At 41.1% G+C, this 72,089-nt stretch overlaps 1 protein-coding gene across 1 annotated transcript; it reads left to right on the top strand.

Moving 5' to 3' along the window:
• Positions 1-38,627: 38,627 nt before the first annotated feature.
• LOC134344846 (C-C motif chemokine 17-like) lies at positions 38,628-41,660 on the top strand. The gene is made up of 3 exons (XM_063044956.1): positions 38,628-38,703; positions 39,764-39,884; positions 40,345-41,660. The coding sequence occupies exons 1-3, from the start codon at positions 38,643-38,645 to the stop codon at positions 40,439-40,441; spliced, it is 279 nt and encodes a 92-aa protein (XP_062901026.1). The 5' UTR covers positions 38,628-38,642; the 3' UTR covers positions 40,442-41,660.
• Positions 41,661-72,089: the final 30,429 nt, after the last annotated feature.

Below are 72,089 nucleotides of genomic sequence, written 5' to 3' on the forward strand. Positions count from 1 at the left end.
CTCTTATGCCTGTCACAAATATATACCACTCATTATTTCCGTCTGTGTGAGCATATATACAAAATATAAAACATACTAAAATTCGACTTTAACTTCAAACTACAAAATACACAAAATAGGACATGGTCCTTCTTTGAGTATAAACATGACACTAAAATGCTAAATAGTGTCACAGACTTATTGTTCAATTATTCATGTAATTATTCAATGTGGGACAAAGTCTTCTAGATATTGTGGCCTTTTCACTGTGCGGCCAGAACGAGTTTTTACTGTTTTGTTCGAATCCTGTTGTTTGTATTTGCAAGTTTCAACGTTTGTGTTAGTGTTTGTGTTATGTCATTAGCCTCTGCTGGTGTTTGGCTGTGTGCATTTAATGCGGAAGGCACACTGTGGTCATTGATCTCGCTTGTTTGACCTAGTTTTGCCTGTTCATGTGTGATTAGCTTTTCAGACGGTTCCTCAGCTGTCTTTCGTAGATGTGTGCGATTACGTCGTTAGATCCCAGAAGGGGTCTGAACTACATATGAACGTTCATCAAGGCGCCGACGCACAATCGCTTTCTCCCAATTCTTTTTACCTTGCACCAAAAGTTGCATGCGCACGGTATCCCCTTCGTCGAGTGGGGCAAGATCTTTGGCTGATCTGTTGTAATTGTCGGCCTGCTGCTGGACACTTTGTTTCACACGCTCGTGTTCGCATACAACTCTGGGTTCCAGTAAACTCGCTGTTGTAGGCAGGAGCGTGTGTGTGCAGTGATTCATCAAACACTGGGCAGGACACATGCTGAGCCCTTGCGAAGGTGTGCTGCGATGGTCTAGAAGTGCGAGGTAGGGATCTGCTCGGGATTTGTTGCTCTTTGTGAGGATCCGCTTAGCTGTTTTAACTGCTGATTCAGCTTTTCTATTTGCTCTGCTATTTCCCGGGCTGCTACACAAGTGCTCAAAATCCCATTCTCGTGCAAATCTGTGTAACTCCGCTGACATGTATTGTGGCCCATTATCACTAACCACTTGTGTTGGGCTACCATATCTCGCAAAATGAGCCTTCAATTTGCGAATAACGGCTGTGCTGATTGTATCGCAAAGAAGTTCTACCTCGAAGAAATTGCTGTAGTAATCAACGATGATGAGGTACTCTTTTCCTTCGAAGGTAAACAGGTCAGTACCTATCTTTTCCCACAGCCGAGCAGGTACCTCATGATTCATAAGCGATTCTTTCTGCTGACTCATTTTGTATGTGCAACAAACATCACATGTAGCAATATATTGCTTGATGTCGCTGCTCATGTCTGGCCAAAAAAGACATTCGCGTGCGTGTCTGAGGCATCCTTCTACGCCCAAGTGTGACAAATGAATTCTTTCCTTCATTTGCTTTCGCTCACTTTGCGGTATGATGACACGCTCACCTTTGAAAATTAAGCTGTCTTGGACTGCAAGCTCACCCCTATAGCTACAGTAAGGTGTAAGTTGCTTTGGTAGCGTGTCACGTTCGCTCGGCCATCCACTGCTGATTACGCGTTTCAACATCTGTAGTGTGTCATCTTTCGCTGTTTCTATGCGAATCTGCTCTAAACGCTCATCGCGAATTGGCAGATGCGATAGCATGTTGACTTCGTCGAAGCTGTTCTCCTGGCCTGGATTACCACTAACTGCTCGCGATAGAGTGTCCGCGAGGTGCATGAGCTTTCCTTGACAGTAGGTGATGTCAAAGTCATAGCTCCGCAGGCAAAGAAGCATTCCCTGTAGGCACTTTGGTACCTTCACCAACGGCTTCTTAACTATCATTTCCAGCAGCTTGTGATCGCCGAGTACTCTTGTGAAGCAGCCAAAAGTGTATCGATGAAAACGCTCAAGTGCGAAAACAATCGCAAGCATTTCCTTTTCGATCGCTGCGTAACGTGTTTCTGTGTTCGTTAGCACTCTGCTTGCATATGCAATCAGACCTCCATTCTGGAGGAGTGCTGCCCCTAGGCCTTTGTTGCTGGCGTCACGTTGGATGGGCAGCTTTTCCTTAGAATTGTAGTTTGCTAACACCGGTGCTTCGGATACCATCCGCTTGAGCTTGGAGAGAGCATTTTGCTGCTCAGCTGACCACTCCCATGCTACATCTGGCTTTGTCAGCTGTCTTATTGGCTCAAGGGTATCTGAGAGACTTGGTAGAAAACGGCTCAGGTAGTTGACAAATCCGATCAGTCGCTGCACTCCCTGCATATCCGTGGGCGCTGGCATGTTGAGAACGTCAGCGACCTTTTTAGGATCAGGCTGAAGTCCCTCACTTGTGATGAGATGCCCCAAAAAGGGTATCTCTGTCACTCTGAAGACAGATTTGTTCCTGTTGAGCCTGATATGCTGCCCTGCACAACGCTGTAATAGCTGCTCAAGTTTCAGATCATGATTGGCGATTGCCTTTTCCTGTGTTTCCCCTTTTCCGTACACCAGAATGTCGTCTGCGATGCAGATCACTCCTGATAGTCCTTCCAGCGCCTGATTCAGCCTGCGCTAGAAGATCTCTGATGAAACGTTGGCTCCAAACGGGAGTCTGAGCCATCTATACTGCCCAAAAGTGTATTGAAAGTGGTGAGCACGCTTGATTCACTTTCCAATTTCCCTTGCCAGAATGCAGAACTCATATCAAGCTTGCTGAAAACCTTAGCCTGGCCAAGATCTCTCAAAATACCCTCTATCACCGGAATGGGGTAGTGTTCTTTCCTTAGCGCTTTGTTCAATGGTCAAGGGTCAATGCATATACGAAGATTGCCATTCTCCTTCTCTGCGACCACTAACTAGCTAACCCACCTTCTAGGTGCATGGACTGGAGCTATCACCTTGCGGTCTACCGGTTGATCAAGCTCAGCTTTCACTTTCCGCTTCATAGCGTGAGGTAGATGTCGTGGGGGTAACACTGTGGGTTGAACGTCCTCATCAGTCTGCAGGTGGGCTGCACCCGGAAGCCCCCCGAGCACATCATCGAACACCTCTGCATAGCGTGCTTCTGGTGTGCATTGTTTTTCTTTAAGTGTAGATGCACGCACCCTGCGAAAGTTGTCATCATTGACCGTAGTCAGCTTCATTTGCTGGCTGGCCCTACTTCCCAGCAATGGTGTAAAGTTGTCAGTGACCACGAAAAATTCAACAGAATACTTGCGGTTTGTCATGGGGTTACGCAATTTCACTCTGCACGTCCTTTCTGCATCCATGGTGGTCTTGTTTCACATCATCAGCTTTTTTGTGCCTTGTCTTAGTGTGTGGTCTACTCTCTCCAAGTATTTGTGAAGTAAAATGTTAATGCTCGCCCCGCTGTCGACTTGGAAGTCTATTGGCTTTCCATTGATGAGCTTCTGTGCGAATACATCATCCTTTGTCCTCAAACTGTTGACCACCAGTGTGACATTGTCGATAAACTCGGTGCTGCTGTCACTGTCAGTTTGGTCATCGCTTTGTGCTTCCACCCCATGCACGGGCTTCTGCTTGCATACCTTTGAAAATGCCACACGCCTTGCACACCTGTCCGTATGCTGGGTATTGTTGCTTGTCTCATGCATGTTCCATGCCACAGTACGCGCAAGGGTTCACTTTGCTTCTGTGGCTGTTCAAGATGTCTTTTGCTCTGGCTCCACCACTAGCACCAGCCTTCTGTCCAGGATGCTTTGAACCTTCCTTGTTAGTACAAGGTTTAATGCCATGGACAGTAGCGGACCTGTTACCTGCAGCTGTACTGAATGCTTGTAGGTGTGATTCAGCCATTTCTGTGCTTTTACAGGTGTCAGTGCAGTCACTGAGCGATAGCTTTCTCTCTTGTAACAGACGGTTTCTGGTTTGGGAGTCGTTAATGCCCAGTACGATCTTGTCTCTCAGCAGACTGTCTGACATACATGAGCAATAATTACGTGCCTTTGCAAGAGATCTAAGGCTGGCAAGAAACGATTCAAAGCTCTCAGCTTGTTCTTGTTGCTGGTTGTTGAACAAGTACCGTTCATATGTCTCATTTTTCTCACCGATAGTATATCTGTCAAATGCAACTAAAATCTTTGTGATGTCCTGGCCTTCAGCCTCATCTGCGAACACAAAACTGTTGTAGACCTCAAGTCCTGACGGTCCAATTGTCTGTAAAAATAATGCCGCCTGGTATGCTGGAACTTGTTTGTGCAGTTCTGCTACGACGCTGTAGTTAGTCCACATCTGCCGCCATGTCTTCCCTCCGTCTATCACTCAGTGGTTGACCACCACGGCAGGTGGCAGGCGGATGCCGCTGACGGGGGGAGGACTTCCGCCCCAACCATGGTTCCCCGGCACGGGGTCGCCCGCGGGTGCTGGGTGCCGCTGAGATTCTACTGTCTCAGCTCCAGACATTGCTACTGCACCCGTCTCTATTTGTGGCTGGTTGCTCGTCTCGGTCGGCACTTTTCTACTCTTACCCTCACCCTCCGATGTTTCAGAGTTGCGCTGTTATTATGCTGTTAACTGCAAGTTGAAAAAATCGGGCACTGCGGTTGAAAAAAGCAATTTTCCGAGCCCCACCGCTGCCACCATGTTTCGAGACAGATATTTCAGATAAAAACAACGGTACATGCACACCACCTTTAATTGTCTGCTCACGAGTGCGTGTACAAGTATATCATAACACACCTTCTTGCCCGCCTGCTGGCAGTCACACACTACCCTCTGGCATAGCCCGGCTGGCGCTCCGTTCCCTTCTGCCTACGACTTCAGATCAGACGTGATGACCTGCTGAATTTGAGCATATTACTATGTGGAGGAAAAGAAACTAACGAGGATGCCCTCAGTAACTGCGAGTACAATGTAGTCTTTGGGGTAACTGCAAGTCTATGTCTTTGCCATCGCTTAGCTCACACTTGAGTGCTGGTAGTGGGTGCGCTTTACTTTTCGCCGGTGGGGAGGGGGGATTGTTGCTCACTGCCACTTATGCATGGGAGGGAGGGGAGCGGGGGGGCGGATCGTAGGGGTTCTAACATTTAACTGTCGTTCATTCTTTGGGGCACTGCTCTGTTTTCGTGGATGGTTGCGAAGAAAAAACATTTCAGGATGTATATTGTATACATTTCTCTGATATTAAATGAACCTTTGAGTCCTTTTTAAAACGCAAACAACAGGAATTCTGCAGATACTGGAAATTCAAGCAACACACATCAAAGTTGCTGGTGAACGCGCATCTGTCGTAACGAAGGGTCTTGGCCTGAAACGTCGACTGTACCTCTTCCTAGAGATGCTGCCTGGCCTCTTTGAGTCCTTTGATATTTTAAAGGTATGATGATGCGGTTAGCTATTGCTTAATGTGATCCTTCTGTAATTTGGCACTTTCACTAATCCGGCACTCCTCAGGTCCTAATGGTGCCGGACTATAGAAGGTCGACCTGTACCTTACATGTGCTGTGCGCCTGTTTTGCTCTTGGCCCCAGAGTAACACTACTTTGTTTTCCTGTATTCATGTGTATTCATCAATGATTGCCCAACAATTAAACATGAACTTGAACCAGAAAATCCTACGAAGGTAGTTGAAATGGCCCAGTCCATCACGGGTAAAGCCCTCCCCACCATTGGACATATCTACATGGAACACTGTTTAGGAAAGCAGCATCCATCATCAAGGGCCCCACCACCCTATTCATGCTCTTCTCTCACTGCTGCCATCAGGAAAAAGATACAGGAGTCTTAGGACTGACACCACCAGGTTCAGGAACAGTTATTACCCCTCAACCATCAAGCTCTTGAACCAGTAGGGATTACTTCACTCACCCTATCACTGTATTTCTCCTATAAACTGGGGACTCACTTCCAACGACTCTTTTTCTCATGTTCTCAATGTTTATTTATTCTTAATATTAATTTTTTTTTGTTTGTATTTACACGGTTTGTTGATTTTACCATTCTTCTATGCTATCCAGAACACCTTCAATCTAACCCACTCATGTACATTTTCATCTAGGTCATTTATATACATCACAATCTGCAGAGGTCCCAGTACAGATACATGTGGAACACTAGTAACCACAGACTTCCAGCTAGATTAAGTCCCATTGACCACTACACTCAGTCTTTTGTGGGCAAGCCAGTTTTGAATCCAAATGGTCAATTCACTATGGATCTCACACATCTTCATCTTTTGGATGACACTCCCATGAGGGACCTTGTCAAGCGTCTTACAAATCCATATAAACAACATCCACAACTTGATCTTCATCAATCACACTCCTCACTTCAGCAAAATCCCAATCAAGTTCGTGAGATCCCACACAAAGTCATGCAGACTCTTACTAATTAGGCCATTGTTTTCCAAATGCTCATTAATCCTATCCCTAAGAATTCTTCTCTGTAACATCCCTACCACTGACATGAGACTTGGCAGCCTATAGTTTCCAGGATTATTCCTCGTTTGCTTCTTGAAGAGTGGAACAATATTAGATACTTTCCTGTGGCTAGTGAGGACATGAAGATATTGGTCAGGGCCCCATCAATCTCTTCCCTCGCCTCTCTCAATAACCTGGAGTATATCCCATCAGGCCCTAGGGACATCAACTTAATGCTCTTTAAAAGTCGCAATACTACCTCCTCCTTTACCTTGAAATGCCCTAGCACATACCTGCAGTATTCTCTGTACTGATCGTCCACATCCTTCTCCTTGGGAAATACAGATGTAAAGTACTCAATAAGGACCTCACCCAACATCCTCCAATAAAAGCAAATGTTCTCCCTCTTTATCCTTTAGTGGTCCTACCCTCTCCCTAGTTATCCTTTTGATCTTGATGTACTGTCTGTCTGTATATAAAGCCTTGGGATTCTTTCAATCCTACTTGCCATGGACTTGTCATGGCCTCTCTTGGCTTTCCTTATTCCCTTCCTGAGTTATATCATTTGTGAAAGAAGGCTCCAAGTCAAGGGTGTACAGCACAAGCCCACGATCAAGCATACTTTCTTCAGCCAATGATTGGTGTGTCAAGGCCGACCTGGATGGGAAAGGCAGTTTCCCGGAGCAAATAGCTTTCACTACATTGCGTCCAGATATAATCGTATGGTCTGACGCCAGTAGAGAATTGGTTATTGGTGAACTCACAGACCCCTGGGAAGACAACATCGATAAATCTCATGAGCACAAGTTAACCAAGTATGCAGAATTAAGATCAGAATGCAGAGACAGAGGGTAGAAGGTCTCAAGCTATCCATTCGAAGTAGGTTGCCGTGGCTTTAATGCGTTCACTGTCCAGAAGTAGCTGCGTGACCTTGACTTCACTAGAAGCGATATCAAGTCAACCAGCAGGGCTGTAGCTGAGGCAGCAGAGACAGGATCAGCATGGGTGTGGACCAAGTACGTCCAGAGGAGCAGATAGTCAAACAGTGTATACATCTTTTTCAGTAGTTGTATAGACACCTGAAGAGCAGACTATCTATTGGATGGAAGTGACCAACAACTCTGATAGAGGCCGATGCCAAGTTTTTAAGCTCACCAGTGGGAGGTGGTGCTTTAGCACTGCTGGCCCACCACCTCGAGGGAGTCTTGATCATAAGTGGGCCGAAACTCCTGAAGACAGGTGGCAGATCAACTGATGATCCCACTGGTGATAGCACAGGACAGTTAACATCTTTGTCCAAGTGTATTTTCTATTCTTTGGGTTCTTTTTAATCCACAAGTGATCTGTTTGATTCTAGCTTCCTAACTTTACAAACTTTTCCTTTTTCTTCTTGACTAAATTTATTACTGCTCTCAATATCCAAGGTTCTCTTTTCTCTTATCTTGCCAACTTTGTCCTTACTTCTTACTGGAACATACCTGCCCTGTACTCTGTGCATTTGGTCTTTAAGCACCCTCTAAATATTGGATGTAGACCTGTCCAAAAACAGGATATTCCCTAGTTCCTGTCTAATGCTCTTGTAATTTGCCCTGCTCCAATGTAATACTCTCTTGCAAGGTCCACATTGAGATTTTCAAATACCTTCCTCCAGCTTTAGGTAATGACTTTTCCAATTCTACCTGAACTAGGTGGTATAAACTCAGTTTGCAGAGTCAGATCAAGACTTCTATTTTTGCAATATATTACAACTTGATTTCGTTCAGGGCATGTAAACTGTGACTTAATTTTAACCTCAGGTTAGGCAAGGTTCAGTCAGCTGGAGCCCCACTTTTTTATATTCCAGAAAGTTAATTGTACAAATTTATTAAAGCAATAACACAATGAATATTAAAAAAATATTATTTTCGTATATATTTTATGAATAATTTTTATATTTTGAAATTTAAAGATGCTCATTGAGATTTCACAGTCCATTTCAAAAGCAGACAATGTGAGCTTTAATTAAGAATTCCATAAAGAATAATTACATTATTTTAATCTGATCACCATACTAATATATTGAATAACAAAGTTTGTAGTTTATTCTAATTAAATCTTTGGCATTAATGTTTTGGTTTAGGTGAGACAAGGTGATGTGCTAATGAGATTTGTTGACTCAATAAACCAGAGTTTACCATGAATCAATCTAAGAATGAAAAATCATCTTTCTTTATAAAATAGACAAGAATTCCACACTCATCAAACTAAAGTAAAGTGCATAACTGATAATGACAGTAACGTCACTACTTTATTGAATCATGGATAATTGCAAATGAAAATGTAAAGAGAACCACAAAGGTTAGGAATAGTACAGGTAGATAAATCCGAGTGTCTCACCACAATTCCCAGAGAGACGTCAAACCTACCTTCCATTCACTTCCTCTCTCACAGAAAACAGAACGGGGGTTGATCACCTCAGAGGATATATATGAGTGACAGTTTAAATGTTTTAATAGCACCACCACCAGTGAGGAAAACCTCTTCAATAAAATGAAGCAGTTTCTTGTAGTGCTGATTTGTCTCAGCATGCTCAACATTGTTTTGTCAGGAGGTGAGTGAAGTTTTTTTATATGTTTATTCCACATTTCTGCTTAGTGTTTGCTTTTAAATCTGTCACTTAAATGTAGTTGCAGGGTATCTCATAAATGCTAAACAATTGGTTGCTATTTTTCAATTCCAATCACAATGCCATTTAGGGCATTGTATTGGATCCACCCCTAAACAAATTTTGGATTGCTTTAAATGAACCAGCAGGCCATATTTTTTTCCACAATATATCCAGAATACCTTCTAGCCTTGTTTTAAGCACATCTGCAGTTTCCTGTGTTTTTGTGATTGAAACAATTGCTGATTTAACGCAACAGTGCATCAATTAATGGTTCTGCCTCGCCGCTCCACCCAAGGTAGGTTTGATTCTAACCTCTTATGCTCTCTGTGTGGAGTTTGTATATTTTATCTGTAACCACAGGGTTTCCTCCAGGTGCTCTGGCTTCTGCTCATATCCCAAAATTGACTATTGTAAATGATTCCTGGTGTAGTTAAATGACAAATCTTCTGGCAAGATGGCAGCACAACTGCTTGCAGCAGCTTCTACAGGGTCAAAAAAAGGTGATACCATTCAACTTAAACGTATGTCTTATGATCGCAAGATCATTGTATCGTTGTATACATTAACAACTCAAAGGTCTGCAGGTCTACATCATCAGCGAATTGCTCACTGCCGGAGATAATGAAGGAGCTGCGAAATGTGCTACTCCCTGAGTCGATGGAGGCTTACAATCAGATAGTGATTGGCTGTCATGGTCGCTTTTCTTGTGATCACAAGACCCCTTCAGACATTGTTAATCTGGTACGCCGCAAGTTTAATTTGCTGATTTATCAAACGTGAGCAGGGGTGGAAGGAGGGGCCCTAGTCCTTGGTCATAGCCAAGAATTAGGCCTGAAGCCATGATATCACCTGTTTGCAGCCACCCGGAGTGAGGGGATGAAGCTGTTGTGCTTCACCAGGAACTGTGTGGCACAGCGTCCAAAATGGAGTCAGAGTTGCCCTTCCAGGGTTTCTCTCGGCAGAAGACAAGCTCTGTTGTGGTTAACTGTAGATTTTTTAGCAGCACTCAGTAGACTTAGGCCTTAGGCTGCAGGGTCACTTGCCTTTCAGCTGCCGGATGAGAGGTGTCTGAGCGATCACACTCTACTGGGGACTGTGTAGTGCAGTTGTGCTGACTGATGATTTAGAATGGACTGAGGGACTGAACTACGTACACATACATTTGTCTAGTTGTGTTTTTATTAATATACTATATGTGCTTGTATATGCAAGGACTGGGCCCTAATGCCACAGGTTCTCCTAGCGGGAGTCAGGTGTCAGAGCGAAAACCGGGCTTTAAAGCCACGGACACCTAGCAACCATCGGGAGTCTGTCGACAGATGATACCCGTGGGTTAGGGGATCTAAACTATACATATATATCTGCATATACTGCATCATTGTATTTTTACTGATATTCGATATGGGTTTGTTGACTTGTATGCAACAAGCCACGTGACACAGGGGTGGGGGACATGGGCTTTGGCACTCTTTATTGTGTGATTGTGACCTTGTGCGTGCTTACTGCATATGACTGTTGGTAAGGTCATAGCACCTTGAGCCCATAGTAATGCTGTCTCGTTTGGCTATACTCATATATAGTTAAATGACAATTAAACTTGAATTAAATTGAAATGAAATGAATTGAAAAGAATGTAAGGAGAATTGATGGACACGAGTAAGAAGATACAAGGAAATAAGTTGGAGAGTGGGAATGACAGGGTTACTATGCTAGTTGCTGACATGGACCCAATTGGCCAAATCGTCTCCTCATGTGTCATAGTGAGTAACATATCAGGAGACAACATATTCACTACAGTCATAGTCTACATATTCCATAGTTTCAAGTTTAACTGTGAAAAGAATTCAGCATTATATTTTTGGTCATTACATTTTTCAATATTACACTCACTCTAAACATGTTTGGAAAGAACCACTTTGATATCGATTCCTCTGCTAGAAGAGTGGCAAAGATTTACTTCATCTTCTTTACTTACAGCCCAATTAATATAGATGAAGGTTCAGTGCACTTTATACTCAGTATTGATCTCTATTCAAACCAGCAATGGCTATCACTGTCTTCAATTATTTTTACAATGCAGCATCACCAAACAGCAGTGCGTAATGCAATTAAGGAAACGCGTGGCAGATCACTATATCTAATACAATGTGTTTCATGTTCCAATATGCTTATCTATATGAGCCAGTTTTATCCACACAGAAAACGAAGCACATCGGTTCTTCCACTCTATGTCCATTTTTCCAACCCTAACTGTAAAATCTGCTTATTAAAGTTTAGCTCAAAACAAATTGTGAACTTTTTCATTCATGATACTAATAGGAAAGCATTAAAAATAAAAGCAGTGTGTCTCTATTAGTCTTCAATAAAATAAAAATCATTTTATTAATTCAGTTTTGTGAATTTTTTTCAATTACAAATGCAACCAACTAAGAATGGGATAATTTGCTGCTGTTTGAACAAATCTCTATTGAGTAATAAACTTGAACCTCAATACAATAGCTCCTATGGTGACAATGACATATTTTGCTGCTCCACATTATTGTTCCTGTCCTCCAAGTGGAAAACTCAATCAGTGAAGAAAGGGAATTCTAATCTGTGACTTGAACCAAAATGTATTGATGTAATAGTCATTCACCATCCAGGAAAACAACATTCATCTCCATCATCCTGTTCTTGTTTTATAGACAGAGCATGTATCTTATACAGGTTGATCGAGCAAATAAGATAGACAGATAGATAAAAAGGCTTTTAGATAGTCTCATGGATGTGCAGAGAATGAACACAGAATGAGTTTAGTTAGGAATTTACTTACTAGTTTAATTATTTCAGTATTACACGGTGGGCTAAAGCACTTGTTCCTTTGACGTACTGTTCAATGTTCCACACCTTCCCCTTAGTACCTTAAAGCTTGTGTTTTCTAGCTCTTACTCGTGCACTGACTAGTTGTTGCAAGAGATGTTCAAAGGAAGTCCCTCCATCAACAAAATCCAACGATATGGTATCGAGACAGATGACGTCCTTTGCAGGATTAATGCTGTAATGTAAATCTTTCTCTTCTTCTGAGTATCAAAGATAAGTTGCTTTTACTGATGAATGGAGCATGCATCTGTTTGATTAATTTTAACTTGGGATAGTTGTTGCATATCAGCTACTAAAAACTTTGGCAGAACAAGTTCTTGGTCCAATGGCAAGGAGAATCCAAGTCAATAGGACAGCAAACTCTGCTGCAAAGATTTAGCGTGCACACATTCTAATACACTTTGACACGAAAGAGTCTTTTTCTGTTGACCAATGTCAAAAGAACTGAAATGAACCTGTTGTGATTCAATACTGTAAAACAATAAAACATGAAACTTCTGGGGGGGGGGGTGGTTGAATGATTTCTATAGACACTGTATCTCTGTACTCAGACTCTAGTTAGCAGTAGATGCTAGATTTATGCCATTATTATGCCTGGAGCACTGAACATGGATTTAATCTATTTCTTTTCCGATTCGGCAAAAGCAGTTGATGGCAAAGGCATCTGTGCAGATCCAGACAGGAAATGAGTGACTGCAACTTTGCAACAACTCTCAGGAATGTAACAGAAGGTGAAAATGATGCTGATTCCCTGGGAGTAAACTACCTGTGAAATTAAGGAAGTTTTCAAATGCTTAGAGTTATCCTTTCACATATTTTAAACATGTCTTTAGAGATTGCACATGGAAGCAAAGTCTGCCTATATATCCTAAAATTGTAAATCAGCTTCATCTAATTTGATCCTCTCTCTGATCACCATCATCACCACCATCCTTGCAGGTGGAATTAAGTTACGCATGTTCATCACAAAAAAACATAAAATCTGATTGTCCTCTATGCTTCAAGTAATGCTCCACTATAGTAGTCGATCAAGTGTAAAATTGGTACTTTCCCACTGATGAAGAATCAGATATTTCCCGTGCTCCCATGAAAAGACCAAGTGCTCGATCTGAAAAAGAAAATCTTGAGCCTCAGGGCTGCCTGTCTGGACTCCACCAATATATGCGTTGTCATTTCCAAAGAGGTTTACAAATTGTTACATTATTGTTACATATAATGTAAGTAATGCCATAGCATTAAGGAACCACACACATCAGGAGGAAATCTAAGCATTCACAAGGAAGCATTTTATTCCAGAGATGATAGCATCTTTCTGCATAGTTGAATAAATCTGAAGAGGGGTCAGAGACTTACAAGATCTTCGACCTCCTCCCCAAATAAAAACAAATAAAAACTGAAATTTATTTGGACTTCTTTTTAACCATTGTGTTGCAATGTACCAAATGAGGTACCAAACAAACAATGAGACACCAAACAATGGGGTTACCATGAGTTTCCTTTGCTTGTCACTTTAGTTCTCCATCACATTTCCACTTTAATACTTATGCCTGTAGCTTCCTGCCCTGTTCCAACAAGTCCCAACAATTTCATCTTCCATCTGTCCACTTTGTAGCAATCCAGACTTAGTACTGAATAAAAGAATTTCAGGTAACTTGTTTCCGAGGCCTGCATGAAATCATAATATTGTGGCGAGCATTTGGTTCACAATGACAGACGAGGAAGCTCTTTAACTCAACAACGGTTTTTATTGTGAAATACACCAAAACAGTCTGGGCACCATCGCCCAGAGAGAGAACAGTTCAGTTTCATACCGATGGAGGAGGTGACTCTCACACCCCCCCGGTTACAGTTAGCGTGCCCCACAAATACACAAACAAATAATGGTGTAACCCAAGCTAAAAATGTAACAATAAATGAACTGAAACTTCCCACCATAATTCCACAAAAGCATTTTAACACAAGAACCATAAACAGTGCTGATCATTAGAAATGCAAGGACAGACTGTCAACCACGCCCCCACCCCCTCCGCTCCGAGCGTCACAATATTCACTCAGTTTCTCGCTGTCGACTAATATTATCTGATCTACTTGGCCTTTTCTACAACTCTGACCTATATTTCACAGTTTCTATATGTCCGTTTGTTCGTCTTGTCTCTTTATTTCTCAATCTTTTTTTTTATTAAGTTTCGAGTTGATAAACAGAACAATGGTAATGATACAAAGAGATCGGGATTACACTAATAACAGTTAACATATACAGACACAGACTCCGAGTAACATACGTAATTTAAGGCTCCCAATCTCTTAATAACTGAACATGAAAAAGATTCAAAAAATTTTATACAAAGAAAAAGTCCCCCTACACTAAAAAAAAACAAAACAAAACAAAGGCTTGGCTGCCATGTTTCATTGGTTAAAATCATTATTTGTCATTAACTCCGCTCCTCTATACACAAACAAAAGGTTATTGAAAAGGATTTGGAAAAGGTCAGCTTACATCATATGAAAATGTTGAATAAATGTCCTCCAAGTTTCTTCAAATTTAATCGAAGGATCCATAGTACCACTCCTAATTTTTTCCAAGTTTAAACATTTTATGGTTTGGGAAAATCATTGAAATGTAGTAGGGGGATTAGAATCTTTCCATTTAAATAAAATGAATATTCTGGCTATTAATGTAACAAATGCAATCAAACGGCAAGCTGATCACTGGTAATCCAAAAAATGCAGTAATGAGATAAGGTTGTAAATCAATGCGCAAAACTACTGAAATAATAACAAAAATGTCTTTCCAATATTTTTCCAAAAGAGGGCAAGACCAGAACATGTCAAGGAAGCTACCTCAGAATTACATCTGTCACAGACAGGATTTATCTGGCAATAAAAATGAGCTAACTTGTCCTTGGACATAAGAGTCCTATGAACCACATTAAATTGTATCAAAGCGTGTTCAGCACACATTGAAGTGTTAACTAGTTGGAGAATTTTCTCCCATTTCTCTATTGGTAAAGATATCTGAAGTTCTCTTTCCCATTCATTCTTAATTTTATCAGATGTACCTAGACATATTTTCATAATTAAATCATAAAAAATTGCTATTAAACTCTTCTGATGGGGATTTACACCTAAATTTTTTTCTGTAATTTCAGTTTGATGTGGTATTGGAAAAGGTTAGGTAAAATAACATTTAAAAAGTTCCTAATCTGTAAGTACTTGAAAAAATGTGATCTAGGCAAATTATATTTATTAGACAGCTGTTCAAAAGACTTGAGACAATTATCCATGAATAAATCACAAAAACATGTTATTTCCTTCATTTTCCATAAAAGGAAAGCTTGATCAATTCTGGATGGTTGGAAGAAAATATTAGATATAATAGGACTTGATAGGATAAATTTATTCATTTCAAAAAATTTACGAAATTGATACCATATTCATATTGTATGTTTAGTTATTGGATTAATCATTTGTTTATTCAGTTTAGTAAGTGCAAAGGGAAGCAAAGCCCCTAAAATAGAAGCCAATGAGAACCCTTGTACAGACTCGTACTCGAGGTTCACCCATCGTGGACATTGAATTTCATCCAAATCTTGTGTCCAGAATGTTAGATATCGAATATTAATTGCCCAATAATAGAATCTAAATGTTCGGTAAGGCCAAACCACCATCCTTTTTGGATTTCTGTAAAAATTTCTTACTTAACCTAGGATGTTTATTCTGCCATGTACATGAAAAAATTTAGAATCAATAATATCAAAAAAGGATTTAGAGATGAAGATTGGTACCGCCTGAAAGAGATACAGAAATTTAGGTAAAATAATCATCTTAATAGCATTAATTTGGCCAATCAATGATAAGGACAATGGGGACCATTTAGTAAGCAGTTGTTTAAAATGATCAATTAAGGGTAAAAAGTTAACTTTAAATAGATCCTTATGCTTCTTAGTAACTTTAACACCCAAATGAGTAAAATAATCAGTAACCAGTCTAAATGGTGATTGTCTATAGATTGGAACTTGCATATTTAATGGCAAAGCTAATGGAAAGCTCACTCTTATTAAGATTCAATTTATAACCAGAAAAACTACTAAACTAAGCAAGTAGTGATATTACTGCAGGGATGGATTTCTCTGGGTTAGAGATATATAGTAACAGGTCATCTGCATATAGTGCTACCTCATGCATCCCATTCCCATGAATAATGCCAAATATATTGGGTGAATCATGAAGATCGATTGCCAAGGGCTCCAAGGCAATATAAAATAGTAAAGGGCTTAAAGGACAGCCCCGTCTAGTACCTTGAAAAAGTCTAAAAGGAGGGATCTCTGATTATTGGTAAGCACAGAAGCCAAAGGTGTATGATATATCAATTTAATCCAAGATAGGAATTTGGGATAAAATTAAATTTCTCAAGCATGTTAAATAAATATTCCCATTCAACTCTATCAAATGCCTTCTTGACATCAAGCAAAATAACACATTCTGGAGTTTTAGATGAATAAATATATACAATGTTCATTAACCTCCTAACATTAAAATACAAATAACAATTTTTAATAAATCCTGTCTGGTCATCAGAGACAATTTGTGGCAATACATTTTACAATCTAATTGCTAATATTTTGGAAAAGATTTTGGAGTCCACATTCAGCAAGGATATAGGTCTATATGATGCACATTCAGTGGGGTCTTTATCTTTTTTAGGAATTAAAGAAACAGATGCTTCATAAAAGGATTGTGGTAATTTACCTACAAATAAGGCATCCTTAAAGATTCTACATAACCAAGGAGAAAGTGGATTTGAAAAAGATTTTAGAATTCTACTGTATACCCATCCAGACCGGCTACTTTACCAGAATTCATCAAAGAAATTGCTTTCTTTATTTCTTCTTCTGTAATGGGTGCATCTAGCGCTAATCGTTCATTAAGTGGTAATTTCGGAATATTCAGTTTCCTTAAAAATTCATACATTATGGTAGAATCATCAGGAAATTCTGATTGCTATAAAGAGGTATAGAATTCTTGAAAAGATTCATTAATTTCGTCATGGTCAACTGTCAAAATACCATCCCATTTACAAACTTTAATAATCTGATGTTTAGCCAAAGCAGCTTTCAATTGGTTGGCCAGTAATTTACCCAATTTATCACCATGTATATAAAATTGACTCTTAGTTTTAAGTAATTGATTTTCAATCGGGGATGATAATAACAAATTGTGTTGCATCTGAAGTTCAACTCTCTGTTTATAAAGCACCAGTTTAGGAGCAGCAGAATATTTTTTATCAATTTCTTTAATCATATCAACCAATGTACGTATTTCATTATTAATTCATTTTTTTCAATCCAGCAGAATATGAAATAATTTGCCAACGGATATATACTTTAAAAGTATCCCATAATATCCCACTGGAAATTTTTTCAGTGAAGTTAGTTGAAAAGAAAAAGACAATCTGTTCTTTAATAAAGTTAATAAAGTTTAAGTCCTGAAGCACAGTAGAATTGAACCGCCATTGTCCACCACTGAAAGTTACATCAATTAATTTGATTGATAGTTTCAAGGGTGCATGATCAGAGACGGTGATTGCATCACACTCACAGGCAGTAACAGACAAAACTAATCGAGAGTCGATAAAAAAGTAATCAATTCTAGAGTAATTATGATATACATGAGAAAAGAATGAGAATTCTTTATCATTAGGATATAAAAACCTCCAAACTTCTAAAATTCCAGAGTCAACTAAAAAGGAATTAATAAAAATAGCAGATTTGTTTGGAAGTACTCGATTGGGTGCAGACCTGTAAATCAAGGGATTCAGGCAACAGTTAAAATCTCCACCCATTATCAACATATATTCATTTAAATTAGGAAGAGATGCAAATAAATGCTTAAAGAATTCAGGATAGTCGGTATTTGGTGCATAGATATTAACCGTAACAGCTTTTTGGTTATAAAGTAAACCAGTAATTAACAGAAATCTATCATTCTGGTCTGAGATTGTTTCATAATGAACAACTGAAATCAAGGAGTCTATAAAAATAGAGACTTCTTTCACCTGTGAGTTGGAATGAAATTGGTAAATTTTTCCAAAACCTAAAAAAAACGCTGATTATCCTCCTTCCTCACATGAGTTTCCTGGGCAAAGATAATCTGAGCATTCAATCTATGAAAAACTTTAAAAATCTTCTTCCGTTTAATCCGATGATTTAAACCATTCGTATTCCATGAAACAAAGTTAATAATATTATCCATTTCACTTGAATAAGCCATATGGTAGGTAAAGGGTTAAACTTACTGCATAGGAAACTCATGAATCAGGAAGAGGGAAAAAGGTTTAAATTGGAAACGGAAGTTACGACAATTCAGACATATTGTCTGTCTTGTATCAACTAAATGTTTTTTTTCTATTGCTTATTACCACAGAAATGGCCTCATCCCATCAAAGATTTTGCTTTGTGTTATCTATCCTTCCCCAAGCCCCCTGCAACTTAAAACTTGTTTTTCTCTTCTTCCTGGATCTGATTAAAGGCCATTACACTAAAATATTGATGGTCTCTTTCTTTGTTTCCAGCATTTTCTGTTTTTATTTCATATTTTTTTGACTAATACATATAGTTGTACCTTAATCTTCAAATAAGAGCGCAGTCTCCTCTTTATTACAGTGCTCCTCTTTCTACAGTGCTTTTCTTCAAACTGGCTGCCACTCTTCACACACAGAAACCACCTGCTGATACATTTCAGTTTCTTTCACTGACACTTCACCACAATGTCACAAAAGGGTCTTTCTACTCACGTCCTCCAACTGCTCATATTTTCTAGCAGCACAAGCTGCAAAGTGGTTTCTCAATATTGTGAGATCAATGTTCTGTGACAACAGCATCATCAAACACACCAAACAGGAGAATAACATAGTTGTTTTACAAATTAACCCTGTCAGTTCAATTGATCAGTGATGATATGAGACAGTATACATCTGGTGAAACCTCCGATTGTTGGTTAACAATATAATAACTGATGTCTCTTTACATGAGGTCTTCTTCTAAAATCAGGATCCGGCACACCTCCAAAAAACACCACCCCTCAAACAACAAGAGTTCTTAGTTGTAAACATTTTATCTAATAGCTGGACCAACACCTTGCAGAGGTTCCCAGCCTCTTGCTTATTGGTGTTAGTCTATGGCATAAAAAAGACTGGGAACCTTTGCCTTACAGGGAATCCCAAACTGAAGTTCTGGAACTGACCTCAGCTGAAGAAGTGCTACAAATGACTTCTTCTGACCTCAATTATAGATTCCATTGGAGACTCCTAAATGGCAGTGAATGAAAGAATGAGTATGTGCGCTATTAGAGAGTAGCAGTGCATTTAATGTTTAATGTGCTGTCTAGATATAACTACACTGAAAATATAGACAAAACAGGTCAAGAGTGTCAATTATTCCATATTGTTTTTGCTCCATGGAATTATTTATGTCTTCTGTATTCTAATTAAATCAATAAAACCCTTAGCAATTTCTCCTTTGTATGCTGATCCAGCTTTGCATGAAGTGTGGTGGCATTTATCTCTGTATCACAAGGATTTCTACATTCTCATCACTCTCATTCCCCATAATTGGAAGCTTTTTCACCATGTATTGTTAAAGATGTGAGTTCATCCACATGGCCTTTTGTCAAAAAAAGTTCTAAGGCTTGGAATGTTCTACCTTATTTTTGAGAGATTTGACCTCGCAATTCTGGTATTACACTTATAAATATTATCATCTCCAGATCATTTATGCATTTTATAAAGTCATTATTAAATTGTACACAGCAACCCAAGTAAGGTCTAATTAAAGGTGCAAATCAAGTCCAATCTCAGAAATAGATTGCTTTCTATTCTGATTTGGTATTATATTTGACCTTGAGAAGGACATCAGGTACAGCCACACCATTTCTATGACCATTTCAACAATTTTGCTTGACTTCTGCCCTTGCCTCAGCTCATTTTCTTATCTTCAACTTTGCTATTTATTGACTTATTCCTTGCAAATTCTCAAAGCTGACTTCTTTTTTCATCCTGCATAGACCATTACCTAAAGCTCTGCTTCCTATGCCCTACCTTGTATCAAGTCTGAGTCAGTCAACAGTTCTGTATTTGTAAACTTACACAGTTGGGTGAGGCTTTGAGTTTATGCATCCTCACCCTTGCTTTAAAATTTCTCCATGGTCTCTGTCCTCTCTTTGTAACATCTTCTTCAACTATGAGCATCTGATATGTGAGAAATAATCCATCTGAGATTCCACTTTCAACCTTCTATAAATTTTGTGTGCCTGTCTAAATGAATACATGCATCTGCTGCCTTTTCTCACCTACTCCACCTGATACATCTTAAAAGAATTCAGTGAAATTGGTCAAGTATCCCTTCACTAAAACATTACTCATTTGATTTTTAGATACATTTCTATAATTCCTCATTTTGAAAAAGTCAGTCATGTTCCAATCTTTGTTGTTGAGCTGTCCAGTCTAGTGGTGCCTATCTCCCCCTTTTTTATTCTTTTATGTGAATGAGGGCGATGCTGACAAGGTCTGTGTTTGCTGTTCATTTCTAAAGGTCCTTGAAAGGTAGCAGTTTATTACTATCTTGCATCATGACAGTCTTTCAGTTGAAGGCACTCCCATATTGCTGGTAGCTCAGTAATTCCCAGTAAGTATGGTATGAAGTTTAAAGCATGGTGTGAAATCTCATGAAACTTGTTACAGCTGGCCTCTTTAAGAGTTTTTCCTGATTAAACTACTTTTCCTTTCTCATTTGAGTTTTGTTTGAATAGTTGGTTCAATGGACATGACAGTCTTTCTATTTGAAATTTCTTGTGAAGTTTTGATTCATAATATTTTTAAAGCGTCTTTGTTTGATGAGACAAAATCTCTCAAAAGATATCTTGGGGTACTTGAAGCAGCAAATGAACACTCAGAATATCCAAGTGAGCAAAAACTGTGCTTCAGAGCCAAATTCATCCTTCAGATCAGACTCTGAAATGAATCCCAAAAATTGCTGGGAATTTTCACTCACTCAGTAGATGCTAATTTAATTATCCCTGTGACATTCAGATAGAAATACCCTGCAGATCTGGTAGATCAATGGGAAGGAAAATGGGTATTTCCAGCATTTTCTGCTTTTCATCATTTTCCCAGCAGCTACAGTATAGTTCTTTGTTTCACTGAAAATATTCTGGGATTTGGTAAGGTCAATGCTGGTTTAATGATTCCCCTGCCCTGGATATTAATTGCCAGGATTAGTCTCAGATAAACTGTTCATTGTCAGGCCATGCACAGGCTGCCAATTGTGCACGTCAAGTCCATGTTTACCCTAGAAGCAATTCCTCTCTCATTTCCCTGTAACATTTTCTCTCTCTCACTTGCCCATCAACATCCCCCCAATTCTCCTCCAACTCTCCTGCAATAGGAACAATTAACATTCGCAAATTAACCTGCTCACCAGACATTTTACCTTCTTAACAACATAAACTAGTCCACAGGTTCGTGACCTAAACTGAAGCATGTCTAGTTATTGAGAATTAATCAAGATCTAGCAGAGGTTGATTGGGTGAGCCCGTTTGAAGGGAAACAAACAAATGGCAAGCGGGATGTTCTTAAGAATGAAATATAAAGAGTCCGGGTCTATGGGGTGTCAGGGAGGGCTAGCACCTGTGGTGAGGGTCCTTTTCAGGTGGTTTGTCCACCTTTGGTCCCCACCTGGCACTCAGCTCTCACCTGTGGCTCCCCGTAGCTGTTTGCATGCAACAGCGGCCACACCCCGGGCAACAGCTTCAACAAGCCGGCTAAACCAAGTGAAGGTAGCCGATGGGTCTCAAACCCTCGGTGAAATAGGGAGTTGTCTACCCCAGCATGTGAAGACAGATTCCGGCGGATTGAGCAGATGAGACCAATGGAAGGTCTAACGGTACAGAGTGGATAGGAAGCTCTTCAACCTGTGGAGACTTCAAGCTATTACCAAAGTGAAGGAGACGGTTCTGAGAGACTTCCTCTTTGCTGATGACTGCGCCCTGTATGCTGGCTCGGAGCCAGAGATACAAGTCAATATGGGCAAATTCTCCACGACTTGTGACAACTTTGGACTCATTATCAACATCAAAAAGACTGAAGTCATGCACCAACCTGCTCCTCATGCATCGTACACAGAACCAAAAATCACAGTCAAAGGACAGAAACTACAGGCAGTGGAACAGTTTACTTACCTTGGCAACACCCTCTCCCGAGCAGTGACTATTGATACAGAAGTTAACCGCAGAATAGCGAAGGCGAGTTCTGCTTTCGGTAGACTGCGCTCCACTGTATGGGAATGTCGAGGAATCAGTCCAGCAACAAAACTGAAGGTCTACAGAGCCGTGGTACTCATTACCCTCCTGTATGCCTGTGAAACATGGATTGTGTATCGAAGGCATGCAAGACAGCTCAACCATTTCCACATGACTTGTCTTCGCAGGATATTAGACATCAGATGGCAAGACAAAGTACCAGCCACTGAAGTTCTCTCTAGAGCAAGTCTACCATCAGTCCACACACTGTTGTTGAGAGCACAGACCCGGTGGGCAGGTCATGTAATCTGTATGCTGGACGGGCGCATACCCAAGCAGCTCTTATTTGGGGAACCCTTTGCTGGAAGATACTCACATGGAGGGCAGAAGAAATGTTACAAAGACACACTAAAGGCCTCCCTGAAGTTGCTTGACATAGTTACAACCTCCTGGGAAACGCTGGCACAAAACAGCCCTACCTGGCGCGGCCTCATCCTCGAGGGCTGTCAAGCTTACAAAGCAAGGCACATTGCTGAAACACAACATAAGCACGAGCTGCGTAAGTCCAGAGCCACCAGCACAACAACTGCAGTGCTACACATGTCTACCCAACATGTGCCAGGACATTCCGTGCCCGAATTGGCCTGACTAGTCATCTTCAGACACACCACATCCAGTCTCAAAGTGACTAATGGTGTCGAGGTCTTCATTGACAACAATGGATGAACAACAATAAAGAGTCCAATGTCAGCATGTTCCTGCTGGGCTGAAGGATAAAACTGGCAAGCTTCGGGAACCCGAGCTGCTGGGAGATATTGAGGCTCTGGTCAAGAAAAGTAAGGAAGCATACATTGGAGCTAGGAGGTTGGGGGGTGATTATTTTTGGACACTTAAGCGAGGAACCTCAGACACTGTTTTCAAATGAAAATCATCAACAAAAAAATTTTAGCTTAGTTGGACTATTGTAAAGTGTCAGTGCCATTATGCATCATCATCATCCAGGTGCCTTGCCGTTCGGCATGGGCAATCATGTCTCTCCATCCATCACGGTCCCTGACCCTCCGAATTGTAGTTGTTGCCTCCCCTGTTTCTAACCATGATGTTATTCCATCTATCATTTTCATTCTCTGTCTGCCTCTACTTCTTTTTCCTTCCAGCTTTCCAGTTGTAACTAAATGTTCTAATGTCTCTCTTCGCTTGATGTGTCCAAAGAATTTTGACTTCTGTTTTCTGATTTTTTAAAGTAATGTACGTTTTGTTTTCATTCTCTGTAGAACATCTTCACTGGTTATCCTGTCTGTGCATGATATGCATAGCATTCTTCTGAGGAACCACATCTCTGCTGCATTGATTCTTTTTTCCATTGCATTTGTGATGGACCATGACTCGCAGCCATACATCAATATAGGAAGAGTATAGCAGCTGAAAGTTCTAAGTGGATGTCAATTGTTATTTTCTTGTTCATTAGGATGTTTCTCATTTCTGTAAATGCTGTTCTTGACATTGCTATTCTTGCTTTTAAGAAAATGTAAGGAAAACGAAAAAGCCTACATATCCTTGCATGCACAGATAACAACCAAGTGCAAAGAAGCAGAAGAAAAGCGACTTAAGGACAAATGTGAGTTAATAGAACAATTGCAGAAGACCAACAACAGCAAACATATGCATGACGAGATCAAAGAGGTCACAAATCGCAAGAAAAGCGGGGCAAAAACAGGATGTTTAAAAGCAAAAGATGGCTCTACAGTTATGGAAAAAGGAAAAATAATGCAAAGATGGTCAGAATACATCAAAGAGCTATATGACGACAAAGACCGAGAGGACAAATTTGATATTGGCAACAGCAAGGGCCCAGCAATACTGAAGGAAAAAGTGGAACATGCTATGAAGAAAATGCGAAAGGAGAAATCATCAGGACCAGATAACATTCTGGTTGAACTGAACTGAAAATACACGTGGACAAAGATGTTAACTGTCCTGTGCTATCACCAGAGGGATCATCAGTTGATCTGCCACCTGTCTTCAGGAGTTTCGGCCCACTTATGATCAAGACTCCCTCAAAGTGGTGGGCCAGCAGTGCTAAAGCTCCACCTCCCACTGGTGAGCTTAAAAACTTGGCATCTGCCTCTATCAGAGTTGATGGTCACTTCCATCCAACAGATAGTCTGCTCTTCAGGTGTCTATGCAACTACTGAAGGGTTTGCAAAAGATGTATACACTGTCTGACTATCTGCCCCTCTGGACATACTTGGTCCACACCCATGCTGATCCTTTCTCTGTTGCCTCAGCTACAGCCCTGCTGGTTGACTTGATCTCTCTTCTTGTGAAGCCAAGGTCACGCAGCCACTTCTAGAAAGTGAACACAATAAACCCACGACAGCCTACTTCGAATGGATAGCATGAGACCTTCCACCCTCTGTCTCTGCACTCTGATCTTCATTCTGCATACTTGGTTAACTTGCGCTCATGGGCTTCATCGATGTTTTCTTCCCAGCGGACTGTGAGTTCACCAATAACCACTTTCTCTACTGGTGTCAGACCATACGATTATATCTGGACGCAATGTGGTGACAGCTATTTGCTCCGGGAAACTGCCTTTCCTGTTCAGGTCGGCCTCAACACACCAATCATTGGCTGAAGAAAGTATGCTTGATCGTGGACCTGCGCTGTACACCCTTGACTTGGAGCCTTCTTTCACAAATGATATGCTAGAAGATTTTGGTGTAGAGAAATTAACAACCTTATTGACTAGAATATACAACAGTACCAGAAGATCTTTTAAAGACAGTATTCATTGCACTGGCAAAGAAACCAGGTGCAACAGAGTACGGACAACACAGAACAATTAGCTTAAGGAGCCACCTCACAAAAATCCACTTTAAATCATCATGCTCAGAATAAGAAACAAAATTAAACTAGAGATCAGTGAGGAACAGTACGGCTTTGTCGAAGGCAAGGGAACATCAAATGCCACTTATATTCTCAGAAATATTATCGAAAGGTCAATATAAGTACAAGACTTATATTTTTATTTCATTGACTACACAAAAGCCTTTGACACAGTGAAACACCAAGTCATCATGAAAATGCCATTATGCATTTTATTCAATAAAGGTTAATTTCTTGTTTCTCCAAATTCCTATGTGATACAAGTAGACTGAAATTATTTGTGTTCAGCTTCAAACAGTCTATCATGAACAAAAAGAAATTCTGAGGAAACAACACTTCCATAAAAATTTGTTGTCCAATGTAATACCACTAATTTCTCTGACTTCTATCTACTGATTAGCCAAATCTCCAGTTTTCAGGAGAGAAAAAATGGAGTGGATCTTTTCTCCTTGGAGTAAAGATGGCAGAGTGGGGACCTTCTCAGGTATATAAAGTGATGAAGAGCACAGAAAGGATGAGTAGTGAGAAAACGTGCCCTATTTCAGAAGTGCTTCAAACCAGAGGATATAGTATAACTTAATGAATATGAGGTTTAGAAGGGATCTGATATTTTTCAACCACAGAATAGTTGGACTCAGGGAATTCACTAACTGAGGGAGGCAGACTCTTATAACCTTTAAGAAGTACCTAGATGAGTACTTGATTTACTGAAGCATAGATCGCTGTAAAGCAAGCATCAGTAACTGGGATTATTATACATGAGTATTTAAAGACTAGCATGGACATGCTGAGTTGATAGGTCTGTTTCTATGCCCTCTTTCTATTGCTACATGGCCTTTTGCCTTCGTAATTACTTGTTGGACTTACGTTAAGTAATTCACATACAAAGACGTTCAGATTTCTCAGAACAACAAATTCTTTAAAACTTTATTGTTCTATCCTTATAATTATTTGATGAGGATAATTTAGAGCACATTTCTCCATTTGTATCTTCTGTATGCCATGTATTTCCCCAGTTACCCAGCCCATTTTTGTCACCATATAGTCTCTCTGCATCCTTCTCATAAATTAGTTTTGGATTAGTAAACTTGGATATATTGTATTTGTTCCTCTCATCCAAACTATTGTCATAGGTTGTGAACAACTGGATCTCCAGCATTGATCACGGCCTGCCAATGCGAGAAAGGTTTGCTTAATCTAACTATCTATTTTCTTCCCATTAACATTCCCTCAGACCTTGACAGGATATTAACCCACAATCCCATATGTTCAAATGCATTTAATAACCACTTCTATTGTGCTTTCAATGAGTGTAAAATACTTGCATACAATTATTGCTAGAAACTTGGCATATTCCTTCCATGTTGAACAGACTGATTCTGTTGTCAGCAACAATGCACAGCGCTGGGTAGAACCAGCCAGTCTCAAATAACATGCTCTCATTGTAATTTTGAAGATGAAAGAATGAATTTTAATTTGATCAACATACACACAAGGGATATAGGGTCATAGAAAGCTACAGCACAAAGACAGGCCCTTCTGGCAATCTAGTCCATGTCAAACCATTTAAACTGCCTAGTCCCATCGACCTGTACCTGGACCATAGCCCTCCATACCCCTCCATCCACGTGCTTATCCAAATTTCTCTTAAATTTTGAAATTAAAATCGCATCACCAGTTGCCCTAGTAGCTCTTTCCACACTCTTACCACCCTCTGAGTGACGATGTTTCCCCTCAGGTTCTCATTAAACATTTAATCTTTCACCTTTAACCCATGACCCCGGCTGTAGTCTCACCTAACCTCAGTAGAAAAAGTCTGTTTGCATTTAACCTAGCTATACCCCTCATAATTTTGTATACCACTTTCATATCTCCCCTCAATCTTTGATGTTCTAGGGAATAAAGTTCTAACCTATTCAATCTTTCCTTATAACTCAGGTCCTCCAGGCCCAGCAAAATCCTTATAAATTCTCTCTGTACTCCTTCAATTTAACTTACAACTTTCCTGCGGATAGGTGACCAAAACTGCACACGATGTTCCAAATTATGCCTCACCAATGTCTTACACAACTTCAACAATACGTCCCCACTCTTGTACTCAATAATTTGATCCATGAAGGGTAATGTGCCAAAAGCTTTCATTATGACCCTATCTACCTGTGATGCTGCTTTCAGTAATTTATGCACCAAAATTCCCAGATCTCTCTCTTCTACCACACTCCCCAGTGTCCTACTGCTCAGTGTAAAGGAACTAATCTGATTGGTCTTCCCAAAGTGCAACACCTCACACGTGTCTGCATTAAATTCCATATGTCATTTTTCAGCCCATTTTTCCAGTTGATATAGGTTCTGTTGCAAGCTTCCTCGCTATCCACTGCACCTCCATTTTGTTGGTGTCAGCATATTTGCTGATCCAGTTAACTACATTATCATGTAGATCATTGATATAGGTGACAAACAACAATGACGCCCAGCACAGATCCCTGCGGCACTTCACTAGTCACAGGCCTCCTGTCAGAGAGGCAGCCATCTACTACCGCTCTCTGGCTTCTCCAACAAAGCCAATGTCTAATCCAATTTACCACCTCATCCTGAATGTCGACCAACTGAACATTCTTGATCAGCCTCCCACGTGAGATCCTGTCAAATGCCTTGCTGAAGTCCATGTAGCCAACATCCGCAGACACAAGGAAATCTGCAGATGCTGGAAGTTCAAGCAACACACACAAAAAATGCCGGTGGAACGCAGCAGGCCAGGCAGCATCTATAGGAAGAGGTACAGTCGACGTTTTGGGCCGGGACCCTTCGTCAGGACTAACTAGCCAACATCCATTGCCTTGCATTCATTAACTTTCCTGGTAAATCCCTATAAAATGCTATTAAATTGTTTAGACATGATCTACCACACACTTAGCCATACTGACTATCCCTAGTCAGTCCCTGTCTAAACTCGTATATCTGGTCCCTTAGAATACCTTTTAATAAACTTCCCACTATTGATATCAGGTTCGCTGGCTTATACTTTTCTGGTTTATTCTTGGCACTTTTCCTAAACAGCAGAACAACATTAATTATCCCCCAATCCTCCAGTGCCTCACAGGTCACTAAGGATGATTTAAATATCTCTGTTAGGGCCTGTGCAATTTCTTCACTAGCCTCCCACACATCTGAGGGAACACCTTGTCAGGCCCTAGGGATTTATCTACCCTGATAAGCCTCAAGATAGCAAACACTTACTCCTTTGTAACCTGCATAGGGTCTATAACCTCACTGCTGCTATGCCTCATTTTTATAGACTCTATGTCTGTCTTCCAAGTAAATACAGGTGCAAAGATTCCATGTAAAATCTCCCTTTTCTCTTTTGGCTGCACATAGCAATTATCATTCTGATCTTCCGGAGGACCAATTTTGCCCCTTGCAATCCTTTTGCTCTTAACATATAGAAGATAGAAGAGTACAGCACAGGGACAGGTTATTTGGCCCACAATGTTGAGTCAAACCAACTAAAATCAAACCAAAACCATTCAAACACTAATCCCTCCTACCTACACAATGTTGACATCCCTCCATCTTCCTCATATTCATGTACCTATCCAAACATCTCTTCAAAGTCTCTAATGCATTTGCCTCTATCACCATACCAGGCAGCACATTCTGGGCATCCACCAATTTGAGTAAAAATCTTACCGCTCACATTCCCCTTGAGCTGACCTCTCTCACCTGCAATGCATGCCCTCTGGTATTAGACATTTCAATCCTGGGAAACAGATACTCTATGTCCATTCTATATAGGCTATTAATAATCTTATAAAAATCCCCTCACCCTCCGCTGCTCTGGAGAAAATAGCCTAAGTCTGTCCAGCCTCTCATGACAGCATATGGCCTCTAAATCTCTTCTGCACCCTCTCCAAGTCCTTAATATCCTTCCTAGCGTAGGGGAATCATAACTAAATGCAATACCGCAGATGTGGTTTAACTAGAGTTTCATAAAGTTGCAACATAACCTCCTGACTTTTGAACTCAATTCCTCGACTAATGAAAACAGGGATTCTTTAAGTCTTGTTAACCACCTATGAACTTGTGTAGCTCCTTTCAAGGAGCTATGAACGTGGATCTTAAGATCTCTCTGCTCAGCAACACTGTTAAGGATCTTGCACTTAACAATGTACTGTCTTCTTGCATTTTCCCTACCGAGGTACAACACTTCACATTTATCTAGGTTAAACTTCTTTTGCCACTTCTCAGCCAATATCTGCAACTGGACTATATCATGTTTTATTCTTTGCTTGTCTTCTACAGTATCCATAACTCCACCAACCTTGGTATCATCTGTAAATTTACCAACCCAGATACTGTATCCACATTTTCATCCTGGTCACTTATATACATCACAAGCAGCAGAGGTCTCAGGACCTCCAGCTCAAATAAGTCCCTTCAACCACTAACCTCTGCTTTTTATGTGCAAGCCAATTCACTGCAGATCTTAATCTTCTGAATTAGCTTCCCATGAGAGGACTTGTCAAATGCTTTACTAAAATCCTTGTAAACAACATCCACTCAATTACCCTTATCAATCTCACTCATCACCTTGTCAAAAAACTCAGCCAAGTTGGTAAGGAACAATTTGTCACACACAAAGCCATGCTGGCTCTCCATAATTTAAGAAGTATCTACAAGGATGTTGCTGAGACTGGAAGACCTGAGTTATCAGGAAAGATTGAATAGGTTATGACTTTATTCCTTGGAATATAGAAAATTGAGGGGAGATTTGATAGAGGTACATAAAATTTTAGGGTTAGAGATAGGGTAAATGCAAGTAGGGTTTTTCTATTGAGGTTGGGTGTGACATGGGCTTAAGGTGAAATGTTTAAAGGGAACATGAGGGGTAAATTCTTCAGTCTGCAACTCTTGAGAGTGTGAAATGAATTACCAGAGCAAGTAGTGCATGCAAGTTAGATTTCAACATTTAAGAGAAGTTCAGACAGGTACACAGATGAGGGGGGTGTGGAGGACTATGGTCTGGTTGCAGGTAGATGGGATGAAGTAGTTCAGCAAAGCCTGTTTCTGTGTTATACTTTTCTGCAATTCTATGACTCTGTGATCTCTTTCCAAATTTGTTCCTCTAAATCCCACGGACTTTTAGGTGGTCTATAATATAAGACCATAAGACCATAAAATATAGAAGCAGAAGTAGGCCATTCAGCCCATCGAGTCTGCTCTGCCATTCAATCATGGGCTGACGCAATTCTTCCAGACATCCACACTCCCCTGCTTTCACCCCATACCTTTTGATGCTCTGGCTAATCAAGAACCTCTCTATCTCTGTCTTAAATACACCCAACGACTTGACCTCTACAGTCGCACGTGGCAACAAATTCCACAGATCTTCCACCCTCTGACTAAAGTAATTTCTCCGCATCTCAGTTCTAAAAGGGTGTCCTTCAAACCTGAAGTCATGCCCTCTTGTCATAGAATCCCCTACCATGGGAAATAACTTTGCCATATTTAATCTATTCAGTCTTTTTAACATTGGGAATGATTCTGTGAGATTCCCCCCGTCATTCTCCTAAACTCCAGGGAATACAGCCCAAGAGCTGCCAGATGTTCCTCATACGGTAACCCTTTCATTCCTGGAATCATTCTCGTGAATCTTCCCTGAACCTTCTCCAATGTCAGTATATCCTTTCTAAAATAAGGAGCCCAAAACTGCACACAATACTCCAAGTGTGGTCTCACAAGTGCCTTATAGACCCTCGACATCACAACCCTGCTCTTATATTCTATACCTCTAGAAATGAATGCCAACATTGCATTCGCCTTCTTCACAACCAACTCAACCTGGAGGTTAACCTTTAGGGTATCTTGCACAAGAACTCCCAAGTCCCTTTACATCTCTACATTTTGAATTCTCTCCCCAATTAAATAATAGTCTGCCTGTTTATTTCTTCCACCAAAGTGCATGGCCATACACTTTCCAACATTGTATTTCATTTGCCACTTCTTTGTCCATTCCCCTAAACTATCTAAGTCTCTCTGCAGGCTTTCTGTTTCCTTAACACTACCTGCTCCTCCACCTATCTTTGTATAATCAGCAAATTTAGCCACAAATCCATTAAAACTGTAGTCCAAATCATTGGCAAACATCGTAAAAAACAGTGGTCCCAACACCGACCCCTGTGGAACTCCACTGGTAACCGGCAGCCAGCTCAGAATAGCATCCCTTTATTCCCACTCTCCGTTTTCTGCTGACCAGCCAATGCTCCACCCACTCTAGTAACTTCCCTGTAATTCCATGGGCTCTAATCTTGCTAAGCAGCCTCATGTGTGGCACCTTTTCAAAGGCCTTCTGAAAATCCAAGTACACCACATCTACTGCATCTCCTTTGTCTACCCTGCTTGTAATTTACTCAAAGAATTGCAGTAGGTTTCTCAGGCAGGATTTTCCTTTCAAGAAACCATACTGGCTTTGGTCTATCTTGTCATGTGCCTCCAGGTACTCCATAATCTCATCCCTAACAATCAATTCCAACAACTTTCCAATCACTGACATCGGGCTAACAGGTCTATAGTTTCTTTCTGCTGCCTCCCACCCAATATTTGCAATTTTCCAGTCATCCAGTACAATGCCAGAATCTATTGCAATCCACAATCTCACCAGCTACTTCCTTCAGAACCCAAGGGTGCATTCCATCAGCTCCAGGAGATTTATCTACCCTCAGACTACTAAGCGTCCTGTGCACCTTCTCAGTCGTAATTTTCACTGCACAAACCTCACATCACTGACACTCTTGAATATCTGGTATACTACAGATGTCTTCCACTGTGAAGACTGATGCAAAATACTTATTCATTTCTTCTGCCATCTCTGCATCTCCAGTGTCATTTTGTATTGGCCCTATATCTACCCATAACTCTCTTTTTCCCCTTTATATACTTATAAAAATCTTTTAGTATTTTCTTTGATATTAGTCATCAGCTTCCTCTCATAATTCACCTTTTCCTTCCAAATGATCGTCTTAGTTTGCTTCTGCAAGTTTTTAAAAGCTCCCCAATGCTCTGTCTTCCCACTAGCTCTGGCTTCCTTGTATGTCCTCTCTTTTGCTTTTACTTTGGTTCTGACTTCACTTGTCAGCCATGGTAGTGTCCTTATTCTCTTTGAAAATTTCTGCTTATTTGGAACATATCTGTCCAGCACTTCCCTCGTTTTTCACAGAAACTGCCATTGCTGCTCTGTTGTCCTTCCTGCAAATGTCCCTTTCCAGTCAACTTTGGCCAGTTCCCCTCTCATGCCATTGTAATTTCCTTTATTCCATTGAAATACCGACACATTGGATCTTACTTTTTCCCTCTCAAATTTCAATGAGAATTCGATCATATTGTGATCAGTGTTCCCCAAGGGTTCCTTAACCTTAAGCTCTATTATCACGTTTGGATCATTGCACATTGTTACACAGGCATGACAGTGGACAAACCCAAGTGCAGAACACAGGCGTGGGGGCAGAGTTGGGAGGCATTATTGCCGTAGCAAGCGTGGAATCAGTTTCCAAGAGAGTTTTTACCCGAAGTCTTGGGTTTGGAGAGAATCCAGGAGCGATGCTAGACTTGGAACTGACAGTCCTAAGAACCATGAAACAAGGTTACCCACACCAGAGTCGACCAACGAACTGGTGGCTCCTTGTTGTGATTATACGGTCTTTATCCTGCATTTTCTGATGGAAAGCAGGTGTGGGTAGTTAGTGGAACCTGGGAATGATTGGAAATTAAAAATGAGGGGATTGAGGCCCAATTCCTGAGGTAAGTAGCAAGGTGGGGGATTGCCAGAAGGGACCATGACACACATATGGCCCCATTAACATGATCATACCGTTATTATTCCTCACTTCCACCCATAAAGTTCTCTAGTCTATCTATTAAGATTTTCTCTGACTAGTAACAACACCCCTCCCACTTTAATTCCTCCCACTATATTACGTCTAAACTAATAGAGCTCCGGAATATTCAGCTACCAGTCCTATCCATTATGCAGTCAAGTGTCACTAATGGCTTCAAATATCATAATTCCATGTGTTGATCCATGCCCTGACGTCATCAGCTTTTCTTAAAATACTTATTGTATTGAAATATATGCAAAACTCATTGAACTCAATGTATATCAAGTTTTTATATACCTTTTAAGTGTAAAGATACAAGAGTTAATTAAGTATAACTTCAATAGTTAAAGTTCCATTGTTCACTTCAATATGTTGAGTGTTGACTAATGGTTCAATAGAATTATGTAAAATGCAAGCACATAGAATGGAAGCACATCTTATCTCAGAATACAATTCTAAATATTCATGAATTACATTGTTAGGACATTGTAATTCACATAGATGGTCCAGGAACTTCTGAAAACACAGCTCACATCCTTAAACAATGTATTTTTTACTTCAGGATTGTAAGGGATGGCTGTCACTACAGCAGCACCCCAAACATTGATTGAGAAAACAAATGTGACCATGTTTTATTTACAAATTGGCCAAGCATCCAACCTGGAACCTTTTCTGGTCTCATTCTGATGATTTCAATGTAGTTCCGTTTGTACAGCCTTGGTTTCTGAAAGCTTGGCCGAAGCATACAAGGATGCCGTATTAATCATATCCGTTTCCTAAGCATGTCTCTCAAGTGCAAAAAAAAAGTAAACTAGTAAGCTGTTCTCTTCTCAGACAATGCTATTTGTTTATGCTGCTGCTGTTGTGATTGCAAAGCTGATTGCGCATTAGATTACATTTTGAAAGAAGTTTCAAGACTGGTTTTAGTTTCTATTGGTGAATATTATACCAATATTCTTTGAAAATAGCTGCTTCCCCTGGACACGATTTTATTGATGGAGTTTACATAAAGAAAACAACAATAACATAAAAATCAAAATGGATAGATCACTTGAGTTTAATTTAGGCATTACAGCATATTTTGACACTAACTTTGCGAAGTGTCACCCTGTAGCTTGTGCCAATATGCAAAGAGCTGATTCCTAGCCGAGTGATTCAACAGCCTGGCATGTCCATCAGCTAACTTCCAAAATGTTGTACAGTCCCTGGCACTACAGACTCAGAACCACAGGGTAGTACTGTGATGTACAACTAGGCTGGAATCACTTCAAAACTGACTCTAAATCTTATGATATCTGATGATATCACATCAGCAAAATATGAAGGGGAATAATACATTATACACTCTCATAATTGATCGGAACTTCATGCTGAGTGATAGGTGAAGCACTAAAAGTAGCAAAGACATGGATAATACACCAGTTAAAGTGATACCTATTTTTGGAAGTCTGCTTTAACATTCAATCATGGTTGATATTTTCATCCCCATTCTCTCACCTTCTTCCTGTAACACTTAACCCTCTTTACTAATCAATAGTCTATCAATCTCTGCCTTAAACACACCATATCATGCCAATATGTGACTGGGATATTCATTCAACCATCAATAAACAAGCGGGCACGTGGAAGATACAGTGGGCAATAATGCATGAAGAGAAAAATGGAGAAGTGAATGAGAAAAGGAAAGCACCTCCCCACCCGCCACACTCACACACAGAAAATCTACCACAGGCTTCACATTTGCTTTTTGAAGAAATATAGAGTAATTTGGGTTTGGGATACAAGAGCTGAGAGTGTGATCAAACAAAAGCGAAGTTGGCCAGAAGGAGGGGAAAAATACCTTCTGAGATGAAGGGCTGAGGTGTGACTGTAGGTGTCAACTACCATTACGGAGCCTTCAAATGACAATCTGCTCCTGGCCAGTTTCCTCCTACAACACAGAATGAGTCATAAAGCTTGTTAAACAGAACCTCATGTGCTCCCTGCTCAACAATGAGTGAATCACATTAATGTTTTCCACCACCTCTCGCAGGTTTAGCAGGAGATAGTATGACACTGCAATCCTACACCCTTGTTCTGCTATTACCTAAAATGTTGCATTTTAGTCAGTGGAAAGTTATTCTACAGATAGTCTAATGCTTAGTCCATATTGAAGAACCCAAATATTGCACCTGAACACAAACATTATCATGGAATTCACTGCAAAGAAAAATGTCTCTGGGATATTCTTGGGAAAGATACAGGGAGGGTTTAATAGGGTAGATGTTCAAAGACCATTTCCTTTAGTTGCAGAGTCTAGAGGGAGGACATTGAATAAGATGCCTGCAATTTAAGCAATTTCTCACTCAGTAGTTTGCGAAGCTTCGGGATTCTTTATCTAAAATCACTGCTAATGTCTTATATTTTGCACATTCAAGTCTGGGATTGAACTAGGATCCACAAGGATTGTCAGGAAAAACTGAAGATGTAGAAAGCAAGTAGTGATGCTGCTTTTCCATTCTCATCACTGCACTAGGAACTAGGGCTCGAGCTTTCTAACACCAGTCCAATGGAGTTTCTACAATTTTTACCAAAATCTATTGATGCCAGTGCCAGGCTTTGAATGGAGTGTGTTGGGTGTGCTTTAGTTGTTTCAGGAGGCAGACATACAACCATATGTTACTTTTTCACATGGTGTACATATCAGTTAAGCTCAGCCCGCTAGATGCACAAAAGTCACCAAAATAGGAAATCTAACCCCATATACGATGAAGAGGTCATGCCAAAATCGGGTTTATGCATGTATTTGAAGCCCAGCTGGTTGGGTGAATTGGATCACTGACACTGAGGTTCCCAAGACTTTACTCGGTAAACTTCAGTTCTTCCCAATTTCTGATGTGTAGAGGAAGTTTGAAAGAAGAATGTTTCTTTAGGCTTCCAAATCAACTGTTAAATTGAGGAATAATTGTGAGGTGGGAACAAGTGAAACACTTTGACCAAAAGTATTTCAGCGTCTGAGTGCAACTCACCTCAGACCCATTTATATCCAGTATTAGCAGACATGACAGAACCAACTATACACTGTATGAAGCCAGGAATGGTTTTTCAAATAAATATTTGAGTTGATTTTGAGTCTGGAATGCACTGTACAAAATTATGGTGGAGACCAATACTCAAGAACATCCACAACGTATCTAAACAAGTAAGTGAATTTCTAAAACATTGAATGCTACAGAGCTAACATGGGTAAATGGAATTATAGTTGATTATAGGTACAACAGTCTGTATGGACATGTGGGCTGAAGGACACACTTCATGTACTCCCCAGTCGAGGGCTTTATAATTGCTTCAGTTTTATTTAATGAAAAATACAATTCCCAGTCCCATGAAAACCGGCAGCTGAAGAGAGGCAAGGCCTATTTGATATGAGCCTATTAGCACCATACATGGGTCAGAATGACCCGCAGTGATACCATACAGGTCTACTAGATACCCTTTTTAACCTTCTTATGAAGGCATCTTACTTCATCTGCAATCCAAAATGTTGCTCTCCTAGTGTCGTTCATGTCCTGTTGCCCTCACGATCCCTTCTTTAAAACCACCACCATCGTATAGCATTGTATAGCTATAAAACATTCCCACAGACCCCCACTGCCAACCAATCACTGTAGTCTCCTGCATAATACTACACCTAGATATCCTTAAGTCTTTTTTCTGACTCCCCTGTAATCCTTTTCTGTGGTCCCACACCACCTCCTTCAAACACTACACTTCCCCAATCCCTGCACGCTTTTCCCTACTCCCTACTCAAGTTCCTCTGCAGATCTTGCTCAGCCAATTCCTCTTCACAACATACCACTCATCGAGCCTGTCCTTTCAGTCAATGCAACAATCTCTTCCCTGGAACCCTCAAGATGGTCCTTCCATGAAAGTTCTCCAGTCTCATCAAATTCTTCACGTTCTCCTTGGATGCCCGTTATTCCTGAACAATTCCACAATCTCTTCCTTAGCAAATACCTTTGCAATATAATCCTTCTCAATAGTCTCTTGCTTGCCATCCACTACCACACCCTCCCCCTTGTGGAATCACCTTTCCTTTTCCACATAATCACCTCTGAGTCCAATTCTATACCTCTGTAACTTTCTGCCCAATATCCAGGAAAATTTATTCCCTAGATCTTTAAATCTCTCCCTTCCCACAATACGTTGCCCAGACCATCACCATCTTCTCACCAGCCAAGGTTCTGGCATAACCACATATTCTAATGAATTAGAGATGTTCTAGTGAGGGGTGGCAGAAGTGAATGTTGCAAATGTTACTAAGGAGAAAGTGCTTGGGAAGCTGAAAGCTCTAACGGTAGATAACTCACCTGGATTATACTCAAGGAATATATGAAAAAAGGTAGCCAAAGAGATTGTGAAGGCATTATAAGTGATCTTTCAAGAATCACTAGATTAGTTCCAGAAGACTGGCAATTTGCAAATGCCGCTCCATCTTTTAAGAAGAGAAGGAGGCGAAAGATAAGAATTTGTGGGCCAGTCGACCTGAATGCAGTGGTTGGCAAGATGGCAGGATTCCATTATAAAGGATCATATTTCGGGGTACTTGAAGATAGGCCTACATCCGCATGGTTTCCTTGAGGGGAAATCTTGTCTGACAAGTCTGTTGGAATTCTTTGAGGTATTAATAGACAGGATAGACCAAGGAAAGTAATGGATATTATTTACAAACACAAGAAAATCTTCAAATGCTAGAAATCCAAGGCAACACATAGAAAATGCTGGTGGGACCCAGCAAGCCAGGGGCACCTATGGAAAGGAATGAACAGCCGATGTTTTCAGGTATAATCATGGGTCTCAGCCTGAAACATTGACTGTTTTGTGAAGGATATTATTTACCTGGATTTTCAAAACAACTTTGAAACAGTGCTACACATGAAATTGCTAATAACGTAAGAGCCCACGGTATTACAGGAAAGATACTAGCATGTACAGTAGATTGGCTGACTGGCAGAAGGCAAAGAACGCCAGATGAATGTAAATGCATGATTGACGGTCAGTGTGGGCTCAGAGTGCCAAAGGGCTTGTTTCAATGCTGACTGATTCTATTCTCACAACTCCATCTAATTTGATTCTGACTTGAAGCCAGAATCAGCTCGAGCCTTGTTTAACTGATAATCTTTCACAATCCATTAAACTAATCTAATTTGTGCTGCATGTCAAAGCCCAGTCAATATGGACAGCCACCAACGGCAGTTTAATTGACCTTCCAGTAAAGTAAATTTCTTAACCTGTTGGCCACACTTGCACAATCAATCTGAAAGCTTTGTCGACTTGATCTGAATAGCTGTCTGGAGGCAGTTCTGTGGTTAGAGAAAAAAGAGATAAGCTAATGAAGTAGGTTTTCTTACTAACTTCAATAAAAGTAACAATTTGATACAGGCAGGAAACTTCATTACAACAGAAGAGATATATAAACCATTCAGCATTGAGACAAAATATAATTTGGTATAAAGCACTATCTACAATGGTCACAAGTTTATTGTCTTTATGGGGTAGTCGATTAAAGAGAACATAAGTATAAAAGAAACTGCTAAAAATAGGGGCAGAGAACAAGTTCAGAAATGCCCACTTCATCAGATTTTCCACAGGGGAGTAGTAAGCCCTCTTTCCTATTACCACTTCCACGCACGGAAAAAAGAAAGGGGGCTGATCATTTGACAGGATATATATGAGCTGCGATTGAAACATTCTCACAATTTATACAACGGTCTCACCAGTGAGGAAAGCTCTCGTTACAATGAAGCAAAGTCTTGTGGTACTCTTTTGTCTCTCAGTCCTTGCCTGGGCAGTGTTAGGAGGTGAGTGAAATGCTGTTATATCTACTTATTACATTTGTGCTATAAAAAAAGTTCTTAAGAGAAATCATCAGCAACCAGTGTAAAATCTAATTAAGAAAAGATTTAATAGATACTTTATCTGACATAAAATCAGAAATTGTTTCAATGTGCCTTTCTATACTGTGTGTGTCATAAATGCTCTATTATTTGTTAATTTATCACTGAAATGTTCTCACAAGCTATGGGCACACTTTCAAGAACTCTTTCACTCATTTTCTCTATATTTATTGCTTATTTGTTTATTATTATTATGCTCTTTTTCTTGTTTTTTATTTGAACAGTTTGTTGTCTTTTGCACATTGGTTGTTGTACGCACTATTGGCTGCAGTCTTTCACTGATTCTACAGTATTAAATGTGAATGCCTGCAAGAAAACAAATCTCAGAGTTATATACGGTGACATAAGTTTACTTTAATCTTTCAACTTTCAACATATGTGTTGTGTGAGTTATTTTGCACGATGTAATGCATCTTGGGCCAGAGGAACAGCGTTTCATTCAGCGGTATACATGCATGTGATTGAATGACAATGAACTTGAACTTGGATGTTGTCTTGCATGAGCAGGTAGAACTATGAGCTCAGTGTGAAGCAATTGCTCATCCCTTATGTCCAGCTGACTTTCTTTAAGGATTGCTCTTTGTTGTTCATCATACTCATGATTAAGAATTCTATGAGTAGATCTATAATATGATCAGTATGATGCTCAGTATCTAATAATTTTATTGGATAGACAGGAAAATCAAATTGACTGTAAGGATAGCCCTTGTGCAGTAACAAACTGAATTCTTCTTTTTTGTCAATGAAAGCAAGTATTCCCCCTACTTTCAAAGTGTGACGAATTTAATTTTGACATCCACCTGAATTTTGTATTTGTTCTGATTGAGATATGCTGGTCAATAAAGATGTTTTATGGAATATTTAGAGGCATTGAACATTAGTTTGATGTTAATTTACTTTTTGCAGGTTTATCAATTTCTTCCCTGAAAGCAGTGAACTTCAATTCTTTTGTTTTCATTTCCAGCTCCTAATTCAATAAGAAAGAGCTGCTGTATGAAATATTCACCCAGACCACCCCGTATCGGCAGAATCCTGAGACATGAAATTCAGGATAATGATGGTCGTTGTAGATTTGAAGCTGTGGTGTAAGTATCTAGTCACTGGCCATCTCAGAGCCTGGCTTTTTATATCATATCTTAGTTTGGTGACTTTTATGCTGATGTGAAATACTCTGCTATGTTATCTTTCAGAATTGTTGGGTTTGTTGCTAGAAATACCTGCTATCCAGGTCATGCAGTTTAGGCCTAGATTACTGAAGAACAAAACACTGATATTTTTTCCTATTTCTTTTTTTCCTGAAGAGATGAATATTATAAAAGTCCAATTCCACAGATATTTCAGGATGAAGGTTGTTCAGAAGGAATTGGGGCAGGAATTTGTTGGATGGGGAAAGGATAACATCATAGATATTTAATAGGTTAATATAATTGGGTACATAATGGTCTGCACAGACTCAACGGGGCAAAGGAGTTGTTTGATTCTATGATGTATAAGGAGCACTTCTCATGTACAATAAAAAAATAATTCCAATCTCTTTCTGTCCAGATTCTTTGTCAAAGGCAATCGCGTCTGTTCAGATCCAAATGATGAGAGAGTGAAAGTTCTTCTGACAAAACTTGCCCAAAGAAAGCAGGGAAGATGAAGATGACAGTGATCTCCTTTGACTGACTATTGACTACAAAGAGTATTCAAATGGAAAAAAAAATAATTTCCAGCTGTTCCACATTTTGCAAGTTTCCAAGGAATCCTGAAATTTATACATCAAAATTAGAGTCAAATCTTGAAACAATATTGGTCAAATTTGACCCGCTTATCAGTGTGTGTCATCCCTCTATATTACTGATTGATTTATTTGGTTTTATTATGATTACAAATATAGCAGCTGACCAAATAGTACATCACCTGTTAAGAGTCAGATATTTCACTCTGGAATCCCTCCTTCCTCTATTAAAGTATTCCCAATACACTTCACAGGAACAATCATTTCTAGTTAGGAGGCCTGTAGTAATGCTACGTGAGTTGATCTCTGTCCTCCTACTTACAGGCCTTTGCCACGGTAGATTCTGCAGAAAAATCACTCAGTTTTGCTTATGTAAATATCTAAGTTTTCTGCTCTTGTAAGGAAGTGTAACTGTTTATGATGGTCCCATACATTACTGAATAGTGTATGGTTTACAAACTGCTATATTAATGAATGTACATAATTGTTATTTCGTGTTCTATAGCATACTGATGGTGTTCTAATGTAGAACACAGTGATTGCTGCAGTGTTTTCTACAATTAAACTGTCTTCCTAACGAGACAGGGAGAAATCATTTATATCATTCTTTTACTATTTCAGAAACATACTGAATAAAGACATTATTGATTGAAGTGATCAAAACTGGTATTTTTAAAGCAGGATATGCAACAACACCAGACTTTGTATTGTAATTCCAATGGAATTGGATACTGTTTTTTTATTGTTATTCAATGCTGCACTTTTACAAATGCATTTATAATGTCCTACAAACCTAATTGTCTGTTTAAAAGAAGATGCATTTTATTATTTATTTTGTTTTTAATTTCCCTGTAGATTTTCAAACAACTAAAATATATATATTTATATTTTAAAAAGTAAATTGTCTTTGGAATTTATTGTAAGATTTTGTGCTATAACATAAGCTGGAAATCCACCTGCTTCCTAAATTTTCATGACTCCATTTAAGATGAGACAACAAATTGATTAAGCTCACACAAACAATGTTCTGATTTGTAACAATTGGACACTACCAGTCATTATACTCACACAACCAGTTGTGCCTGGATTCCATGTGTTTCTTAAACAAGTCTGTTGAATGGAAATTTAAATTAAATGCAACTTTGTGGAAGGTTATCTGTCTGCTTGTTCTCATCTGTTTGAACATCTCATTGGAGAGAGGGGAAATTGAAGGCTGGACATTGGACGTAGAGTGAACTGTTAAGTCAATATCTCCAAATTCAGTGCAAGATTTAAAGAGGGTGACTGAGTTAATCTGTGACAGTGCCAGTTCTGAAAAACCTCGCCAGGTAATGTTGCCTGGAAATCCCAGAAGTTTAGCTCAAGTGAGATTAAAGGACTGACTGTGTGACTCAGAGACTGGAGTTCATGGTGCTCTGTACCATTGCTGGGCTACGAGGGATTATAGAACATATTCAGCAGATGTAATTAGATTAAAGTGGCATCACAGTTGTTACAGATATTGTGTCTGGAAGGGACTGTTACTGTACTGCATTGTTCTATGTTCTAAAGTGGGAACTATATCATCTGGATGGACTATACCTAACAGTGTTGGGATCAGTGAACTGTGTTTGAAGCAAAAGTAACAGGGTTTTCCTTAAATTAAAATAATCCCCTAAGGAGGCTTTTGAATGCTTAAGACAATAAGACTGATACAGTATACATACAAAAATGGTGGGACCGGATGCTCTATTACTATGTATGAGTATTTTTCTACAATTCACTTTTTCTGAATGAAATCCTTTATTTTCCTCTATCCTGAATAGCCAGCACTTTGCAGGATCCTTGATTCTCATTCAGGGTAAACTTCAACATCTAAGCAGTCAAGTTTCTTATCAATTCTATATGCTTCAATCACTCTGATTCTTCTGAGTTAAAATACATTCTTCATAAAACATAGAAAGTCTACCTCTCAAAGGATCTATCCTGGGCCCAACATGTTGATACAATCATGAAGAAAGCAAGCAAGTGGCTATATGTCATTAGGAGCTTGAGAAGATTTGTTATTTCATAAAATTTCTATAGGGATACTCCCGAACACGCTTTCCATCCATGCTGAGTTGAGTGTCGAGCTCGCAACTCGGCCTCAAAAAAAAAACTCCACTGTGAAAAGGACGTGGGGGACAACTCACAGAAACTTTCATCCAAAACAACCACTTGAAAAAGTGGTTGTCGAGGCTCTGGCAGAGTATGGCACACAAAAAGAAGTGTAGCGAATTCTGACTGGTTGCATGACAGTCTAGTATGGAGGCTACAATGAAGATGATCAAAAAAAGTTGCAGACAGTTGTAGACTCAGCCAGTTCCAAACCGGACACAACACTCTTCACCATCAAGTACATCTTCAAAAGGTTGTGCCTCAAGGAGTTGGCATCCATCAATCAGCACTCTCAGCAACTGGGACATAGATAGATATTTTATTAATCTCAAAGCAAATTACAGTGTCACAATGGCACCAAAAGTGCAGAGATATACAAATGTACAAATATTAGAAGAAAAATAAGAAAGAATAAAAAATAAATTACCTCAAACAGTCTAGCAGGAAGGTGTCATCACTTTTCTGGCTATAGGTTGACTCATTATAGAACCTGATGACCTTATATAGCGCTCTTTGGAGCAGTGCAGTTGTCTTAGTCTATTACCAAAAGTGCTCCTCTGTTGCAGAGGGTGAGAAACATTGTCCAGAATTTAGGTTAACTATGATGGCAGAATATAGTACTAATGGCAAGACTCTTGGCAGTGTGGAGGATCAGAGGGATCTTGGAGTCCGAGTCCATAGGATGCTCAAACCAGGTAGGCAGGTTGACTCTGTGGTTAAGAAGGCATATGGTGTATTGGCCATCATAAATCATAGAATTGAATTTAGGAGCCAAGAGGTAATGTTGCAGCTATATAGGACCCTGGTCAGACCCCAGTTGGAGTATTGTGTTCGGTTCTGGTCGCCTCAGTGCAGGAAGGATGTGGAAATCATAGAAAGGGTACAGAAGAGATTTACAAGGATGTTGCCTGGATTGGGGAGCATGCCTTATACAAAATGGGTTGAATGAACTTGACCTTTTCTCCTTGGAGCGACGGAGGGTGAGAGGTGACCTGATAGAGGTGTATAAGATGATGAGAGGTATTGATTGTGTGGATAGTCAGAGGCTGTTTCCCAGGGCTGAAATGGCTGCCACAAGAGGACACAGGTTTAAGGTGCTTGGGAGAAGGTACAGAGGAGATGTCAGGGGTAAGTTTTTTACTCAGAGAATGGTGAGTGCGTGGAATGGGCTGCCGGCAACTGTGGTGGAGTTGAATACGATAGGGTCTTTTAAGAGACTTTTGGACTGGTACATGGAGCTTAGAAAAATAGAGGGCTATGGGTAACCCTAGTAATTTCTAATGTGGGGACATGTTTGGCACAACTTTGTGGGCCGAAGGGCCTGTGTTGTGCTGTAGGTGTTCTATGTTCTTATTGCCAGGATTTTCTGTAGGGTCCTTTGTTCTACCACAGCCTCCAGTGTATCCAGTTTTGGCTCCTATAACAGAGCCAGACTGTAATATCGGGGGCGCTGGGAGTGGACCCAAATGCAAGACACAGACACTGAAGTACTAGGAACCGGACAGGACTAGGGACTAGAGTTAGGGATGTAACAGAACACAGTCTAGGAGCTGGGACAAGAACACAGACTTGGGCTGGGACTTTGGCTAGGCAAGCAGGACCAGGACAAGGAACTGGGAACTAGGAGCCTGGACTTGGACTCCGAGCCAGAGACTGGACAAGGACTCAAAGCCTGTGTCTTGACTCGGGCTCGGACCCCGGAACTAGACGAAGACATGATGTGGCTACAGGATTGGACATGGCTTGGGTTCGGACTCTAAGCCAGAGACTGGACAAGGACCCAGAACCTGGGTCTTGACTCGGGCTCGGACTCCGGATCTAGGTGAAGACATGACGTGGTCTTGGGAGACAGGACTCGGCGAGGCTGCAGGATGGGACCGGGGGGGGGGGTGGGGGTGGGTGGGGGGGGTGGACCCATGGACAGGACAACGCACAGGGACAGGACGAGAACACGAAGACTTGACTTGGTATTCAGGAACAGCCGAGCCTTGGACTTAGGACAACAGGAACCTCTGAACGCAAAGCCAGAAGACTTGACTTAGTCTTGGGGAGGACAGGAACACAGAGCCTTGGTCTAGAGCACAGGAACACAGAGCCTTGGACTTGAGAGACAGGAACACAGGGACATGGAACACAGAGCCAGGACCCCTCCTTGGGAACAGAACTAGGAACCGGGGCTCTACACAGAACGACGAACACAACAAAACAGTTCCTAACTCTAGGCAGCGACAAACAGCCAGACCTACCCAGCAAAGGCATGGACACAGAGACAGTTCCAACTCAACAATAGACAGTTCCTTATCTTGACACAGCAAGGCTCCAGTCTCACTCCAGTGTTTGAACTTGACAAGTTTGCAGGCAAGACTTCAGACACAGGTTGCAGGCAAGGCTCCAGAAGGAAGGGGAAGGGAACAGTCCAGCCTCAGGGTAACAGCAAAGACAGCCTGATTTACCCCACAGAGGCAAGGACGGGATACTGTCAAGACAAACCAGCATCTACACTCGAACCCAGGGCCACTTATATTCCCAGCCCCAAGATGAGCATCAGGTGCCTATGATTAAGCCCAACTAAATAAGGGACATCCGGAAGACCCAGAGTCTGGAGTCCATGGACCGGACCGTGAACCAGAAAGTGAAATTCACAGACCGGACCATGACACAGACTTTCTAATCAGTTTATTAAGCCTGTTGCCATTGCTCCAGCACACCACCACATAGGAGATTCTACTGGCGACATCAGGCTGGTAGAAGATCTGAAGGAGAGGCTTGCATACTCCAAAGGACCTCAATCTCCTCAGGAAGTAAGGGAAACTCTGGCCCTTCTTGTACACAGCTTCTCTTTTGGTGCTTCACTCAAGTCTGTCATCCAGCTGCCCCCTGAGGCACTTGTGGTTCCTAACCACACCCACATATCCACATGCCCTTTTCTCATTACTGCCATCAGGAAGGAGGCTCAGGAGCCTGAAGACCTACACTCAACATTTTAGGAGCTGCTTCTTCCTCTCTGCCATCAGATTTCTGAACAGTATCCATGAACCTGTGAACACTACCTCGCTATTCCTTTTTGGCACTATTTATATATTTCATTATTTATAACAAGTTCATATCTTCCCATTGTACTGCTGCTCCAAAGCAACACATTTCACAACATCGAAGTCAGTAAGAATGAACCTGATTCTGATTCTGAGAAGACCTGGTACAAAAGAAGTGGATCTCAGGCTACAAGAACAAAATAATAGAAACTGTAACTACATCTTAACAAGCAAGTCAAGTTTATTGTCATTGCTTAAGTACGATGAGTACAGGTACAATGAAAGATGTGCATCACCAGCAGCAGCACAACAGACATGTCAGAACAGACAACACATGATACAAATTAGACAAGATAGTGAAAAGACAGAAAAATTAAGACTGCCACAAAATAAATCACTATCAGAGACAAGTCTGTGGTAGTACAAAATAGTCTGTTACGTTCCACTGCGGAGGTTGGCTTTGGGTTGTATAGGTCTGATGATTGTAGGAAAGTAGCTGCTCCTGAACCTGCTGATGTGGGACGTCAGGCATCTTTACCAGGGATGAACATGAATATTTTACTGTAGGAGGAATCTGCCACTATAAAACACCTTTTGACAAATCGTAAGCACCAGCCAAAGTTTAGAATTGTAGTCAGCCAGCAGGGAAGGAGACAATAGGCATATAGATGACAAAGCTGCATTTTAAAGACTATTGGTCGAATCTCTGGAACAATTTCTGCTTAGGGTCTTGCAGGTAACCATAAGGGATGATAGCATAGATGTAGTTGGTAATAGGTGAAAAGAGTCTGAAGAATAGGGCATTTTTGCTGCCTGATTTGATTTGATTTGATTCTTCTTAATGTTTGTCCTTTCCTGGAACAAATTAATTTTTGCCCAGGAGGGCCAAGAAGAGTGACTATTATGACATATTCTGAAATTATGGTGTATAGCTAGTGCCAAGACCTGTAAGTGGATTGTAGATTGAATTTAAAATGCAGTTCTGAACAATAGCCTTCCATTTGACCGTAGAAACCTGCAGATGCATGAATGCAACCCAGAGTCGCTGGGAATTTACTTTCATTTTGGGTGTCTAGAGTGTGGGTGCGAAGAGAGAGGTATTTGAAGACTACATGTAATTCAAAGGAAGCATTGCAGATACATTTTAACTATATAATTGTCCTACCAGGGCCTTTGATCTTTAGCATATAAAAATATCATGTAATATTGTGTTGAGCAGGCCTCTCCTTCTAAGAGTGTCGCAATATGATGCCTTTGCTTCTGTATCGACTTGGTTCAGTGTATCTGGGGTGACTTTGTTCACGTCACAACACATTAAATTGCTTACAGCATAAATAAGTCAAATTTGATCAGCTTCAAAGTATGAAAAAAGATGCAAAGTACGTTGTTAAGTGCACTCGAGGAAGCTTGAGCCTCGAATCAATTGACACTTTTTTGATATTGAAAGTATTATGGGTCATTCTACTCTACTTTGTGAGTTTCTGACAGCAGTTTTGTCCTGACTTCCTGTTTACCATCACTAAGGCTGACACCGGTCATTTTCAACCTGCCATTCTTTATTGACACATTGCAAGTTCTTACACACAGTAGCTGTTTGACATCAGCTCTGAACAGGACTTACCACAACTGAAACAAACCCCTTTCAGCTATTGAGAAACATTGCTGATGAATAAATGAATGAATCGGTGGGGGGGGACACGGTGGATTGGGGCTTTAGAGGGACTTGTTTCGTGTGTAAGAGAGCCAGGCATTCTAGGCAAAAGGTTGCCTGTGAGTTCTCAGTAAGGCTGCATTATCTCAGGATGTGATCTCAGATAATGAAGTTTTGTCAGCACATCCAGGTGAGCACTCATGGAGATAACACATTTGACCAGTGCTACAATCCCTTCTGCAATGCTTACAAAGCTCTTCTTTGCCCAGCTTTTGGAAAATCAGCTCACTCTTCGGTTCTGCTTTTGCCGATGTACATGTAGAAACTGAAACAAAAGGCAGCCATAGTTCTAACAGAAGTGCATCGATGATGTTGTCCCCCAGAAGTCAGTCGGGGTCTTCCCGAACCAGAAACCCTGGATCAATAGTTCTGTGCGAGCAGCACTTACAGCGCGACATCAAGCTAACATTGCTGGCGATCAACTAGAGCTCAGGAAAAGCAGCTATGATCTGTGCAAAGCTATCAAGGCTGCAAAATAACAATATAGGAAGAAGATTGAGTCAAGATTCACAACGAATAGCACACGTGACTTGTGGCGAGGGCTGCATACCATTGCAGACTTCAAAGCCAAACGTTGTGGTGCTGCCAACATCACAGCCTCTCTCCCAGATGAGCTCAATCACTTCTACGCTCGGTTCGATGTCGCTAACTCTGATCCTCCGTGGAAAGCCACCGCTACAACCTGCAACCTGGTCATCTCTGAGACTGAGGTACGCAGATGTTTCCAACGAGTGGACAGACACAAGGCTGTAGGACCGGGCAGCATCCCAGGGCGAGTACCCAAAATGTGTGCAGCACAACAGGTAGATGTGTTTACTGACATTTTTAATCTCTCCTTCTCCCAGTGTAGAGTGCCCACCATTGTCCCTGTACCAAAAAAGACCAAGGTAACATGCCTGAACGACTGGTGTCCTTTCGCACTCACCTCAATAATGAACAAATGCTTTGAGAGGCTGGTCAAGGATTACATCTGCAGCTTGCTACCACCCAAACTGGACCCCCTACAACTTGCCTACCGACATAGCCTATTGATAGATGACACAACAGCCACTGCTCTACATACCGTCCTTACACATCTGGAGAAGAAGGATGCTTACGTGAGAAACCTGCTCTTGGACTACAGCTCAGCATTCAACACCACAGTTCCATCCAGGCTCGACAAGAAGCTCAGAGACCTCAGCCTTGACCCTGCCTTGTGCAGCTGGATCCTGGACTTCCTATCAGATCACTAGCAGGTTGTAAGACTGGGCCCCCTCACCTCCAACTCTCTGACTCTCAATACAGGAGACCCTCAGGGCTGCATATTGAGTCCCCTCCTTTACTCCCTGTATACCCATGACTCTATCGCCACTCACAGCACCAATCTGCTAATTCAATTTGCTGACAACACTACTTTGATAGGCCTTATCTCAAACAGTAACGAAGTGGCCTACAGGAAAGAAGTCATTTCTCTGACACATTGGTGTCAAGAAAACAAGCTCTCCCTCAATGTCACATAAACAAAGGAGCTGTTTGTGGATTACAGGAGGAATGGAGACGGGCTAACCCCTATTGACATCAATGGATCTGGGGTTGAGAAGGTAAACAGCTTTAAGTTCCTCGGCATCCACATTACCGAGGACCTCATGTGGTCTGTACAACAGCGCCTCTTTCACCTCAGGTGGTTGAGAAAGTTTGGTATGGGCCCCCAAATCCTAAGAACTTTCTACAGGGGCACAATTGAGAGCATCCTGACTGGCTGCATCACTGGCTGGTATGGGATCTGTACCTCCCTTAATCACAGGACTCTGCAGAGAGTGGTACAGACAGCCCAGTGCATCTGTAGTTGTGAACTTCCCATGATTCAGGACATTTGCAAGGACAGATATGTAAAAAGGGCCTGTAGGATCATTGGGGATCCAAGTCACCGTAACCATAATCTATTCCAGCTGCTGTCATCTGGGAAGCGATACTGCAGCATAAAAGCCGGGAACAACGGGCTCTGGGACAGCTTCTTCCACCAGGCCATCAGACTGATGAGCTCACGCTGATTTGAGTGTACTCTATATTACATTGACCGTCCCATTTATTATAAGCTATTATAAATTACTATGATTGTACATTGCACATTTAGATGGAGACATATGGTAAAGATTTTTACTCCTCATGTATGTGAAGGATGTAAGAAACAAAGTCAATTCAATTCAATGTTTTTGTATTAAAGAAGCCTGCAATGAAATCACATACCCATACCCATTTTTCCGATCTTTGCTTGATCAAGAAAATATCGATGAAATCTTCTGAAACAGCAGTGACTAGCAAACTGCAAGATGTGGAAGAGGTCATATGCAACTGCCTGGAATGATCTTAAGTCTAGTAAAGTGAGTCAGACAAGTACTCTGGCTTGCATGGATAAAGCGGGTAAGAGACATTAAAACCATAAGGACAATGGTCTCTGTGGTGATAAAGAATGCAGTTTAAGTGTTAGCCCTTTAAGCAGCATAATTTCAGGATAAACAGGATTAGTAAAAGCTTTTTTATTCTGTGATTATGTAACAACTGTCATCTTAAGGACCAGAGAGTGCGAAAATTTCAGATGAATTCTCTACCTTTCATTTCCATCCAGGGTCATTTGTGCACTAAAAAATCAGTTTATAAGTGTGAAAATTTCAATAGAAAATGAAGTGAAAAATTATTCATTAGATATGGAGGCAAATGGAAATGGATGCCAAATGTATCACATCACTGCTGCTGTAGTCTGTTAATATTCTGCACAGTTGAGACACATATCGACCTCAGTCTGAACATCGAGCCTGTGCCTGGGGTGGTATGAGTTAAATTGCAACATGGGACATAAGGAGTGAGAGTGATAAGTTCCTTGGGTTTTCCTTGGTTTTGGATAAATAGCACAGCACCATTTTATTTCGAATTGTCCAAATGAATTTCTGGGTCTAGGTGTTAAAATTTAGGCATATGTACCTGAAAACTTGACATTGGGACTCGAGAAATATTGCAAATATATTTGCACTCCAAATGAAGCATAATAGTATCATTGATTTATCAATTTTGCAGATTAGATTAGATTAGATTATGAGGACACTCAGTCCTCGTTTATTGTCATTTAGAAATTCATGCTGCATTCAGAAATGATACAATGTTCCTCCAGAGTGATATCACAAAAAAAGCACAAACCAAAGGCACTGACAAGACCACATAATTATAACATATAGTTACAGCAGTGCAAAGCAATGCCATAATTTGACAAAGAGCAGACCATGGGCACAGTAAAAAAAAAGTCTCAAAGTTCCGATCGACTCCCAATAGTCCCCAATAGCAGGCGGCAGAAAGGAGAAACTCTCCCTGCCATAAACCTCCAGGCGCCGACAACTGTCGATGCATTGGAAGCACCCGACCACAGCTGACTCTGAGTCCGTCTGAAAACTTCGAGCCTCCGACCAGCCCTTTGACACCGAGCACCGAGCACCATCCCTGCCAAGCGCTTTGACCCCTCCCCAGCCGCCGAGCAACAAGCAAAGCCGAGGACTTGGGGCCTTCCCCTCCGCAGATTCTGGATCACACAGTAGCAGCGGCAGCGAAAAAGGCATTTTAGAAGTTTCTCCTCTTCCGTTCTCTCACGTCTGTCTCCATCAAATCAGGATTGTGCACGGTACCCTACTTGACAGATTACAGATATCATTCACCAAAGTAGCCGCACAAGCTGCGTCGCGCCACCATCTTCTCATAAATCTATGAGAAACAGTTCTCAGCATGCCTTCCTTGTCAGCCATCATACAGCAGCATAAATGGTTGTACACGGATGGTAGTTTGCCTCCCAGTTGCCAGGGTCCGGGATATTTCAGATCGCATCCAAGATATCCTACACTGGGAGGGAGAACAGCCAGAGGTTATGGTACATATTGGTACCAATGACATAGGTAGGAAAAGGGATGAGGTCCTGAAAAAAGACTACAGGGAGTTAGGAAGGAAGTTGAGAAGCAGGACTGCAAAGGTAGTAACCTTAGGATTACTGCCTGTGCCACGTGACAGTGAGTATAGGAATAGAATGAGGTGGAGGATAAATGTGTGGCTGAAGGATTGGAGCCGGGGCCAGGGATTCAGATTTCTGGATAATTGAGACCTCTTTTGGGGCAAGTGTGACCTGCACAAAAAGGATGGGTTGCACTTGAATCCCTGGGGGACCAGTATCCTGGCGGGGATGTTTACTAAGGCTACTGGGGAGAGTTTAAACTAGAATTGTTGGGGAGTGGAAACCGAACTGAAGAGACTGAGGAAGAAGTGGTTGGCTCACAAATAGAGAAAGCTTGGGGACAGTGTGTGAGGGAGGATAGACAGGTGATAGAGAAGGGACACGCTGAGACGGACGGTTTGAGGTGTGTCTATTTTAACGCAAGTAGTGTTGTGAACAAAGTGGATGAGCTTAGAGTGTGGTTTTAGATGTTTGAGAAAGGACAGGGAGGGAGGCAAAAGGGGTGGGGATGTGGCACTGTTGATCAGAGATAGTGTCACGGCTGCGAAAAAGGTGGACATCATGGAGGGATTGTCTATGGAGTCTCTGTGGGTGGAGGTTAGGAACAGGAAGGGGTCAATAACTTTACTGGGTGTTTTTTATAGGCCGCCCAATAGTAACAGAGATATCAAGGAGCAGATAGGGAAACAGATCCTGGAAAGGTGAAATAATAACAGAGTTGTCGTGATGGGAGATATTAATTTCCCAAATATCGACTGGCATCTCCCTAGAGCAGGGGGTTTAGATGGGGTGGAGTTTGTTAGGTGTGTTCAGGAAGGTTTCTTGACACAATATGTAGACTGTACTTGATCTGGTATTCGGAAATGAACCTGGTCGGGTGTCAGATCTCTCAGTGGAAAAGTATTTTGGAAATAGTGATCATAATTTTATCTCCTTTACAATAAGATTGGAGAGAGATAGGAACAGACAAGTTAGGAAAACGCTTAATTGGAGTAAGAGGAATTATGAGACTATCAGGCAGGAAATTGGAAGCTTAAATTGGGAGCAGATGTTCTCAGGGAAAAGTATGGAAGAAATGTGGCAAATGTCAGGGGATATCTGTGTGGAGTTCTGCATAGGTATGCTCCAATGAGACAGGGAATTTATGGTAGGGTACAGGAACCGTGGTGTACAAAGGCTGTAATGAATCTCGTCAAGAAGAAAAGAAAAGCTTACAAAAGGTTCAGAGAGCTAGGTAATGTTAGAGATCTAGAAGATTATAGGGCTAACAGGAAGGAGCTTAAAAAGGAAATTAGGAGAACCAGAAGGGGCCATGAGAAGGCCTTGGTGGGCAGGATTAAGGAAAACCCCTCGGCATTCTACAAGTGTGTGAAGAGCAAGGGGATAATACATGAAAGAATAGGACCTATCAAGTGTGACAGTGGGAAAGTGTGTATGGAACCGGAGGAAATAACAGAGGTACTTAATGAATACTTTACTTCTGTATCCACTATGGAAGAGGATCTTGGTGATTGTAATGATGACTTGCAGCAGACTGAAAAGCTTCAGCACGTAGATATTAAGAAAGAGGATGTACAGGAGCTTTTGGAAAGCATCAAGTTGGATAAGTCACTGGGACCGGATGAGATGTACCCCAGGCTACTGTGGGAGGCGAGGGAGGAGATTGCTGAGCCTCTGGTGGTGATCTTTGAATCATCAGTGGGGACGGGAGAGGTTCCAGAGGATTGGAGGGTTGCGGAAGTTGTTCCTTTATTCAAGAAAGGGAGTAGAGATAGCCCAGGAAATTATAGACCAGTGAGTCGTATTTCAGTGGTTGGTAAGTTGATGAAGAAGATCCTGAGAGGCAGGATTTATGAACATTTGGAGAGGTATAATATGATTAGGAATAGTTAGCATGGCTTTGTCAAGAGCAGGTCGTGCCTTATGAGCCTGATTGAATTTTCTGAGGATGTGATTAAACATATTGATGAAGGAAGAGCAGTAGATGTAGTGTATATGGATTTCAGCAAGGCATTTGATAAGGTACCCCATGCAAGGCTTATTGAGAAAGTAAGGAGGCATGGGATCCAAGGGGACATTGCTTTGTTGTTCCAGAACCGGCTTGCCCACAGAAGGCAAAGAGTGGTTGTAGACGGGTCATATTCTGCATGGATGTCGGTCACCAGTGGAGTGCCTCAGGGTTCACCAGCAATTTTTATGTGTGTTGCTTGAATTTCCAGCATCTGCAGATTTCCTCATGTTTGTGAGTGTCTCAGGGATCTGTTCTGGGACCCTTACTCTTCATGATTTTTATAAATGACCTGGATGAGGAAGTGGAGGGATGGGTTAGTAAGTTTGCTGATGACATAAAGGTTGGAGGTGTTGTGGATAGTGTGGAGGTCTGTCAAAGGTTACAGCAGGACATCGATATGATGCAAAACTGGGCTGCGAAGCGGCAGATGGAGTTCAACCCAGATAAGTGTGAGGTGGTTCATTTTGGAAGGTGATGGCAGAATATAGTATTAATGATAAGACTCTTGGCAGTGTGGAGGATCAGAGGGATCTTGGGATCCTAGTCTTTAGGATGTTCAAAGTAGCTGCGCAGGTTGACTCTGTGGTTAAGAAGGCATATGGTGCATTGTCCTTCATTATTCGTGGAATTGAATTTAGGAGCCGAGAGGTAATGTTGCAGCTGTATAGGACTCTGGTCAGACCCCACTTGGAGTACCGTGTTCAGTTCTGGTCGCTTCACTACAGGAAGGATGTGGAAGCCATAGAAAGGGTGCACAGGAGATTTACAAGGATGTTGCCTGGATTGGGGAGTATGCCTTATGAATTCAGGTTGAGTGAACTCGGCCTTTTCTCCTTGGAGCGATGGAGGATGAGAGGTGATCTGATAGAGGTGTATAACATAATGGGAAGCATTAATCGTGTAGATAGTCAGAGGCTTTTTCCCAGGGCTGAAATGGTTGATACAAGAGGACGCAGGTTTAAGGTGCTGGGGAGTAGGTACAGAGAAGATGTCAGGGGTAAGTTTTTTTACTCAGAGAATGGTGAGTGCATGGAATTGGCTGCTGACAACAGTGGTGGAGGTGGATATTATAGGGTCTTTGAAGAAACTTTTAGATAGGTACATGGAGCTTAGAAAAACAGAGGGCTATGGGTAAGTCTAGTAAATTCTAATGTAGGGACATGTTTGGCACAACTTTGTGGGCTTACTATCATCAGACTCATGTTTACTATTATCGGCACTTATTGAGAAAATTGTTAACTTAGCAGCAGCAGCTCAATGCAATCCTTAAGAGAGAAGATAATAAATAAACCCTTTAAAGTATATTGAATAGATTAAAAATCATGCAGAAACAGAAATAATATATATTAAAAAAGTGAGGTGATGTTTACGGGTTCAATGTCCATTTGAGAATTGGACGGCAGAGGGGAAGAAGCTGTTCTTGAATCTGCCTTCAGGCTTCTGTAGCTCCTATCTGATGGTAACAGTGAGAAGAAGGCAAGCCCTGGGTGCAGGGTGTCTTTAGGAATGGACAGTTCCTTTCTGAGCTACCCCTCCTTGAAGATGACCTGGGTGCTTTGTAGGCTAGTATTGAAGATGGAACCGACTAAATTTATGACCCTCTGCAGCTTCTTTCGGTCCTGTGCAGTAGCCCCCTCCATACCAGACAGTGATGCAGCCTGTCAGAATGCTCTCCACGGTACAACTATAGAAGTTTTTGAGTGTATTTGTTGACATGCCAAACCTCTTCAAACTCCTAATGAAGTATAGTCGCTGTCTTGCCTTCTTTATAACTACATCGATATGTTGGGACCAGGTTAGGTCCTCAGAGATGCTTGAAACAGGAACTTGAAACTGCTCACTCTCTCCACTTCTCTGTGAGAATTGGTATCTGTTCCTTCATCTTACCCTTTCTGAAGTCCACAATCAGCTCTTTTGTTTAACTAACATTGAGTGCCAGAATGGATGAACAATTGGGCACAACCTTTTCTCCACACTGAATCACAAATCATTCACATACCCACAGAGTTATTTTAACTAATATACTATCTTATGAGTCAGTGTGAAGCAAGTAATGCCACATTTACACCGTATAGCCATACTATAACTATAAATATGTCCAGAACGTCTTTGAGAGTAGAATTGCCTTTTTATCCCATAAGTAAGTTAGGAATACCACTCAGACTGGTGTGTGACAGGCATGCAACTTGGATTTTCTTGGGAAAAATGGACTTAACTGAAAGAGGAGAACCAGAGGCACTTGCAGTGAAGAATGAAAGAAGGTGATACATCAAGGGGAAAAGTATATTCCTGTGTAGTGAGACCACCCTATGTGTATAAGAAAAGCAAAGCCCATAGAAAAATAGCACCATTACTGTGTATGGTAGCAAAAAACTGAGTAAGTGAGGCGATGGTGGGCAGAGGTGTCGGTGTAAGTATGACACAGATTCCTGTGAATGCACTGATTTCTTCCATTCTTCTTCAAAATTAAATGATTCATGTACAGGGTAAATATGTCTGTCAGTCTACCGTGTCTTTGTTCCCCACAAATTACTGTCAGTTAACCAACACCTCTTTAGTTTTGCCAGTTTTGATATTCAGATCTTTGGTGCCCATCTTTGGATATAAAAAGCAGTGACTCCTGCAATAATCCCCATTTGTATTTGTTAACTGTTACAACACGCTGCTATCTCCTTTTGATAACCATTTCAAGTCAGTGCCGATACGTTATGTTGATTCCCACAAATCAGAGCACACAGCATCTGTTTTTCAGTGTGTGTGAATATTGCGCACACAAACTATTTTGTGCATATCTTAACAACCATCTGCGTTTGAGTGTGCCCATCAGGAAATCGGACAGAATACTTCCAGGTGTCATTCATACTTCCAGGCTGTTGCTCATCTGGTTTGTTTACAAGCTAGCACGGAGAAAGTGGGAAACACTTTAAAAATTGAGATTAAGATAGGAATAGTAAAAGAGCCAATCCAGACATCGCAGGTTTGAGAAGAGGGGATTTCACTTAGGTCAACTGCACGAGTAGAATAAGGGAACAGCAGGTCACAGCAACATAACAGAGCTTTGACCAGTGACCAGTCTGCATTTGAGATTGATTAGCAAGAGCAAGTTAGAGGAAGGTATGTGCAAGAGCAGTGGCCACCGTCAGAGTTGTGATCTTGAGGCTTTGTGTCTTTGAGGCTTCAGCAAAGAGAGGATTCAGTCAGAGAAAGCAAAGAAAAGAAAAGCTCTCGGTTACATTTTGTTTCCTTCCCTTCTTTCTATCTGCACAGTCAGGACAGTAGAGGTGACAGACAGGATTGTGAAATGCGCCCCCCCGTGGGGTGCGGAAAGGCAGGGTGACTACAATTGCGAGAAGTGCATCTAGCTGCAGCTTCTGACAATCTACATTGAGGAGTTGGAGCTGAAACTGGCTGAACTCCAGGTCATCTGAGAGGCCGAAGGGGTGCTAGACAGGACATATAGAGAGGTAGTTACACCCAAAGTGCAGGACACAGGAAACTAGGTGGCAGTCAGGAAGGGGAAAGGGGTTGAAGAGACAGTGCTGAGTGGCCATCCCTGACAACAACATGTACAACACTTTGGATACATTGGAGGGGTTGACCTAACAGAGGAACCTCACAGTGGTCGGGAGTCTGGCATTGAATCTGGCTCTGTGACTCAAAAAGGAAAGGAGGAGAAGAGTCACACTGTGGTGAAAGAGGATTCATTAATTAAGGGAATGGACAAGAGGTTCTGTGGGCTAGAACAAGATTCCTGGATGGTATGTTGTCTCCCAGGTGCTAGGGAATAGGACATCTCAGTTCAACTTTCTTAAGTATTCTTAAGTGGGCGGGTGAACAGCCAGAGTCCATGGTCCATGTAAGTACCGATGACATGGGTAGAGTGAGTGACAAGGTTCTGCATAGGGAGTTCAGGGAGTTAGGTGCTAAGGTCAGGACCTCCTTGGTTGTGATCTCAGGATTGCTACCCGTGCCATGTGCTAATGAGGCTAGAACTAGGAAGATTATAGCGTTTAATACGTAGCTAAGGAATTGATGTAGGAGGGAGGGCATAAGATTTTTGGATCATTAGGCCTTCACCTTCCAGGGAAGATGGGACCTGTGCAGTTTGTATCTGAACCAGAGGGGTACTATAGACTATATCTATGGCAGGAAGGTTTGCTGGGGCTGCATGTTGGGGTTTAAACTAGAGTTGCAGGAGGAATGGGGATCAGAGTACCAAAACAGTTAGTGGAGAGGTTGTGGAGGCAGATGTTGGTAAGACCTCAGACAAATTTAGGAATCAAAAGGTTGAGCATGGTGCGATTAGTGTACTGATCTATGTATATTTCAATGCAAGAAGTATCACAGGAAATGCGGATGAGCTCAGTGCATAGACCAACACCTGAAATTATGATATTATAACCATTAGTAAGAATTGGTTGCAAGAGGGGCAAGACTGGTTCTCAATATTCTTTAGTTTCATTGTTTTAGACATGATAGAGTGGGAGCGATTAAAAGAGGAGTAGTGACATTACTTGTCAGGGAAAATATCACAGCAGTCCTCTGTTGGACAAACTGGAAAACATGACTAGTAGGGTTACTTGGGTGGAACTGAGAAATAAGAAAGGTATGAACATGTTAATGGGGCTATATTCAGACTACCCAACAGTCCTAGGGATTTAGAAGAAAAGTTTATAAAGAGATTGCAGACTGTTGCAAGAAACATATGGTTGTTATAGAAGGTGATTTTAACTTTCCACGTATTGACTGGGAATCTCAAACTGTAAAAGGGCTAGATGGGACAGAGTTTCTCGAATGTGTTCAGGAAGGTTTCCTTCATCTGTACATTGAAGTCCCAATGAGGGAGTGTGTGATACTTGATCTGCTATTAGGGAATGAGGCAGTGCAGAGTCCAGAAGTTTGTGTAGGAGAATACTTTATATCCAGTGACCACAATGCCATTAGTTTCAAAGTAAGTATGCAAAGAAATAGGCCTGGTCCACAGGTTGAGATTCTAAATTGGAGAAAGGCCAATTTTGATGGACTGAGAAATGATCTGGTGAGTGTGGATTGGGACAGGCTGTCTTCCGGCAAAAGTGTACTCGGAAAGTGGGAGGCCTTCAAAAATGAAATTTTGAGAGGAAAAAGCTTGTATGTGCTTGTCAGAATAAAAGTTAAAGGTAGCAAGTATAGGGGACCTTTGTTTTCAAGAGATATTGAGGCCCTAGTTAAGAGAAAAAAGGAGGTACCTAGCAGGTTTAGGCATGTAGGAACAAATGAGGTGCTTATGGAGTACAAGCAATGCAAGAGAATACTTAAGAAAGAAATTAGGTAGGCTAAAAGAAGGCATGAATTTGTTCTAGCAGGCAAGGTGAAGGAGAATCCCAAGGGATTCTACAGGTATGTTAAGACAAAATGAGTCCTCCGGAAATGGTCCTCTGGAAGACCAATTTGGTAATCTCTGTGTGGAGCCAAACAAAATGGGGGAGATCTGAAATGCATACTTTGCATTTACATGTGCAGAAACTGGTGAGGCTCTAGCAGAAATACTTAAAACATCCTCAGTGACAGGAGAAGTACCAGAGGATTGGAGGATAGCCAAAGCTGTTCAGCTGTGTAAAAAAGGCTCCAAACAGAAACCAGGAAATTAGAGGCCAGTGTGAGTTTGACATTATTTATGGGAAAGTTATTGGAATGTATTCTAAGGGACTGGATATGGAAGTATTTGGATATACATGGACTAATTAAGAATAGTCAGCATTGTTTCGTGTGTGGTTGGCCATATCAAACTAATCTTATTGACTTTTTCGAGGAAGTTACCAGGATAGTGAAGGAAGTCAAGGCAGTGAGTATTGTCTACATAGATTTTCATAAAGCATTTGACAAGGTCCTGCATAGGAGGTTGGTCAAGAAGGTTCAGTCGCTCGGCATTCGGGATGAATTAGCAAATTGGATCAGACATTGGCTTTCTGGGAGGGATCAGAGAATGATTGTAGTGGTTTGCCTCTCTGACTGGAGGCAGGGATCGATGCTGTGTCCTTTGTTGTTTGTCATCTATATCAATGATCTGGATGATAAAATGATTAGCTGGTTCAGCAGATTTGTGGATGATACCTAAGATTAGGGGTAGAGTGGACAGTGAGGAAGGCTACCATGGCTTGCAGAGGGATCTGCATCAGCTGGAAAAATGGGCTGAAAAAAATGGAAGGTGGGGTTTAATGCGAACAAAAGCAAGGTTTTGCACGTCAGTCGGACAACCAGAGTAGATCTTATACAGTAAGTGGTAGGGCACTGAAGAGTCTGGTAGAACAAAGGGATCTGGGAGTACAGGTACATGATTTGTTGAAAGTGATGTCACAGGTAGATAGGGTCATAAAGAAAGCTTTTGGCACATTGGCCTTCATGAATCAATGTATTGAATACAGATGATGGGATCATACGTCAAAGCTGTATAAGACATTGGTGAGGCCTAATTTGGAGTATTGTGTGCAGTTTTGGTTGCCTACCTACAGGAAAGATATGAGCAAGTTTGAAAGAGTGCAGAGAAAATTTACAAGGATTACCAGTTCTGTTGGACCTGATTATAAGGAAAGATTGAATAACTTAGGACTATTGTTTCGAATGTAGAAGATTGAGAGGCAATTTAATGGAGGTATACAAAAATATGAGGGGTATAGATAGGGTAAATGCAAGCAGGCTTTCTCCATTAAGGTTGGGTGGGACTACAACCATAGGTCGTGGCTTAAGGGTGAAAGGTGAGAAGTTTAAGGAAAACATGAGGGGAAGCTTCTTCGCTCAGAAGGTTGTGACAGTGTGGAACAAGCTTCCAGCACGGGTGGTCCATGTGAGCTTGATTTCTCTTTTTTAAGAGAAGCTTAAATAGGTACATGGATAGTCAGGGGTATGGAGGGCTATGGTCCTGGTGTGAACCACTGGGAGTAGACAGTTTAAATAGTTTTGACATGGATGAGATGAGCATTTTTCAGAGTTGTACTTCTCTATGACTCTATGACTCCAGTGTAAATGGGGATTTATGGTTGGCGTGGATTTGGTGTGTGAACGGCCTGTTCTGTGCTATATATATACAGTATGATTAGTTGAGAAGATCTGAGTCCAGCAGGGCATTGTTGCCTTCACCTTCCTGCATGAATTTCTAGTGCTGTATATATTTGTTACATCAATGCAAGTCTCAGTGATATTTGCAGACTTTCAGAATCAAATAGGACACAAATGTGCTTTGATCTAAGACTAACTAATCACCCATGCTTTATGGTGATGTGGAGGCACCAGGCAAAACCTTTCAGGAAGAACACAGATAACATAGAAACATAGAAACATAGAAAATAGGTGCAGGAGTAGGCCATTCGGCCCTTCGAGCCTGCACCGCCATTTGTTATGATCATGGCTGATCATCCAACTCAGAACCCCACCCCAGCCTTCCCTCCATACCCCCTGACCCCCGCAGCCACAAGGGCCATATCTAACTCCCTCTTAAATATAGCCAATGAACTGGCCTCAACTGTTTCCTGTGGCAGAGAATTCCACAGATTCACCACTCTCTGTGTGAAGAAGTTTTTCCTAATCTCGGTCCTAAAAGGCTTCCCCTCTATCCTCAAACTGTGGCCCCTCGTTCTGGACTTCCCCAACATCGGGAACAATCTTCCTGCATCTAGCCTGTCCAATCCCTTTAGGATTTTATATGTTTCAATCAGATCCCCCCTCAATCTTCTAAATTCCAACGAGTACAAGCCCAGTTCATCCAGTCTTTCTTCATATGAAAGTCCTGCCATCCCAGGAATCAATCTGGTGAACCTTCTTTGTACTCCCTCTATGGCAAGGATGTCTTTCCTCAGATTAGGGGACCAAAACTGCACACAGTACTCCAGGTGTGGTCTCACTAAGGCCTTGTACAACTGCAGTAGTACCTCCCTGCTCCTGTACTCGAATCCTCTCGCTATAAATGCCAGCATACCATTCGCCTTTTTCACCGCCTGCTGTACCTGCATGCCCACTTTCAATGACTGGTGTATAATGACACCCAGGTCTCGTTGCACCTCCCCTTTTCCTAATCGGCCACCATTCAGATAATAATCTGTTTTCCTATTTTTGCCACCAAAGTGGATAACTTCACATTTATCCACATTAAATTGCTTCTGCCATGAATCTGCCCACTCATCCAACCTATCCAAGTCACCCTGCATCCTCTTAGCATCCTCCTCACAGCTAACACTGCCACCCAGCTTCGTGTCATCCTCAAACTTGGAGATGCTACATTTAATTCCCTCATCCAAGTCATTAATATATATTGTAAACAACTGAGGTCCCAGCACTGAGCCTTGCGGTACCCCACTAGTCACCGCCTGCCATTCTGAAAAGGTCCCGTTTATTCCCACTCTTTGCTTCCTGTCTGCTAACCAATTCTCCACCCACACCAATACCTTACCCCCAAAACCGTGTGCTTTAAGTTTGCACACTAATCTCCTGTGTGGGACCTTGTCAAAAGCCTTTTGAAAATCCAAATATACCACATCCACTGGTTCTCCCCTATCCATTCTACTAGTTACATCCTCAAAAAATTCTATGAGGTTCGTCAGACATGATTTTCCTTTCACAAATCCATGCTGACTTTGTCCGATGATTTCACCGCTTTCCAAATGTGCTGTTATCACAACCTTGATAACTGACTCCAGCAGTTTCCCCACCACCGATGTTAGGCTAACCGGTCTATAATTCCCTGGTTTCTCTCTCCCTCCTTTTTTAAAAAGTGGGGTTACATTAGCCACCCTCCAATCCTCAGGAACTAGTCCAGAATATAACGAATTTTGAAAAATTATCACTAATGCATCCACTATTTCTTGGGCTACTTCCTTAAGCACTCTAGGATGCAGACCATCTGGCCCTGGGGATTTATCTGCCTTCAATCCCTTCAATTTACCTAACACCACTTCCCTACTAACATGTATTTCGCTCAGTTCCTCCATCTCACTGGACCCTCTGTCCCCTACTATTTCTGGAAGATTATTTATGTCCTCCTTAGTGAAGACAGAACCAAAGTAATTATTCAATTGGTCTGCCATGTCCTTGCTCCCCATAATCAATTCACCTGTTTCTGTCTGCAGGGGACCTACATTTGTCTTTACCAGTCTTTTCCTTTTTACATATCTATAAAAGCTTTTACAGTCCGTTTTTATGTTCCCTGCCAGTTTTCTCTCATAATCTTTTTTCCCCTTCCTAATTAAGCCCTTTGTCCTCCTCTGCTGCACTCTGAATTTCTCCCAGTCCTCAGGTGAGCCACTTTCTCTGGCTAATTTGTATGCTTCTTCTTTGGAATTGATACTATCCCTAATTTCTCTTGTCAGCCATGGGTGCACTACCTTCCTTGATTTATTCTTTTGCCAAACTGGGATGAACAATTGTTGTAGTTCATCCATGCAACCTTTAAATGCTTGCCATTGCATATCCACCGTCAATCCTTTAAGTGTCATTTGCCAGTCTATCTTAGCTAATTCATGTCTCATACCTTCAAAGTTACCCCTCTTTAAGTTCAGAACCTTTGTTTCTGAATTAACTATGTCACTCTCCATCTTAATGAAGAATTCCACCATATGATGGTCACTCCTACCCAAGGGGCCTCTCACAACAAGATCGCTAATTAACCCTTCCTCATTGCTCAAAACCCAGTCCAGAATAGCCTGCTCTCTAGTTGGTTCCTCGACATGTTGGTTCAAAAAACCATCCCGCATACATTCCAAGAAATCCTCTTCCTCAGCACCTTTACCAATTTGGTTCACCCAATCTACAAGTAGATTGAAGTCACCCATTATAACTGCTGTTCCTTTATTGCACACATTTCTAATTTCCTGTTTAATACCATCTCCGACCTCACTACTACTGTTAGGTGGCCTGTACACAACTCCCACCAGCGTTTTCTGCCCCTTAGTGTTACGCAGCTCTACCCATATCGATTCCACATCTTCCCGGCTTATGTCCTTCCTTTCTATTGCGTTAATCTCTTCTTTAACCAGCAACTCCACCCCACCTCCCCTTCCTTCATGTCTATCCCTCCTGAATATTGAATATCCCTGAACGTTGAGCTCCCATCCCTGGTCACCCTGGAGTCACGTCTCTGTGATCCCAACTATATCATAATCATTAATAACAAACTGCACTTTCAATTCATCCACCTTATAAGTGAAGAGTCAGCTGTCTCACACCATGTTTTCCTTCATCTCCATGTCTGACAATTACATAGAAACATAGAAAACCAAATTGCGCCCTGTAAGTATTCTAAATGTTTAATAGCTTTTCCAGAGTGCTACTCAGGGGGATTTAATTTTTAGGAGCCTTATTGTGATTTCCATTCTCAATAACAATGGGATGCAAGTTCCTGAACCATTGCTTCCATGAGTGTCTGAATCTCAGAGTGGAGTGATCAGCCACTGGAATAGGGGGAGCCTTGGTCCTCCCAAATCCATCTTTTGGAGCAGTGTGACTGATGAATGTTGAGAGGCAGCTGTAGTAAGGTAAGAATTGAGGAATCCACCAAAATTTCTGGATTTGACTGTCAAAGAAGTCTACCACCAATAAGTTGTTGAAAGAACAACTGTGCCACAGGGATCAGTGCTGGGTCCATTGTCATTTGTCATCTATATCAATGATCTGGATGATAACGTGGTAAATTAGATCAGCAAATTTGCTGATGATACAAAGATTGGAGGTGTAGTAGACAGCGAGGAAGGTTTTCAGAGCCTGCAGAGGGACTTGGAGCAGCTGGAAAAATGGGCTGAAAAATGGCAGATGGAGTTTAATACAGACAAGTGTGAGGTATTGCACGTTGGAACGACAAACCAAGGTAGAACATACAGGGTTAATGTAAGGCACTGAGGAGTGCAGTAGAACAGAGGGATCTGGGAATACAGATACAAAATTCCTTCAAAGTGGCGTCACAGGTAGATAGGGTTGTAAAGAGAGCTTTTGGTACATTGGCCTTTATTAATCAAAGTATTGAGTATAAGAGCTGGAATGTTATGATGAGGTTGTATAAGGCATTGGTGAGGCCGAATCTGGAGTCTTGTGTTCAGTTTTTGTCACCAAATTACAGGAAGGATATAAATAAGGTTGAAAGAGTGCAGAGAAGGTTTACAAGGATGTTGCCAGGACTTGAGAAACTCAGTTACAGAGAAAGGTTGAATAGGTTAGGACTTCATTCCCTGGAGCGTAGAAGAATGAGGGGAGATTTGATAGAGGTATATAAAATTATGATGGGTATAGATAGAGTGAATGCAAGCAGGCTTTTTCCACTGAGGCAAGGGTAGAAAAACAACAGAGGACAAGGGTTAAGGGTGAGGGGGGAAAAGTTTAAAGGGAACATTAAGGGGGGCTTCTTCACACAGAGAGTGGTGGGAGTATGGAATGAGCTGCCAGACGAGGTGGTAAATGCAGGTTCTTTTTTAACATTTAAGAATAAATTGGACAGATACATGGATGGGAGGTGTATGGAGGGATATGGTCCGTATGCAGGTCAGTGGGACTAGGCAGAAAATGGTTCGGCACAGCCAAGAAGGGCCAAAAGGCCTGTTTCTGTACTGTAGTTTCTATGGTTTCTATTTGTACAGTATCATAGGCATTGTAAAGGCTTTGGCACTTTATTCTGGAAAAACCTGCCATGTAGCAAAAATTCATGTCCAGTCCACCTGCTTCGACAGCCTGATGTGCTGTGTCATGTACCAGAGAGCTTCATCAGCTTCTCTACTGCAACAATGAGCAGAGAAGGTGACAAGTCATATATTAGCAACTGTATTCAGAATCGGAATCAGGTTTATTATCACTGGCATGTGAGATGAGATTTGTTAATTTAGCAGCAGCAGTTCAATGCAATACATAATCTAGCAGAGAGAGTGAAAAAAATAATAATACGTAAAATAAAACATGGCTCTTCACACAGCTTTAGACCACCTAGACAACACAAACACCTACATCAGGATGCTGTTCATTGAATACCATCATTCCCACAATCCTGATTGAGAAGTTTCAGAACCTGGGCCTCTGTACCTCCCTCTGCAATTGGATCCTCGACTTCCTAACTGAAAGACCACAGTCTGTGCGGATTGGTGATAACATCTCCTCTTTGCTGACGATCAACACTGGCGCACCTCAGGGGCGTGTGCATAACTCACTGTTCTACTCTCTGTATACACATGACTGTGCTGCTAGGCATAGCTCAAATACAATCTACAAATTTGCTGACAATACAACCATTGTTGGTAGAATCTCAGGTGGTGATGAGAGGGTGTACAGGAGTGACAACTAGTGGAATGGTGCTGCAGCAACAACCTGGCACTCAACGTCAGTAAGACAAAAGAGCTGATTGTGGATTCAGGAAGGGTAAGACGAAGGAATACATACCAATCCTCATAGAGGGATCAGAAGTGGTGAGCATCTTCAAGTTCCTGGGTGTCAAGATCTCTGAGGATCTAACCTGGTCCCAACATATTGACTTAGTCATAAAGAAGGCAAGACAGCAACTATACTTTATCAGGTGTTTGAAGCGAGTTGCCCTGTCAACAAATACACTCAAAAACTTCTATAGTTGTACTGTGGAGAGCATTCTGAGAGGCTGCATCACTGTCTGGTAGGGAGGGACTACTGCACAGGATCAAAAGAAGCTGCAGAAGGTTGTAAATCTAGTCAGTTCCATTTTGGGCACTAGCCTACAAAATGCCCAGGACATCTTCAGGGAGTGGTGTCTCAGAAAGGCAGTGTCCATTATTAAGGGCCTCCAGCACCCAAGGGCATGTCCTTTTCTCACTGTTACCATCAGGTAGGAAATACAGAAGCCTGAAGGCACACACTCAGCGATTCAAGAACAGCTTCTTCCCTTCTGCCATCCGATTCCTAAAAGGAATTTGAAGCTTTGGACACTACTTCACTTTTTTAATATACAGTATTTCTGTGTTTGCACATTTTTTAATAATCTATTCGATATATGTAATTGATTTACTTGTTTATTTATTATTATGTTTTATTTTATTTATTTCTCTCTCTCTCTCTCTCCTAGATTATGTATTGCATGGAACTGCTGCTGCTGAGTTAACAAATTTCACGTCATATGCCAGTGATAATAAACCTGATTCTGATTCCGATTCTGAATAAACAAGTAACTCAATTACGTATATTGAATAGATTTTTTAAAATGTGCAAAAGCAGAAACACTGTATATTTAAAAAAATGAGGTAGTGTCCAAAGCTTCAATGTCCATTTAGGAATCGGGTGGCAGAGAGGAAGAAGCTGTTCCTGAATCGTTGAGTGAGTGCCTTCAGGCTTCTGTACCTCTTACCTGATGGTAACAGTGACAAAAGGGCATGCCCTGGGTGCTTCTGGGACGTTGAGTTTATTTGTTTGTTTGTTTGTTTATTTATTTATTATTTAGAGATAGAGTGCACTACAGGCCCAATGATTTGCAATGCCCAGCCACCCACCTGTTTAACATTAACATAATCACAGGACAATTAACCTACTGACGTCTTTGGACTGTGAGAGGAAACTGTTACACCCAGAGGAAACCCACATGGTCATGTGGAGAATATATGGATGGTACTGTAATTGAACTACAAACTCTGATGAACTGAGCTGTAATAATGTCACACTGATCACTACACTACTGGGGTGTTAGTGCGACTTCTGAATGAAAATCAGCAAATGCTGGAAATACACAACAGTCGGGCTGTGGAGAAAAGAATAAAGATAATGTCTCAAGTTGATGACGTCATGTTGGAAATGGAGCGTTTTTCAGCCTTGAGGCTGAGGTTGCAATGGAGATTTCAATGAGGTCACAGTTTTCTGTGAGGGCTACTTTGCGCAACTACATTCTGCAGAACAATCTGTCAATGAATGCTGGTTGCTTGTGGTTGGTTTCTGAAATAGCAATGGTTCTGACCATCCGGTGGAAGTAAGAGTTGTTTCTACAGTGAAAGAACAGTCCCTGTCATTTTCTTTACCAGTGTGGTTGAATATCTCACTGCTGGTTTAATTTGGATATTGCATGCCGTTCGGTGAACTAGATGCTAGAAAACACAAGCATATTAGAAAGTCTCTTGCCAGAATGAGTGTGAAATGTTAATGGCTGCAATACAGTCATCCAGAAATGTGTGCAAAATGACTTAATGTAGCTTTACTTGAATTTTTAACTAGACAAAACAATTAATCTTTCATAAGCCTCAACACAAAACTGTTTGCTAACCCCGACAATGGGAATTTGCACCAGGATAGAAAGTTTATTGGGGCTCCAAATGTGCTAATCTATTCTTCCTCTGCAGTTCCTTGGCATCCTCTGTATCTCCATTATTGACCTTGTGATTAATTATCAATGAATGTGTACTTGATTCAGAGAGTATTCAATGGAACTTTGAAAAATAATCAACTGTCCTTTGACATTGGGTGAAACAAATCCAACTTAATGAAAGTGAAATCACTTGCATTGGCTGTATTTCTACACAATTTCCCTGACCTCCTCAGTCATCCTGGGATAGCGAATACAGGTAATTCTTCTCATTTGTGGAAGCAACCATTTACTCAGTGACTATATTTGATCATATCATTCGTCTATTGTTTAGCAACCTCAGCCTTACACCTTTGAAGATCAGGTCACTTAAATAATGGCTTAATTCAAAAACTATGTACAATGGTCTTATGGTCTTCAGTATGATCTGAAATAGGATTGACCTAGAAAGGAATGAAAAAAATGAGAAAATGTAGGAAACACTGTCCCCATCATCAGAACTATTTTGAAGTTGAACAGAGGGAGGGGATGAGATGGAAAGATAAAAGTGATTATCTCTGATGGGATAAAACCAGGGTTCATGTGGTGTTGTGTTGATGATGACACCATCTATTTATGGGTTAGTAATGGCAGTTTTGAAAGAATGAACCCAAACAATGCAACATGGCAGGCAGAGCTGTTGGACATCCCGATCAGCCCAGGATGTCAAAAGGGGAGAGAAAAACTGAGCAACTCTCACAGGTAGATGACCTATGTACAGCAGGAAGGGCCAGCTCTAATACAGACAAAGAATGCAAGCTACCTGATATGTTCAACTGGATGTTGAGTTCAGAAGACTTCCACATGCCCAGACAGAAGATGAAGTGTTGTTAATAAGGCATATATTGGGCTGCTTTATAACATCACTGGAGGTCACAGAGAAATAGTTCAGAGTCTAAATGAAATGGAGGTGATCTCTAGAATGGGTCGTCTCAATCTTCTGGCTTTCTGAAGAGAAGTGTTGAAGGTCTAGGAGAGATGTAATGCATGACGTGTTCCAATGCATGCATCTTGACTAACCAGTGGTAGGAATGGACTGTCCTGCTTATTTGGGTCAGGATTGGATGGCATAATTGAATGTCATTTTGGAAGAATATATTCACCTATTTCTGATCTTGAACTGAAGAAATAGAAATCAAAGTTGAAACGTTGCTTTGACACATCCATTGCCCCAGAGTAAACTGAATCCCTAATATTCTTCTGTTCTGTCCCTTCAGCAGGCTCCTAGATACCCACTGTTGGGAATGGAGTAAGTGCTTAGTAGACCTCCAGAATCCTCCAAAATCTAAAGACAGTCGTCTTTGGGACAGGATATATTGCTGGATGCCTTCCCAAGTTTGCTTTGTGATCTCACAGCTTTGGTCACTGGTTTGAGGAACCTCAAATTCCATGGATGTGGCATCAAATATGTAAGAAGACTAACATACCATTAGAGTGGTGTGATTCACATTTCTGAACTGGGAGTCCACGTCTCCTGAGGAGGTGGGGTTGGGAATTGGGACGGAACTGAAATGCAGTTACATTGACCTACAACACCACCTGAAAGTATCCCTTTCAGACTCAATATTATCTTGACCTGTGGATCTGATATATTACTGTTGTTCTATTATGTTACATTATGTTAGGTTAGGTTACATTTATACTATATTAATTGACTTCCTTCTGAAGAACATGCTGTGCAGTTCCTCTTCAAAGATGCAGTGTATAATTCTCTGCAGTCTGGGTGTGGTAATGTAGAAAAACAACACTTTTGTCACTAATGAGCCTCTATAATTAATCACAAATAAAATGACTAAAAAGATATGTTTACATTGTTGTTTCTTCATTATCTTTCTGCATTCCATGCTGAACTATATGTTGGGAGTTCTTTCACCACTATGGAACAGCAATTCAAAACAATATTATTTTATCAAAGGCAAGAGAGATTTGCCACCTTTGCCACCACAAATACCATCGTTAAATATTACAAAAACATTTTCCATAATTGGGCATATGTGTTCATGTTGCCAATATGGTATGCATTGTTCAAAAGGCAGCTTGCTTAATTCTAAGTGAGGTTCACATTGTCTGGTTATAATTGTGACAATACAAACTACAAATAACAGCAGCCCTTTAAAGCTTCTGCTGTTTGTAACATCCTAAATTAACAGTTCCCTGTACAATTTTATACAAGCTATTAGTCTCATCAAACAACAGAAGCAAATCAATCGAATACTAAACTTCAGAATATTGATGATCACTAATATATTGAATAGACAACACAGGTGAAGAACTTGACAGGAACGTGTTAGAAGTAAGAATAATGAAGTGGCCGGCATAGATTTGCGAGATAAACACATGAATAGAATGATGCTTATTAGGTTATATAAGGAACAAGAGGAGGGGATGTCTTAAAATGAGCAATGATAAAGAATTGTCGAGTCACAATGCCTATCTCTCTAAATTCCCTGTAAACATTTCATTTTACTCATTACAATGGATTATGAGTGATTCCCTAACCATGCACTTGTGGCAAAGTCAAGCTCTTGTAGAGTCTTGACCTAAAACATAGTCCATCCATTTTTCTTCATAGATGCTGCCTATCCTGTCAAGTTCCTCCAGCATTTTGTGTGTCGCTCTACATTTTAGTATCTGTAGTCTTTTGCATCTCTGTTTTCCGTATACATTATAGTTTGCTCACTGATTGAGAGGAATTAATTGTCTCATGGAACGTAGAACATAGGAAAACACAGCACAGGAACATGCCTTTTGGCCCACAATGTCGTGCTAAACTAATTAAATAGCCAACTAAATGCCTTCTCTCTGCCTACACAATATCTATATCCTTCCATTTTCCTCACATTCATGTGTTTATCTCTCAAAAGTCTCTAATGTATCTGCCTCAACCACCACCCTTGGCAATGCATTCCATGTACCCACCACTCTCAGTGTAAAAAACCTTGCACCTCACATACCTTTTGAATTAACCCTCCTCACCTTAAATACATGCCCTCTGATATTTTCAACCCTGGGATAAAGATACTCTCTGTCTACTCTAGCAATACCTCTCAAAATCTTATAAACCTTGATCAAACCTGTTATGTTCATTCTTAATAAAGACAAACTTGGGTAAGTAAAGAAAATTAACACATTGTTTATTTAGAGAATGCCACCAACTCAACCACATTTTACTCAGAACACTCCAGCCTGTCAAAAACATGTATGTGCTATTCACCAATGTCACTTCTGGACTCCGGGTGAACCACCTACATTGCACACTGGGAACTGAAGTTTTTTATTATGCACGCACATAATAACACATCTTCCCTCTTTAAAGAAAAACTAAATGCAATACTATGGCCTCATAAACTTGCAAGGAACAATAATGTTTTCTATCAAAGATATTTACAATAACTTCAATTGTAATGACCAAATACAGCCGGAAATTCACTCATCAACTTTCAATCAGTCTCTGAGCTTGCTTGATGATCATTTTTGGTCTGCTGTGTATCTCCACAGATGTAGTGCTTCTCCTTTCTGTGTTAATATTAGTGTCTTTCTGAGAACTCTGACTAAAAAGTTCATTTTTCATATCTGCTGGTCCCTTTGGTGAACGAACAGGTGCTGTGCAACAGCAATGGGTTGGAGCTTGTGGTCATAGATCCATATGGTTCCTTCTCAGAGATGGTCCTTGCTCTGTCTGTATCTGGTAGGAATGTGGAGCAATTTCCTCTTGCATATATCGTTGAATGAACCATGTGTCGGAGTTGTGATCTCAGATTTACACTTGATTTCTAGTCTTCAGGACTTGTGGGCTTTTCGCAGTCTTGTCATGATACTGCTTCTGCTTTTCTTTTCCTTTCTCTTTAGCCAATTTGACCTTGCATGCTCTTTTAGGAGTCAATGGATTTTTGTGCACTGGAAGTTTAGTGTGTATACTTCAACCCATCAGAACTTGGGCTGGTGAAAGGCCATTCTGCAGTGGCGCAATTCTGTAAATCATTAGACTTTTGTAGAAGTCCTCTCATTCACCATGCACCTTCTTCATGAGGCCTTTCACTACCTTGAACAAACTTCCTGCTAGGCCATTTGATTTTGGGTGACATTATGCTGTTATATGTCGAAACCCCCAATCATTGGCAAAGGACTCAAATTCACAGCTCCAAAATTGTAGACCATTGCCTGATATCACTTCCCATGTAGTTGCATGCCTCATAAACACAGCTTTCAGGAGGGTGATGACCATTTTGCTGGATGCTGATTGCTGTGTTGCAACTTCAGGGTAATTTGAAAAGTAGTCTGCTATAATAACGTGACTCTTCCCGGTATATTCAAACAAATCCACTCCAACTTTGAACTGGGGCCTGTCTGGTAGAGGGTATGGTGTAAGCAGTTCTGCTTGCTGCTTTTGTCTGTAAGTAAGATGTATCTCACATGA

Source organism: Mobula hypostoma, chromosome 4 (assembly GCF_963921235.1).
Source record: "Mobula hypostoma chromosome 4, sMobHyp1.1, whole genome shotgun sequence".
Taxonomy (NCBI): domain Eukaryota; kingdom Metazoa; phylum Chordata; class Chondrichthyes; order Myliobatiformes; family Myliobatidae; genus Mobula; species Mobula hypostoma.

Bases quoted from the DNA above. Each gene is read 5' to 3' on its own strand.
- LOC134344846 (XM_063044956.1), top strand. From the start codon at position 38,643: ATGAAGCAAAGTCTTGTGGTACTCTTTTGTCTCTCAGTCCTTGCCTGG. The intron at 38,704-39,763 runs GTGAGTGAAATG...TTTCATTTCCAG, and splicing joins TGCCTGGGCAGTGTTAGGAG to CTCCTAATTCAATAAGAAAG. The intron at 39,885-40,344 runs GTAAGTATCTAG...CTTTCTGTCCAG, and splicing joins TGTAGATTTGAAGCTGTGGT to ATTCTTTGTCAAAGGCAATC.